General features: G+C 32.5%; 5 protein-coding genes across 5 annotated transcripts; all 5 read left to right on the top strand.

Moving 5' to 3' along the window:
- Window positions 1-10,660: 10,660 nt before the first annotated feature.
- Window positions 10,661-11,665, top strand: LOC115985310 (protein BEARSKIN1-like). The gene has a single exon (XM_031108266.1). It carries the CDS (start codon window positions 10,661-10,663, stop codon window positions 11,663-11,665), a length of 1,005 nt encoding a protein of 334 aa, XP_030964126.1.
- A 17,490-nt stretch (window positions 11,666-29,155) lies between these two features.
- LOC115985309 (protein BEARSKIN1-like) lies at window positions 29,156-30,160 on the top strand. The gene has a single exon (XM_031108265.1). The coding sequence runs from the start codon at window positions 29,156-29,158 to the stop codon at window positions 30,158-30,160; it is 1,005 nt and encodes a 334-aa protein (XP_030964125.1).
- An 11,963-nt stretch (window positions 30,161-42,123) lies between these two features.
- LOC115985308 (NAC domain-containing protein JA2-like) lies at window positions 42,124-43,095 on the top strand. The gene has a single exon (XM_031108264.1). It carries the CDS (start codon window positions 42,124-42,126, stop codon window positions 43,093-43,095), a length of 972 nt encoding a protein of 323 aa, XP_030964124.1.
- A 14,868-nt stretch (window positions 43,096-57,963) lies between these two features.
- Window positions 57,964-59,421, top strand: LOC115985307 (NAC domain-containing protein 102-like). The gene is made up of 2 exons (XM_031108263.1): window positions 57,964-58,896; window positions 59,212-59,421. Exons 1-2 carry the CDS (start codon window positions 57,964-57,966, stop codon window positions 59,419-59,421), a joined length of 1,143 nt encoding a protein of 380 aa, XP_030964123.1.
- Window positions 59,422-70,360: 10,939 nt separating this feature from the next.
- Window positions 70,361-71,329, top strand: LOC115985306 (NAC domain-containing protein 91-like). The gene has a single exon (XM_031108261.1). The coding sequence runs from the start codon at window positions 70,361-70,363 to the stop codon at window positions 71,327-71,329; it is 969 nt and encodes a 322-aa protein (XP_030964121.1).
- The last annotated feature ends 760 nt before the right edge of the window (window positions 71,330-72,089 follow it).

Raw genomic sequence — 72,089 nt, 5'->3', positions numbered from 1 at the left:
GAAGTGAAATCATTAGTGGTATGGATGAAGTGAAACCCTTGTTATTTCTTTTCCTTTAGTTTAGTTGTTGGCATGGCAGTATTGCTAAAACTTCATTTTTATCCCAATTTTACATTATCCTTTTGTGGCAATATTATATATTAGTATTTGATATTTGTATGTGGATTGTTGTTGTGCATATATATCAAAAGGCCATGCTATTCTTATAAGATCACTCTTTTGAACTTGCCAACGTTACCTGTTTATGTGACAAGTGTGAAGGAATTAAAGTGTGTTGCAATCTTAGATTTTCTGTTTGAGTTGATTGTATTTTTACAAGGTGCTTTATTCATCATCATGAACATAGATTCAACCTTTTATTCTCAATAAATTCTATTACTTATGACATGGAGAAGTGCGTGGCAGTGCAGGAATGAGTCTGAGGAGAAGAGGAGAAATGAATGCAGAGTGAGGGGCAAGGATGCACCAAAAATTGAGGAGGCAAAAAATTAATTCAATCTTATTTGAATACCCCAATCGGTAGTAAATTGATAAGTGTTTATTCTTGTATCTGTATATATATTGAAGCCTAAGTATTCTTGGCAGCCATATAATCTGTTGTAACAATACATGACAGTAAGTATAATAAACTTCAACCAACTCTAAGAATTATAACCAAAACTACTGTAGAATTGTCTTCAACCAATGATAGTCGTTTAGAATATTTATGTCATAGGAAGGGAATGATAACTTGCACTGCTAGGTATAAACTTCTGATGCTTTGGACGACATGTAGTGTGCACAGTTGTCTTATTGCTTGACAAAGAACGACCTGTTGAGTTTGAGTGAGCTCTTGTTTTGTAGCATAATCACCAGCATAATCTTGTGCAACATGTATTGTCTCAACAGTGAATAAGCTGGAGAAGTTTACCCAGACTTCTTTTAGGAAGGTGAAGGTGACAAGTTCAGATGCTTTTTATATGGTAGCAAGGATGTCAGTGCTCATAGTTAGTCAAGAGTACTCTTGGATATTAGAAAATATATATAGCCTTATTGGCACAATGTGGAGTACTTTCTTTTATTTTTTATTGTTGGTAGGAATGATTTTCACTGTAATTAATTTTTTTGTACGACTTAAATAATAAAGTATGTTTTTATATTAAAAATTAAACTGAAAGAGTGGTTAATTCCATTGATAAGGTATTGATAAATTGTGTATATTGAATTAAATTTTTCATAAGTAATTTTCAAATTCATCTTTTGGGACAACATCTATGTAGGTTAGGAATTCTAAAATTATGGGGAGAAAGGGATATGAAGAATTTTAAGTAAAAAATCTCACAAAGTTTTCTTCAGCCATGCATTCATGTTTCGTTTCAAAACCTGAAAAACTGTCGATTGGGTTGCTATAAGTAAAATCCTCATCCAATAAAAATGAAGAAGTGTGACCTAAATTGATAATTTTGTTCAATTTCTATGAAAATACTTAAAGGTCCTATGGCAAAAATATTTTTTTTTTGCCCCCTGGAAACGTAGATATTCTATATATAAAGATATAAAAACATTCCAAACACACAAGGAAAAGACTCCAGGGGAATTATATTACGTGGAGATGGGATAGACCTACAAATCCGAATTTCTTACTTCTACAGCAAGCCTGTATGCACAATTTCTTACTCATATACGTGATCAATTGATGGTCTTTGTAGAGGGAAAAACTTCTAATGTTTTGGATGGATGCAGTATCACAATTTCCAGTGTACACTCATCACAATTTCCTGTATATCTAATCAATTTATTTATTTATTTATATACATAAAAGCAGAGACCTCATGCGAGAGAGCTTGAGGCTCTGTCAAGTGGCGCCTTCTATGGTTAGCTCTTTTATTTAAACCATCCAGCTTTTTTTTTTTTTTTCCCTGTTAAATGTTAAAGTTATTACACCTCACTCCTCTCTTTCAATTGACTATAAAAGATTAAAATCACGTTTAAAGGTTTTCAATTGATTATAAAATAACGCTTAAACTTTCAAGTATGTCTCTTAGGAAACCCAAACGTCTCCTTAATTACACAAGCTCATTTATTTTTACCTCTTGCTATTCTGAATTCTGACCCTTCTTATTTCCGTCTCAATCTCCTCTATTTCCCATACATTTGGTCAAACAACCAAAAAACCAATTTTTCCTAAACTATGTGGTTGAATCTCAATCTTTCCTTCAGTGTCAAAAAGAAAGTAAAGGCTCAAGTTGATTTTTTTCTTTTTTTTTTGGTGCAGGTAGAGTTGTCCAGGGCTCTAGGTAATTGGTTGTGATCTTGGGTCCTTGACATTAGTCATGTAAAATAGGTGTAGGTACATAACTAGAAGTCTAAGGTTGTCAATTAAATGCAAAGGCATATGTGTTCATGACTTTTGCTGGATTTTGAAGAAGCCACAAGATTTTCTGATGGTAGTTAATCAAGGTAAATTTATATCTGATGGTTCAGCCAAATCCCACAAATCAAATGAATGAGTTTTGATACTTCTGAGCTTCTGAAATTGGCTTCCCCTGATAGAATACCTTTATGGACCTAAAATACATAGTTAGCAATCTCCAGACCAAGAACAACCAATTGCCAGAGTTGCAGAACTCTATAATCTCTATAAATGGCAATGGAGTAAGAACTAATACTACAAAATCATATATAACTACACACCATAACTACGAAAAAAAACCCAAGCTAAGTGTCAAGCTTCTATTATGTATGGCTACTAAAGGTGAGGTTAAGTAGTGTATTAACAATTGGTCATTATTTTGCAAGAAGTAGAACCCAACATAAATAATGTTATAGTTGGTCTTAAGTAAAAAAATTTCATCTCTTAGCCAAATTTTTGGAGCCCTTCGCCATAAGAAAAAAAAATCCTTTTGTTTTATACCTTTTATCTATTTTTTACTGCCTATTCTCTTCCCTACTCAAAATTTTCATGTGTTTTACAGTTGCCTTAGAAATTTTCATAATTTTTTGTTCTAGGTATATTAGAGCTTGCATATTATCAATTTTGTTGTTAATACATACGCTCTTCAAAAAATTTATAAACTGAAATGGTTAATCTTAGTTCTTATCCTTTCAATCTTTGAACTTTTTTATTTATTTTACCTTGGTTGGATCATGGTCCCCAAAGACTCAAACAAATTTCCAATGATTGCATTTTTTGCACCTACCTCACTTCAATCAGTTGTGTATCAAGTGTTGCTCAAGATTGAGGGTTGGCATGCCTATCCACAGAAGGTTAAAAAATTAATTTTTTTATCCTCTTGGCATGCCTATCTCACTTCAATTAGTTTTTTATCCTCTTAAGTTTTGTCAAGCAGCCTAAAAAATTAGTATAACTACTGATTCTTTAATTTTTATGTTATTATCATAGTTCTAGACTATGAACCAGTTCCAATTAGAAGTTGCAACTTAGCATATGACATTCTTTGAGTATTTTTCAAAAAATTACTATCAAATTTTGTCACTACCGCTACTTTTCTTGACTATGTGAAATTCTTTATGAATCTATTAGTTCTCCAACTTGGATCATGATTGCAATAAAGTTAATCTATGAAAGAAAATTCAGTCTCCTTTTTTAAATTTTCTTTCAGGCCTTAGCTGCAGTGTTTGATTACTACATAGGCAATGCTTTTATTATAACTAATGACATATTTGCAACACTTGGATTGAAAATTCATGGCGGCAAAAATGTCCCTTTTGTGTGGAACATTTTTAGGGTATTAGTTCTTGGTATGTATTCAATATATTCTAGAGAAATACACAATGAGAATTCCAAGTAGAAGACTTGGTCTTGGTGCCAAAGGATATATTTCTTAGTGAATTTGGCCATAGATAATCTGTATTGGAAGCTTCAAGGATGCTAAAAACTCATTATAAATGATTGAGAAATTAATGCGTTGGGCATAATTTGGTGGTTTACATACAAGACTTTACTACTCTTAGGAGTACTTTGGGGTATATTTGTTAAAAAATCAATACCATGTAGCTCCTTGACAATTAGTATCTTTGCTGTAGCTAGCTAATAAGATTCAAGAAATACTTGGAGTAATTTACTTCATAATGATTTGGCAATTTAAGGGTGTGTTTTTTGCACCATGTTGATGAAATATGTAGTTTTGGTATCTATTTTTGAAACCATTCGTTGCTAGATATGAGTTAGGTTTCTTCTCCAAAAATAAAAAAATAAAATAAATAAGAGTTAGGTTAATACTCACAAACCAAATCAATTATATGCTCGCTCTCTTTCAAAGGATGTGAAAATACTAATTGTGCGTGTAACTTAAAAAATTAAATAATCATGAATTCACTCATGCAATACATACATATTCTTAGTTATGTTATGCTTAGTAATTTATGTTTCTTTTTTAATAAATGAGATAATTGAAGCTAATTATGTAAATATTATACCACAAGATTACATATTTTATATGGGTTATAAAAATTAGTTATAAATTATTTGAAAGTGAAATTATAAAGCATCCGCGCATCGCGCGGGATATCATCTAGTTTATATAATCTTATTACTTATCAAAAAAAAAAAAAAAAGTGGACCAGATCATTTGTGAGCATATTACCATTCCTAGATCATGTTCAATATCTGATTGTTCTTTGTCCATTGCTAAGGTAAGTTTTCATGAACCAAGAATAAGGAAAAGTTATGTGTTACTTCAGTCATTTGCATTCCTAATTTTGTAACTATTCAATGAATATAATATTATTCTAAATTTTATAGTTATCATGCTACTTTGAAATTGAAATTGAAGGTGTGGGTTCCAGTTAGCTAAACTGGTAAAGTCTCTGATGGTTGTATAAGAGATCTGGGGTTCAATCCCCACCTACACCAAAAATTGATTAGTGTCTTAGTCTAATGATAAAGAGCTATCATCAAGAGCGGACACCATAGGTTGAAACTCTCTCAAAATCTTTTTTTTTTTTTTTTTGAAATTGAAGGTTAGCAATAGTGTAATAAAAAAAATAAAATAAATAACTCAAAAAAGGGGAAAAAAAAAGGTAACGTGGGAAGTTAAGACAATTTGATTGAGACTGATTGATGTAGACTACTTTTTCCTTCAAGTTTGAGTTTTTTTTCGCTGGGTAATTATTAAGTACTTCTGGAGTATCATAAATGCATATTTCCTCTTTTTCGCACATAACTGTGGATCCCACTAATTAAATTTATGGTGAGACCCACGTGAGAGAGGAAAGTACGCATTTATGGTACTTCCGAAGTATTCAATAATTTTCTTCACTTCATTATACATGTAATTAACTTTCTAATCTCAATATATGTAACTTTGCAATTGTTCTATTCGTGATGACTATCACCTTAGATTTCCTATATTCATGATTCTTTGTTCATGTAACTTTGGATTTACTGTAAATAACTTAAATAAAATTTGCTAAAGTTATTTATTGTCTAAAACCACTATTAGTCATTTCTAGCACTTATTATATCCATACTAGAAGTGCATCCCAAAAGGCTTTGTTTATGTCTTTGTATTTGTTATTTGTCTATGACATTATATATTAATTGGTGTAGGGATTACTTTGGTCAAGAATGAGTTGTGGACTACTGAGGATCTTTTAATTTACAAAAACTTATTGGGTTTGGTTTTTCATTTTTTCATTCTTAATCAAATTGGAACTTGCCACGTAAAATTATAAGTCCATATCCCCCTAAATTTATTGAGGATTTTTCTACATGTTAATTTTTTATGCTTCAGTAATGGGACATGTTGCACGATTTTGTGCATCGACTAGTTTGTGATCCAACTTTTATAATATACTAGACACGAACCCGTGAGTTGCGCGTGATAATTATTTTTATGGTGGTTTTATTAAAAAAAAATTTACAAATTAAACTAATCTAATAATGAGTAATGTATTTCGTAATTATATTTTTATTTTTTATAGGAACAATCATAAATGTAATATAGGAACAATCCAAAACACCAAAAAAACGTAAACTAAAAAAAGAATAGTAAAACTTAACTATGATTAATTGAACCAATATTAGAATAAAACTTTGTTTTTGATAATCTATTAAGGTTATTTTCTTTGTAGATGTGGGGGCCGGTTAATCAATAATTATTAAAACCGTGTTAATTGGGCCTGTGGCCCATCCGAGGACGTAAAACTGTCCGAGGAGGCCCATATCAGGTTATAAGGGTAACCAAATGAAAAGAAGAGTAGATATAACGTGAGATGAGTTCAGTATTCGTCTGAGGACAAAATCCTTCTCGGTAATATGTGTTCGAGGATGACCTGAACGCCATATTGTTACAAACACACTTCAGAGCTACATTACCACTAAAGGTGGGACATGGGACCAAGGGTAAGAAAGAAAAGGTAAACAAATATCTTTAACAACAGCTGCCTCCTCATTAATTGTCTCTCAACTAACTCTCTGGCCACATTAATGTGGAGGGGATGCCTGAACAGTGATGAAGCAGCCTTACAGCTTCTGGTTGGAGGTTCTAGAAGGAGTTAGATGGGACAGAAAGGGATCCCCCGAACCCAACCTACATGTGTGTGGTGAAGATGACATCAAAAGGACAGTATATAACATGGAAGAATGCATTGAGAGAAAGGATCGGGACTTCTAATCAAGTAGTACTTAGAAGAAAACCTTATGAAATAAAGAGCTTAATTGGTTTAAAGGAGAAATTGATCGTCATATTAGTGCTAATCTATCTATAAACGTTAAGCTTAATCGTTTTTCTTTTGGAGTTCATCTAGTTCTTTGACATCTACGCTCTACAAATTTATTGTTTGGGTTTTTAACGTTCGAACCCAATATAAATTTGGGATCGTTACAAATTGAGTCCTTACAGTAGAAATTATAATTTCGGCCGCCCAAAATATATTATCAAATAAACAATTATTAGTAAAATCTAAGAATTAAATTTCTATACATGCATTATTATAAAATAATAATAATAAAAATAAAATTGCAAAAGTTAAAATTTGTCACCTATCCGATTATTTTTGTTTAGCTAACCTTTACTTTTCTTTAAATAAATGGAATTATAGAGTACTTCTAATACAACTATTAAGAGTACTTTGTCCACCACAAAGGATTAGAAAATAAACAAAAATTAGTAAAGTCTCATAGTTTAACATCTAAATTGAGCACTATTAAAAAAAACATGCTATGTAACAGAATAAATATCAAATTATCCAAATCATGCTATGTAATAGAATAATATTATATTTTTGTATGTTATATTTAATTCTTTAGAACGCAATAGCATAACATTTAACAATCAAAGAGAATTAAAAAAAAAAAAAAAAAAAAAAAAAAAAAAAAAAAAAAAACAACAACAACAACAACAACACAACAATTTAAAAAACAAAACCAAATCACAATTTAAAAAACAAAACTAAATTGCATTAACCCAAAATAGAGTTTTAAAGAATATAAAAAATTATCAACCTAAAGTAGAGATGCAAGAAAAAAAAAAAAAAATCCACCAAAAAATTTAGAGAGAGAGAGAGAGAGAGGGAACCTTTTTTTTTTTTTTTTTTATATTTAATGTAAAGGGTAGTGGGGAGATGAAAAGGTAAGGGAGGGAAAAAGATTGAAGAATTAGTGGGGAGATGAAATGGTAAGGGAGAGAGAAAGATTGGAGAAGTGTAAATATTAAAAAAATAAATGTTAAAAACAATCATAAGAAAATTGGGAAAAAAAAAATACACCCTAAAGCTTGAAAGGCTTCAACGTTTTTTTATTTATTTATTTAATTGTTTTTTTCTTTAAGCTGAAAATGCTCACACAAAACCCTAAAACTGAACTGAAAAGACTTTGAGTTGGGCTTGATAGTGGAATTAAATAAATAAGAGGTAAACTGGATTAATTATACAGATTTATTATAGGATTATAGTGGAAGTAAATAAATAAGTAGTGGGCTGGATTTATTATAGGGTGATAGTGGAAGTAAATAAATAAGTAGTGGGCTGCATTTATAAGGCTGAAAATTGTAAAAATCATTTTAAAATTGTAGGACAAATTATATTTTAAAAAAGAAAAGAAAAAAAAGAATGACGTGGCAACTGATGTGGCGCAACGTGAGAGTAGCAGCATTAAATGCTATGCTTTAGCTTTTAGTAATATATAGATGTAAGATAAATAATGAGATATTATCAATTCACAACAACCATGAATTGATTTGTACAATTTTCAATATTAAATAGTTTATGATTGAGATTAAACTAGAAGCATAAATTAATGCGACATTTTATATATATATATATATATATATATGTATATAAATATGTTTTTTTGTTGATGACTTAATATATGATATTACTATATTTTTTTGTCATTAGTTATTTATTTATTTTATTAGTCTAAATAACTTAAACCAAATACATAACATATAAATTGACATTAATAAAATCTCGTGGATCGCACCGGTTAAAGACTATATCAAATACTATATTTAATAGCAAAAACTTTTTTTTATAATTAAAGTGGTTTTGACATGTAGGAAAAATACTCCTTTGAATTTCTGCCACGTTTACAGTTAACACACACACACACACACACACACACACACACACATATATATATATATATATATATATTAAGTGCATGAGATCCTTCCATATGACGCTCTAATTTTGCATTTAGATCATTTTTTTTACCTCTTTTTATTAAGTTATTTTTATTGTTACCAAAAAGTTCACGTTAACTTATTTTTTCTATTATCTCATTAATTGTCTAAGCTTACACCCACATTTCTCTCTTTTTCATTTTTTTAGCATACCTACTGTTTTAGTAATAAAACAAAAGCAAAAATGATAATAATTAAGGATTAATAGTAATAACTAACAACATAAGGCCCTAGGGAGAGATAAAGAGACATAAAAATGTTGTGGATTGTTAAATAAAACACACTATTTCACTATTACCAAAAAAAAAAAAAAAAAAAACCTAAGATTGATAAAGCATTTGTAAGAGAGAGAACGAGGAATCTGAGGGCCACCTCCGTCATATTGGCCTCCCACTACCATCAAGCCACTATAGGTTTTATTTAAATTTGGGGCTTAAATATGATTTTGGTTTGGATAATTTGGTTGGATAGTTTGGTTTGCTTGTTTTTCATTTTTTATTTTTATTTTTATTTTTAGATAAGTAGAGAGAATATTTGATGCTTAATGTAAAGCCATATTCTACCATGATTTTAAGTCATCATAAGACACATGCATACGCACTTGCCCACATTATGTCCTAATATCGCACTATCAATGAGTGAAAGATGGTGAGAGAGTTGGACATACATTTATTTCATGGTATGCAGTATGTGAATACAACACAAATTAATTGATTTTTATGGTCCTATTATTCTTTTGAATTTATTTTTGATTTATTGATTTTAAAAAAAAAAAAAAAATTTAAGATTACCTTGAGAAGACTACAAATGTACTGTGAAGCTACTAAACTAAAATTTGATATCTCAAAATGTATGTGTTAATTTACTCTAATTTAGTTTACTTTTTCTTTAAGGAAAAATTTAGGTACAATTCCTTAGGTGTTGTTTTTTCTGTTCTTTTCTTAAGATTCAGTCATATGGTTACTTAACTAAAAAAATGCACTTCTATCCCGTGAGAAAAAAACCACGTAGCAGAATCTTAAGAAGGAAACCCAAGGAACAACACCTAAGTACTGTACTTAAGTCTTGCCATTTTCTTTATGTATATGTACAACATTCTCCAAAACCATTTTATATCAAATATTACAAAATTATCTGTGCATTGTACAAGCAACTTACTAGTTATAATAATAACTCGTACTTTTTTTTATTTTTTATTTTTTCGGCTGAATATAATAACTCGTGCTTGATTTTTATTAATCGATCCTTCGTATATAATAACGACCATCTATTATGTGGGTTCCAATTAGTTCAATTTATAAAGTTTTTGATGGTTGAATAAGAGATTTGGGGTTTAATCCCCGCCTACACCAAAAATAAATTGGTGTCTTGGTCTAATGATAAAGAGTTATTATCAGAAGCCAATGCCATAAATTGAAACTATCTTTAAAAAAAAAAAAAAAAAAAAAAAAAAAAAAAAAAAAACTACCATCTATTATCTTTTGGGGCTTGAATGGAGGGGAGTTGTATTGGGCTTGAAATATGGAAAGATTATACTGCCCACAAAACCTTTTTTATTTTTTGGTATTGTATGGGCTGAAGTATTTTTGAAGCAGTGAACCATTTCTTTTGAACTGTCCTCCTAATGTTGGGCTTTTTTTTAAGGTATTTGTAATAATTATATGCCCTTCTATGGTATATTTACGGTATTAGTAATAATTTTATATATAATATATATAACCGCCCTAATAGACCGCCCCTTCTTAGCCTTGCGATATATATTACACATAGCCATAGCCTTGCCCCAATAGACCGCCCCTTAGGTATACACATAGATATTCAAAGTTTCGAACTTGTCCCAGAAAAAAAGTTTCTAACTTTAACTCCGAGTTTGAGACTTCTTATCTTCATCAAACATTCATCAAAAAGTTTCATAATTTTTTTTCTTACATTCATCAAAAAGTTTGAGACTATCAAACATTCATAAAAAATTTCATACGATTTCCTACGTGTTTATAGAAAAGGGAAAGAAAATTCTTTGATTTCCTGAAACAATGGAGATGGTGGGGTTTCGATATGATCCTACAGATGAAGAGTTGATGAAGATTTTAATGAAGAAGGTCGACGATGCTGAACAAAGTCACCTAAATCATCATTTTGATTTTATTGTGAATGATTGTGAGGTATATGGCAAAATTCCTCCATGGGAAATATATGATTCTCATACCCACTATCATTTACACACTTTCCACCGCAAGCTCTATGTCTTCACCGACCTCAAAACAACAACCGGCAATCGTGTGTGCAGGGCTGCCGCTTGCGGAACCTGGCTTGAAAAAAGCAAGCCCAAAAGAATCTATGATTCTCAGGGCAATGTTATTGGGATCGACAGGATGCTCTCTTTTAAGGCCAAGGATCTTCATTCGGGCAAACTCAACAAAACTAATTGGATAATGCACGAGTTCTCCTTGGCGAATCAGGAATTTGGAAGAAGCAACACAGTCCTGTGTGTCATCTATAAACTAAACAAAGGGTCAGGGTCAGATTGTGAGGAGGCCAACGGAAGAGGTCTCAAAAGAGCTTTTTCTTCTACTACTGCTGGTGAAGAGTTCTCATGCTTCAATACAAATGCTGCTGCTGTGATTTCACTTGAGCCTGAGCCTGAGCCTGTGATGCCTAGTGCTGATGATGAAGAGTTTGCCGCATGGGTTTCTGGATGTTTTTCTTCTACTGCCGCTGTCGCTGAAGAGGCCTCAGCCTTCAATACTACTGGTGTGATGTCACATGGACAAGAAGATGCCCAAGCCCAAGAACACAAAAAAAGACGGTTGGATACTGATACTTTTACGGATGAAGAGTTTGCTGCATGGATAACTGATCCCACATTCCCAGATGAACCATTGAGTCAAATATTTTCTGATCTACCACTCCTGGTTGAAGTATGCAGTCAATCCAAATCAGACTCTGTTGCTGATGCTGATTTTGATGCATTAATTACTTCATTAATTTCTGATCCGGCACAATCCGATGAAGCATGGAGTAAAATCTTTTGTATATGAGAATTCTTTTTCTTCTCTTTTAGTCTTGCACAGATTTTTTGTTCTTCTCTTTTCGGTTTATAGTTAGCATGTCTATAGTTAGAACTCTGGCAAATGGGTTGTTGGCAATGTCGCTGAAGAATTGAAGGATTGTACAAAAACTAGTTTTGATGACTCTATTATTTCTTGGTTTCATTTATCACATTTTTTTTCATTCTCTTTCCCTCTTAGCAATACTTAGATGCTATTGGTTAAGTTTTTTTTTTTTTTTTTTCAATGATTGATTTTAAGGTGCAATTCCAATTTCCCTTGTAACTAAAGATGATTTCTGGTCACTCTAAGCACCTTGGGAATTGAATGAATACATATGATAGCTTGAAATTTAAACATTTTATGATTACATAATTATCTTGTTTGGGCTGCAATTTCTCATTGTTGGTGAAATCTCCATGTTTGACTTAATAAAAGAGACATTATAAAATAAATTTAAAGAATTTCTAACATATGATGCTTTATTATCTGTAAATATTTTCTCTTTTGGGAATTAGTTTAAAATCTACTCATAGCTTCATTGCCTAATAAAAGCTAGAAGAAGTTTCATAGCATGCGTATTATTCTAGAACTGTTTATGAAGGTTGCCCATAATTGTTTCAACATTATCATCATCATATTATGTGGCATTGTGAGTATTCTAGGGAATTATGGTATATGGGTTTGTGCCTATTTGGCTTGCAATGGGTTATGCCTCGCCGTGTAGTGGACTTGCTGGCTGGTTGGACAGGTCGGTGTGGTAAGTTCAGGAGAGGCAATTGCTGGAAGGCCATTCCTTTGTGCCTTAAGTGGATCATTTGGTGTGAATCGGGCTTTTGAAGGAATTAGAACAGAACGCAGAACAATGGAGCTCAAGATGATTATTTTAAGATCTTTGTTTTGACTGGATGGCTGAAACATCTATGTACTTGAGATCCAGTTTTTTCAATTTTCTAGAATCTTGTAATGTCATAATTCTGCAGTTCCAGTACGCAGCTTGTGTACCGGAGGTGCATTTATTCATTCTAATTAATTTTCTTATTTACCTATAAAAAGAAAATAATAATTGGAATCTCCTCCCCTTTTTGTCTTTGTGTGTGTGTGCGCGCGATGATAAAAATTATTTATGGTCTTTATAGTATCCAATGCTCTCTCACTATTTTCTTCCTCAATTTCAGTCTTGATGTTTATGAGAATCCTCAACTTCCACTGCTCTTTTTCTTATGCTACATGAACAATCATGGATTTTCAAACCTGTCATTTATTTGGCTAGTATTCCTATCACCCTCTTTGTATTGATGCAGTTCCCCTTTCTTGTTGCCATGGCAATTTTAACTTACAGACCTAGCATCTTCTATAGGAAAATGAAGCGTTAGTTTTAACATATTCATTATTTGCGTTTTACTTATATGATGTACTAGTGTCCTATTAATAATTGGCATATATTAGCCAAACATGAAGATTTTTCTTTTTTTATACTTTTTCTCAGTTATCCAAATAATGGGACATCCTTTTCTTTGTTGAGATGTCTCTCAGCCTTCATTAGATAATCCCCACAATCACAAGACCCAATGAAATGTTGAGACTCAAGACAGTAAAAATCAACTTAAACATCAAGAAAGTGCTGCTCAAAGTCTTCTTTGTAAACAGAAGAACCTAAATCCGTTAGCATCTTTATAATATTCCTCATTAAATCCCAAATTATAACTTCACCATTCCTTTCTTGATGAACAAACTCAAGTGTATCCTGAAGCCTAGTAACGGGAATGACAATATCTCTCCAGAACCCAAGCTCACGAATGGGAGTTTTGTGGGTGCTTGGGATGAAAGTTTTTTCCATGTACATCATTACATCTCAGATCGTTTCCAATGCCATTAGGTTAGTTGCTCATTTAAGACTTGCAAGCCAAAAATTAAGTTACTTCCATTCCTAAATGCCTTTTGATTGGATTTGTGGAAGAAAATAATTCATACTTTATCCTCTTTTTTTTTTTTTTTTTATTTGGTGTCTTTTTCCCAAAAATGATCATTCTGTTCTGTAGGATAACCTGCTCTGTTATTATGTACTGAAGAATTTCACACTTGATGCAATTGAGTAGAGATGTTAGTCTTTTCTTTGGCATTTGATGCCCTTATTTTGTAGATATTAGAATAAATTTCTATCCCAAAAAACAAAGGTTCTAACAGTATCTACAACTGTGAACAAGTCTTCTATCCCTTTAAAGACTATAGCTCTGTAACCATTTTTGTGAATAAATTAATAGGTTTATCTCCAATTTTGTTTTGAAGATAGAATTTTTGAGGGTTCTTTGCCACCCTCTTACTAATTTCACATTGAGTTGTTGATTTATAGAAATACAATATTAAAAAAAAAAAAATTGTAATTACAAAATAGTATCACCTTGAAAATTCACCTTATTATTGGAATGCTTTGTAGTTGTAGTTGTAGATAAAAGTAAGCAATGTTTATGAGCAAATAGTTATGCTTTTATATCATGTTCCAACAATATACATGTCTTTAACTATCTTATACATAAAAATACTACGGAGAAGAGGTCACTTTTGTCATTTCCTTTCCCTTTTTGTTAATTTTGCACCTGTTGCAATAGTGATTAAGTTAAAATATCAATTACATGCTAAGCAAAAAGAAAATATCTAGTACATATCAGCTCAAGGTTTGTGTTCATATCAGCTGAAGTTATGCTGACCAGTGATATTTTTTGAATGATTTGAATGAGGACATTATTGGGTTCTTTACCTGTTTGAGAAAATGCCTCAGAGAGTGTGATAATGTTGTGTTTTCGATTGTGTTAAAGGCGTGTTGTGAATTGAGGAATATTAATGAGGGGAGGAAGGTACATTGCGAGATTGTTAAGGTTGGGAGCCTTGATAGTATCGTGTTGACGGCTCTTGTGGATATGTATGCGATATGTGGAGAGGTTGGGAGTTATTGCGAGGTGTTTGATGAAATTCTTGATAGAAATGTAGTTTCTTGGACGTCGATGATTGTGGGGTATGTGCAGAACGATTGTCTGGAAGAAGGGTTGGTCTTGTTTAATAGATTTAGGCCTTAATGGTACTTTCGTAATTCACTTCTGGTAGATTCTTGGAAATTGTTTGGTAGGGATGACTAGCCCATCCCGTTTTATGAGTTTTCGTGCTTTTGCATTATCTGAGATGATTTGGACTCAATAAAAGGCCTAAGATTTGGCATCAATTGTTCTTCACCAAGTCAACTTGTATTTAGTGCCTTCTCAGAAAGTATTTCAAAGTGAACACTTGTTCATAACACTAATATTATGAGCTTTTGTTCGAGAAGACAACATACTCAAGAAGAGGAGACTTTGGCTTCAATAATGCTTTCATAGTAAATGTTTGTAGTGATGACTAGCTCATAATTAGCTCATAATATTGGTATAATGAGCTTTGCATTATTTGAGAATACCTAAAGTCCTAAACTCAAGAAGATGCCAAAAACTTTGGCGTCAATGGTGTTTTCGTAATTTAAATGTAATACGTTCTTTGCAAAATGCTTCGTAGTGATTGGCATCAATCAATTACATGGCCAGTAGTGATGTTGTACTTGACACCTTCCCACTCATAGCAATCACTCTCTTTGTCGGCTAAGTCCCAAGGTGTAAAACAATGTTCATCCATTATTTGAGATGACCTAGACTAAGACTTCGTAGTTCGCATCATGGTGTCTTTCCACCCAGCTATGATGACGATCTTTTCTAAATGAAAAAGGTGCAAGAAGATAATTTATTTTCTTTTGATGAGTAAATACTTTGATTGAGGGAAGTAGACCTTACTGATATAATGAAATCAATGTAGCATTATAAGAAAAAGAGGCCAATATTTTTATAAAAGGGAGCCAAATATAAAATTGTGGAGAATATACTTTTTCTCTTTCTGCCCGAGCCCCTTTGGACTCCACTTGGCTTCATCCCTATACAAAGGAGCTTTCTCATATCATATTTGTGATTTTTTCGAAAGCAAAAATGTTACATCCATTATTTGAGATGACCAAGACTCTTTTTTCTTTTATTTTATTTTATTTTTATTTGAGAAACATGATGACCAAGACTAAGTATCTATTTGTGAACAGTTTATCTAATTTATTGTTGAAATATTTTTACTGAAAGTGTGTTAAAGTGACGTAGGACAACCACACTAACAATAGAACAAAAGATAAACCCTAGGAGTCAACACCTAAGGGTTGCTTGGAGTCAGCACCAAGCAAACTGGAGTCAGCACCAGTGAAAGAAAACACACGCTTTTTTTAATAATTCTCCAAAACTATCTTACAATAATCCCAAAAAGTGTTTAAATAGCTAACAATAAAAAATGCATAAAGAAAACCTAAAGAAACCCTAATTATTAAATGCTCGGGCTTGCTTTGTCTTAAGCCCAATAACTAATAGGTTCCATCCATAAGGCCATAGGTTGGGCTGTCTTCTTTTTGTTCTTCCTCCCATACATGTGTGTAATTAGGGGCTTGTACCTCGTGTCCGCACCAACTTCCCCCGGGTGAGAAGAACTCGACCCCGTCTAGTGGAAATCTGAAGAGCTCTAATAGTACTCCAACAAGTCAGGATCCAGTTGCAGTAGATCATCTCGAGTAATCCATGTGCAATCAGAATCTGGTCACCCTCACCACTGAACTAAGAAACGGTGAACTCCTCCATCCCTAGTAGAAACAATTTGCTCATCTAAAATAGCATCAATAGATTCTTTATGTGCATAGGGCAAATTTAAGGGTAAAGGAGTGGGAATAGGGGCATTAATAGGATTAGGCAAAGACTCATTAAAAGGGGTATCAGGAATAGCCGTGGGGCTTTTATAAGCAACTAGATCCTCAATATTAAAGGAGGAGCTAATACCATAATCATGAGGAAGGTCAATGACATATGCATTTGGACCTATTCGTTTCAATACCTTGAATGGTTTGGCACTACGAGCCTGCAATTTCTTAACGGTCCCAGAGGGAAACCGTTTAGGTCGAATCTAAATCATGACATAATCCCCTACCTAAAACTCTGCATGACGTCGATGAGTGTTAGCATGAATTTTATATTGAGAATTACTTGCTTGAATTTTTTTGCTAATCTCATTATGCAAATCATGAATATGTCGTGCAAATACCTCAGCAGACTCAGAAATCCTAACATGTGGGGACATGGGCAAAAGATCTAAGGCTTCCTAGGTGTATATCCATGAACAACCTCAAAAGGACTAGCACCTATAAACCTATTGACAAAGCTATTATATGCAAGTTAGGCTACAGGAAGAATTGAATCCCAATTCCGATTGGCTTCACCCACTAGACACCAAAGGAGGTTGCCAAGACTACGATTAACCACCTCAATTTGACCATCAGTTTGAGGATGAACTGCCATGGAAAATTTCAATTTGGTGCCCACTAAATGCTACAAGGTCTTCCAAAAATAACTCATGAAGCGAGCATTCCTATCAGACACTATGGTTTTGGGAAGACCATAAATTTTGACGATCTCATCAAAGTAGAGCTTTGCAATCTTAGAAGCATCAGAGGTCTTAGAACATGGTAGGAAATGAGCCATCTTGGAGAAGTGATCAACAACTACTAGAATGGAATTATGCTTCCTAAAGGTGCTAGGCAAACCTAACACAAAGTCCATACTCACATCCTGCCACAGGCGATTTGGCACAGGTAGAGGTGTGTACAGGCCAGTGTTTTGCTTGCGATCTTTGGCTAGTTGACATGTACGACACTAACCAACTATCTTGGCAATGCCCCTTTTAAGACCAGGCCAATATAATTGACGTTCCACTTCCTCAATTGTCTTGTCTTGGCCAAAATGACCTGCAAGGCCTCCCGCATGTATCTCCCAAATTAGGAAATCTCTCATTGAAGACCGAGGGATACATAACTTGTTGGCCTTGAACAAGTAACCATCTTGAAGGGTATAATCATCCAGGATTGGCCGTGGGGCATTACTTAAGCTAGTGTAGAGCTCCCCAAAATTTGGGCATTACTCATAATCATCCTTGAGTCATTCAAACCCAATAACCTTAACACTCTTGATGGATAGCAAAGACACCCTTCAACTTAGTGCATTAGTAGCCTTATTCTCAACTCTTGCCCTATGCTTCACTACAAAGTGGTAGCGTTGCATAAATTCAACCCAACTATTGTGCCTAAGATTCAGCTTCTTTTGGGAATGGAGATAGCGCAAAGCTTCATGATTAGAGTAGATAACAAATTCCCGAGACAACAGGTAATGGCGCCAATGCCAAAGAGCTCGAATAATGGCATAAAACTCTTTGTCATGTGTGGAGTAGTTTTGCTTAGCGTCATTCAACTTCTCACTGAAATAAGCTATTGGGTGACTCTTTTGACTAAGTACTCCCCCTATACCAATACCGGAGGCATCACATTCCACTTTAAAAGGCTTGGTAAAATCAAGGAAACGCATGACAGGTGCCTCAGTCATCTTTTGCTTTACCTCATTGAAAGCCTTAGCAGCAGCTTTAGTCCAAACAAACTCCCTTTGTTTCATGCAGTCAGTGATGAGGGACATAATGGTACTAAACCCCTTGATGAATCGGCGAGAAAAGGAAGCGAGCCCATGAAAGCTTCGAATTTCATGGATATTTTTGGGCTCGGGCCACTCCATAATCGCTTGAACCTTTTGGGGGTTGGCTGAAACTCCCTCAGAGGATATAATGAAACCTAGGAAGACGACTCTATTGGTGAAGAAAGAACACTTCTTGAGGTTGACATATAAACTCTCCTTCCTAAGGGTAGTACAAACTTGAGTTAGGTGGTCTAAGTGTTGCTCCCTAGACTTACTATAGATAAGGATGTCATCAAAGTACACAACCAAGAATTTCCCTATAAAAGGCTTCGGCACTTGAGTATCACTCTCATAAAGGTACTAGGAGCATTGGACAATCCAAAAGGCATTACCATCCACTCATATAAACCATCCTTCGTCTTGAAGACAGTTTTCCACTCATCACCTGAACGAACCCTAATTTGATGATAGCCGCTTTTTAAGTCTATCTTGGAGAAGATCATTGCACCAGCCATCATATCCAACATGTCATCCAATCGAGGGATAGGAAAACGATATTTCACAGTGATCTTGTTGATGGCACGACTATCAACACACATCCTCCAAGTTCCATCTTTTTTTGGAGTTAAGAGTGTAGGGACTACATAAGGACTCATGCTTTCACATACAAAACCCTTCCTAAGTAGTTCTTCTACTTACCTTTGCAACTTGGCATGCTCTGTAGGGCTCATCCTATAATGAGGCAAGTTAGGTAAGGTTGCTCCGGGCACAAAATCTATGGCGTGTTGTATGTCATGCATGGGCGGTAAATAATTAGGGAGTTCCTTAGGGAAAACATCCTTAAATTCCTGGAGCACTAACCTCACTTTTTCAGGTTGCTCCTCATGGATCTCCCCATGTAGTTCCCTGGCAACTAAGACAAACACAATGGATTCTTGAACTGCTACCCTTTCAAATGCCTTTGGGCTTATGATGTTCAGGCCTTTCGCCTTTGGTGCTTTTGTCTTCTTGCTCATGTCAATTGGTTTGGGTTTCAAAGGGTTGAGCATAATCTTCTTACCTTCAAACAAAAATGAGCAAGAATTGGATTGCCCATGAAAGGTGACATCCAAATCATAAAGCCAAGGCCTACCTAAGATAATATGCCCTACAATCCATGGGAATTACATCACACCATATTTCATCCTTGTAGGTGAGGAATTGAAGTGGGACAACACATCTTTCTTTTATGGCTATGGAGGAAGTATCCACCCAAGAAACTTTATATGGGTTAGGGTGAGGGGTCAATTTCAAGCCTAGGTGGGAAACAACGTTAGAGGACACCACATTAATGCAACTCCCACTATCTATAATAACCTTGCAAGTTTTGTCTCCACACTTAGTGTAAGTTTGGAAGATGGCACTCCTTCACCAATCATCAGTGTCTCTCTGTTTTGTCAAAGCACACCTTACCACATTCACCCTAGGGACACCAAAGTCCTTGAAGTCATCAACCTGAGGAGAAATGGCTCTAATGCATGCGAGATAGCTAGGATCATCTTCCCATTTTGCCTCAACATCTTGGGTTCCTTCAACATTTGGATCATACATAAGCTCCTCAACATCTTCAACCTTTTCATCATCCTCTTGAATGATAAAGGCCCTAGAGGGAAACCTAGCTGTGATGTGTCCAACCCCATCGCATTTGAAGCATTGGAGGCGAGAGCTTAATCTTGAAGGCTCATTGACCACACCTTTTCCCTTGTCCTCTTTTTCTATTAGGGTGCTATTGGGGTTGACCTTAGGGGGTAAGGTAAGTCTAGATCTGCTACCAAAAGGTTGAGGGTTGGTGGGAACACTTTGGAGCTCAGATCGTCACCAAAAGATAGATTTGGATGCTAATTCACAATTCCTAGCGAGGTCATATGCTTCTTTTAAGGTAGTGACTCCTCGGGTGATAATCTTGCCTAGTAGGTTAGCATTTAAACCTTTCTTGAACCTATTCAGTGTGACAACCTCTTCCTCAGCTATTCGAATTCACCTCTTGAACTCCTTGAACTTCTCTATATATTCAGCCACAGGAGCGGTGCCTTGCTTTAGGTGATCCCATTCCTCAAGGAGGGAGCTCCTATAAGTTGGAGAAAGATAATTCCTCGAGAATGCATCCTTCATCTCAAGCCAATTAGTTATGGGGGGCTCATGACGTCGCCTAACGGTATCCTCAAGGTCTTCCCAGAAAAGGTCGGCTTTTCCAATTAACTTCATCTTAGCATACCTCACTTTCTTATTCTTAGCCCAATGGCAGTAGTCAAAGAATTTATCCATTTGACATAACCAATCAGTGAAAACCCATGGGTCTAGGCAACCATCAAAGGTGGCTGCTTCTATCTTTTCCTTGAACATCCTATCATCATAGTCCCTAGGACCATTGTGATTAAAGTCATCATGTTCAAAGTTTGGAGCCCTATTAAAGTAACCGTGGTTATTTTGCCTAAGCATGTTATCTCCTTCATGGTTAATAGTCTCTCTTTGAGATGCTTCAATTTGATCAACCCTATCCAGTAAATTACGGACACTTTTTGCTAGGTCTTCTATGGTTTGCTCTAAGGAGGGCCTAGGCTCAGAAGTGGATTGATGTTCAGAGTTTGACATGATGTAACCACTACATAGATGCATGCACACTATATTTATAAATGCAATTGAGATTCACAAAAGTTCAAGTAACCAATTCTCAATGTAAAATTAAGGTCAAGCAAGAGTGCATGTAGAGATTAGATCAATGAATCAAAGGAATAAATTGTAGTCAAGTAGTGACAGTGTTCACAATATTGAGAGATAGCCCAAATAAAAGTCAATTTCCAATAAGCTCCACAATTAATAATGAGAATCGGATATTTCAAAGAAATTGATTTTTTTTTTTTTTTTGAAATTTTAGAATGGGTACTAAGAGAAAGCACAAATAATGAAATAGCTAATTTGAGCACAAAATGGGTTGGCCAATGAGGTATGGTGGGATATGCACATAAAAAGTATAAAGACTATTTTTCAATGAGACAAAATTGAACCCACCAAAAGAGAGTAAGAGTTGTACCTTAGTCAATGGCTAACTTTTTGCACTAGATAGTCACAGGCTTAGCTCCTCAAGTAAATGAATCTGACTTGGACAAGTGAACCTGTAGAGAACAATTTAAGGCCCAATACATGCAATGGGCTCACAGCAACAATAATTTTTTTTTGGTGAAATACAATAAAATGCATTATTGGTATAAGAACTACAAACACGGACTTGAAAGAAATATGAAGGACTTTAAAAGAAACACAAGTACAGACTTAAAAGGAAAACCATAGAAACTAAAAAGAGACAACATAGTCGGCTCGGTGATGGACGGCGGTGCTAGTGGCCGAAAATTGTGGCGGCGCAAGACGATAAGACGGCAACGAAGTGGCAGCTGCCTATCTCAGGGCTTGCATCAGCGGTGGCTAATGTCCTCAGCGACAGTGGTCAGGGGTGAAGATGGTGTCGGCGGCGATGGTTGATGGGTCTGCAGCTGGTGGCTGATAGGCTGCGACGACTGAGGGTTGATTTGTGTGTCTCAACTGGTGGCTGATGGCTTGCGTGGGTTCTGTTTTTTTTTTGGGTTTATGCGTGTGGGTTTTGTGATCAAAGGCGGGCACGGATGGTGGTCACCGGCTTGGGAGGCGTCACTGGCTTCTCTGTTGGCTTGGGGATGAAAAACTCATGTGGGGCTGTGGGGTATATATGGATTGCCGAGGCTGGTTTGGGCTTGTTCAAGATCTCATAGGGCAAAAACTTGAAAGGTAATGTCATATTTGGCTGGCTTGCTCTTTTGATGGTTTTGCTTTCAATTGGTTGTCTACGGTTGTGTTGTATGGACTAGAAGTCTGCTCTAATACCAAAACTGACGTAGGACAACCACACTAACAATAGAACAAAAGATAAACCCTAGGAGTCAGCACCTAAGGGCAGCTTGGAGTCAGCACCAAGCAAACTAGAGTCGGCACCAGTGAAAGAAAACACACGTTTTTTTTAATAATTCTCTAAAACTATCTTACAATAATCCGAAAAAGTGTTTAAATAGCTAACAATAAAAAATGTATAATGAAACCCTAATTATTAAATGCTTGGGCTTGCTTAGTCTCAAGCCCAATAACTAATAGGTTCCATCCATAAGGCCACAGGTTTGGCCGTCTTCTTTTTACTCTTCCTCCTATACGTGCGTGTAATTGGGGGCTTGTACCTCGTGTCCGCACCATAAAGTATATTTGTACCTTAAAATTTTTTGAAAAAGTGAGAAAATGCGAGAAAATATGAGATTTTAAAAAGTTGTACGTAAAAGCTAAAAGTTAAAAACTAATACTAAAAGTTGATGTCAAACAAACTCTAAAACTCTGCATCGTGGTGTCTTTCCACCCACTACAATGGCAACCTTTTCTACTAAATAGAAAAGGTACTAGAAGAATTTGTTTTTTCCCCTTTTAATGAATGAATATTTTCATTGAGGGAATAAAAAACAACCAATGGCCTTGCGGATACACTTTTATGAAAGAGATTTGACTTTAGGTTGATTTCAATATCATTTCATAATGTTTTTGCTTGAGTCCCAAGATGTAAAATTATTTTCATCTATGTATTTGATCATGGAACTTTGAGTTGTAAGAGAGCTATTCTGTCTTCTCCAGCAACCAAAGCATCCATTAAAATCTAATTGAACAAAAATTAACACCACCAAAAAGCTAAACACATCTCAACTTATCTAATTTTTCTTCTCCTAAATTTCGGTGACAAAAATAAGACAAAGTTTTCTCCAAACAAAGTGGTCTTCAGTTAAAATAGCCATAAGCATGCTACATATATACTTGTATCAAATGGTCCATGTTATAGTATTGCAGTTAGTCAAATAATGCAAAGTGTGTTCTTTGTAGTAATCATTATTCACTTACTTCCGTTATTTGTTTTTGTTAGGAAGATAATATCATGAAAAGCCACTAATTGAGCATTTAATATAACATATAGAGACATTACCATATGATGTCACATTTGCATAAATAATAACATTTTATTGATTGAGAGGCCAGGGAGGACCATGTCAACAGCCCTCCTGATAGACCTAATAATTTCTCCCCAACAAGAAGCCAAAGACTTTGTCAGTGTATTCAGTACTTTCTTCATAGATAATGTTTAGTGATGACTAGCCTATGCCCTTGGTATTATGAGCATTTGCATTATATGAGAATACCTAAAACCAAGAAGATGCTAGAGATTTATGGTGCGTTTGGATTGAGGGTGAGGGTGAGGGAGAGAGAGTAGAGGATAGTAGAGTAGAGTTAGCAAAAAATTAGGGTAACTTCTTGCTAATTTTATTCTACTCCCTTCTACTTGAGAAATTATTATTTACAACAGGAGGACTGCTGATGTGGTCCTCCCTGACCAATGAGATGATGCCATCTATGTAGACGTGGCAAAATGGGCAGGTCGGGTCGGGTTTGCGGGTCAATCGGGTCGTGGGTCGGGTCGGGTCGTAGGTCCGGTCGAGTTAACCCGTATTTTTCAAACAAGCTTTTTTTTTTTTTTTTTTTGAAAATAGATTCAATCTATCAATTGTTTATGAGTTCCTTAACTGTGATTAGATTCTCATTAGTGATATTGTTACCACTTACCGATTACCACTAAACACTTGATACCTAAATTTGGTGCAACTCTTGTTCCAACTTTCTAGAAGCTAATCTTGGTATAATCTTCAATCTGTTTAAAATAGGAAGAAAAAATGAAGGTGGCAAGTAAAGAATGACAAACTATAATGGAGTACATAACATATTAAGTAAAGAAAAATAAGTAAATATTTTATAAGAATTATTCCTCAATCTCAATCTACTTAACGTTGGTAGACGTGGCCAAATGGGTGGGTCAGTTTGGATATGATTCGGGTCAACCGGGTTGTGGGTCAAAATGGGTCATTTTTAAATGGGTCAATCGGGTTGCAGATCAATTGGATTGGGTTAGAAAATTCTGACCCGTTTTACCATGTCTACATCTATGCAAATATATGCGTAAGTTTCATAATCAGTACAAGGAATAAAAAATAAAAATTATCAGATAATGTCACATTTGCATAAATAACAGCATTTTATTTGTTGGGAGTTCAAGGAGGACCATGTCAGCAGTCCTTCTGATGGACCTAATAATTTCTCCTTCTACTCCCCCTCTCTCATCTTCAATCCAAATGGGCTCTTAAGCATAAATGGTGCTAATATACTGTAATAATAATGCAAAGCGCATTTCCAAGAGTAAGTCCTCGAAGAGATGATGTGTTAGTATTTCAAGGACTCTAACCATTCTATGCTTTTCCTCTCTATATCTTAATTAATTACACACTTGTTTTTGTTTTTTTGGAAAGATAGTCTTCATTCAACAGGCAAAAAAGTTGCATCCATCACTACTAATATACGAATTTTGCATTATTTAGGAAGACCTAAACAGCTAAACTTAACAAAGACGCCAAGGACTTGGGGTCAATGACGAGTTTTGCAATACATTTCTATTCACTCGATTAAATTTTCCAATCTATTTTGAACGGTATTGTTACATCTTTTTTTCTTTTTCCATTTTTCTTTAGTGTCAATCACTTTTTCCTTTTAGTTTTATTGGGGATCCTTTTAACAATGAATCGTATCAAAATCAATTATTATTTGAACTCTTCAATTAAAAAATGCATATGAATTTTATGAAAGTAATATTGAAATTTAATTTGTCAATAACTCTAATAAGGAATAAAGTAGTATATATATATATATATATATATTAATATGCAAAACTCAAAGAAAGTTCAATTATAATTTCAAATTAGAATCTAATTTTGCGTCATGTGTCTAAATTTATGTGGAAATCACACTATAATTATCCATTTAAGTTTATGCCATATGTCCTCATAAGTTTTTTAATCTTTGTGCCAAATGAATTAATGAGTGCAAAATACTAAGAATCTAATATTAATGGACTATAAAATTAAAATAATAAAAATAAAAAACTAATCACATATACTCAATAAAAATCACCACACAACAAAGATAACCACACATTCTGTCTTTTTAAAAATTAGAAAAAAAAATGATCATAAGTAGTATTAAATTTGGGTAAGAATTTTAATATGTGACTAATTATATTTACTTAAAAAAATTTGGCTAATTATTTACATTTTTAAGATAAAATTTGTGTTTAATTTTAAATATATCGATTCATATGCATGTATTACATGCTATTTTTTATTGATAATTTGACTAATTATTTTGTATCTTTATAATAAAAATTGTGTTCACTTTTAAATACATCTATGCATTTGCATGGGTTACATGCTAGTAAATTATAATAAGGGGGTTCCTCATCAAATTTGATAGGGTCATAATTATGTATAATTATAAACTTATTAATAATCTAGACCATTAGATAGGTAAAACATATCTTTTATGACAATAAATAGACCACCACCATCCTACTTGTATACTGTTGCCAAATGCCTTGTATCTGAATTGACATCTCCCTATGCACAAAATACTTAGGGGTTTATGGGGAAAAGGGTTTGAGTTACGGGGTTAGCAACATGTTGTAATTATTTCTCAAAAAAAAAAAATTACTTGTATACTGTTATAAAAACGCATACATTTGCTCTAATATTGCAAAGTGCGTTCCTTAAAGCTATTCCCAGATTCCAACTTTAACCAACACTTTCCCAGATTGCATCTCGTGTTTTTTTTCCAAAGTTTGCGTTATTTGAGGAGAGCTGGACTAAGACTTCGCATCAATGGTGTCTTTCCACCCACGATCATGGTATCTTCTTTTTATTTTGCCAATATAAAATAAAAAGGTGGAACCAAGGCTTGATTTTTCATAGATCCCTTGAGTTTTCTTGTGAAATTTGTTATGATTTTTTGTGGATATTTTTGAATTGAAAAGTTTGTTTCTTGATTTTGGAGATTAATGGGTCTGAGATTGAGATGATGGTGCCAATGGTGGAGTCAGGAAGAATGGAGAAGATGATGATGGTGATGAATGATAGCAGAAGGAGGTTAGGGAGCTTCCAGATATGTGCACTATGCACTTGCTGTGGTGGGGCCAAAGGTCTTTGCTTGCCATCTCCTTGTTGCTATGCCATCAATTGCAACATTCCCAACAAGCCTTTTGGCTTTTGCTCTTTCACTCCCAAGACCTGTAATTGCTTTGGATGTCATCCCTAACTCTCTTTCTCTCTCATTCCATTCTATATAATTTTATAACTTACTTACATTGTTTAATTTAAGGCTCAAGTTGATGCTGTTGGGAGTGTGGATGGGAAGAATATCTATTCTTCATTTAAGGCTCTTGGTTGTCAACAGTGTTTTTTGTTTTTAGTTAAGGGTATGAGAGATTTTAATGTCTATATTGGAAATACTAAAAAGTGGCCACTAATGGAATTACAATGCTCTTGGTGTGTCAATTTGGCATGTCAATTGTGCTTTCTTATTTAATATCTAACACACTATTTGGAAATGTTTCATAGTAATGATTAGCCTATACCATTGATTCTACTAGCTTTACACATTGGCCATATGGATAAATATGTAGTGAAGCTTTTACAAAGGTAAATCTTATTCAATTGGTTTCCGCTGGGCTTATCAGTGTCTAATAAAAGAAGTGCTTGTTTTTGCAATTTCTTGAAATGGGCGACAGGATTCGATGTGCCTATCTTCTGGTTTTGAACATATTGTGAATTCTTGAGCATGTTACATGTTGTGTTTATGTGTTTACTAAACATAGCATCTTTTTTTTCATTTTTTAAATTAGAAACATTAAACCCTTCAAGAAAAAAAATTAAAATAAAACCAGTAACATTTTTTTTATCAAACTTCAAATCTTTTATTCGACGATAAGAAATTTATCAATTGAGCTAATTGAAATTCAAAAAAAAAAAATTAGTAACATTAAAAGTAAAAGTTGGAAAAAAAAGAGCCAATCTCATAAATGTTGACAAAAAAGAAAGGAAAAACTCATAAAAATTGATTTCTAAAAATAACTTCAGAGGGGGAAAGAAAAACTATTGACTTGAACAAAAGTATGGTATTTGAACTTAAATAATTATGTGACACTTGGACAAACAATAATATCATAATTTTGGATCATTCATTGAAATTGAGAATTTTCAAAATAAAAAGTAAGTAAATTATAGACAACTTATGTAGTATAAAGATCGAAGTTCTAATGTATTCAAAATAACAATTAAATCCTTAAATAAAAGTAAAGCTAAAAACACGACAAATGAGCAAGAGATTGGATAGTTTGGGCATGTCATTCAAGTTGTTCATCGTCGGGGGAATGTACATTTGAGGGAGTATATATGCATCATAATAGAGGTACCTCTACACACTTGAACATAATTGTTGAGCCTTTACATAGGGAAGGTGAATTCTCTCTCTATCTTTGCACGAATCACATATCAAAGGAAATGGGACATATTAATTAGGGAGAAAAATTGGCAAATGCCCATTTCACACAAACTTTCCTGCATTTTGCCCTATTTTCCAAACTAATTAGGAAAATGCCTTTGTTTTGAACCTTGATTTTCTAAAAATCGAGTTTCAATTTAAAACTCGATTTTTGGACAATCGAGTTATAGCGAACCCAAAAATTTATTTATTTATTTATTATTTATTTATTTTTTCTGGAACTTGAGTTCCTTGAAAAAATTTAAATGGTACTCGAGTTTCATGAACTCACGTACTTCACATGGAACTTAAGTTTCAAAAAAAAAAAAAAAAAAATTTCTCTAAGTCCACATCCGCTATAACTCAATGTTCCAAAAATCAAGTTTTACATTTGAAACTCGATTTTTAGAAAATTGAGTTTCAAAACAAGGGAATTTCCTTAATTAGTTTGGAAAATGAGACAAAATGCTGGAAAGTTTGTGTGAAAGAGGCATTTGCCAATTTTGGCCTATTAATTAAGCTCACACTTTTAAATTTGTAAATGAGGCACTTCAAAGTTTAAACCCCAAACTTAAACAAATAAAACATTCTAAAGTTTAAACCCTAGCTAGATTTCTTTTTTCTTTTCTCAAAAAAAAAAAAAAAATCCATTATCTTTTTTGGGCTCGAATGGAGGAGAGTTGTATCCGCCTACACCAAAAACTTATTGATATCTTAATATAATGATAAAGAGCTATTATCATAAGTAAACGCAATAAGTTGAACTTATCTTAAAAAAATAAAAAACAACTATTATCTATTCTCTTTTCCCTTCTTAAAAAAAGAAAAAAAAAAAAAAAATCTATCCTCATTTGTGGCTTGAATGGAGGGGAGTTGTATTGGGCTTGAAATATGGAAAGATTATACGGCACACATAACTTTTTTTATTTTTTGGTATTGTATGGGTTGAAGTATTTTTGAAGCAGCGAACCATTTCTTTTGAATTGTTCTCTTGATTTTGGCCTCTTTTTTTTTTTTAGGGTATTTGTAATAATTATATGCTAAAAGAGCAGATTTTTTTTTTTTTTATGGAAGCTAAAAGAGCAGATTTTGATGATAACCCGCAAGAGTTTTATATAACCGCCCACACTATGGTATATTTACAGTATTAGTAATAATTTTATATATAATATATATAACCGCCCTAATAGACCGCCCCTTCTTAGCCTTGCTATATATTACACATAGCCTTGCCCTAATGGACAGCCCCTTAGATATTCAGAGCTTCTAATTTCTTCCAGAAAAAAAGTTTCTAACTCTGAGTTTGAGACTTCCTATATTCATCAAACATTCATCAAAAAGTTTCATAAATTTTTTTTTTTTACATTCATCAAAAAGTTTGAGACTATCAAACATTCATCAAAAATTTCATACGATTTCCTACGTGTTTATAGAAAAGGGAAAGAAAATTCTTTGATTTCCTGAAACAATGGAGATGGTGGGGTTTCGATATGATCCTACAGATGAAGAGTTGATGAAGATTTTAATGAAGAAGGTCGACGATGCTGAACAAACTCACCTAAATCATCATTTTGATTTTATTGTGAATGATTGTGAGGTATACGGCGAAATTCCTCCATGGGAAATATATGATTCTCATACCCACTATCATTTACACACTTTCCACCGCAAGCTCTATGTCTTCACCGACCTCAAAACAACAACCGGCAATCGTGTGTGCAGGGCTGCCGCTTGCGGAACCTGGCTTGAAAAAAGCAAGCCCAAAAGAATCTATGATTCTCAGGGCAATGTTATTGGGATCGACAGGATGCTCTCTTTTAAGGCCAAGGATCTTCATTCGGGCAAACTCAACAAAACTAATTGGATAATGCACGAGTTCTCCTTGGCGAATCAGGAATTTGGAAGAAGCAACACAGTCCTGTGTGTCATCTATAAACTAAACAAAGGGTCAGGGTCAGATTGTGAGGAGGCCAACGGAAGAGGTCTCAAAAGAGCTTTTTCTTCTACTACTGCTGGTGAAGAGTTCTCATGCTTCAATACAAATGCTGCTGCTGTGATTTCACTTGAGCCTGAGCCTGAGCCTGTGATGCCTAGTGCTGATGATGAAGAGTTTGCCGCATGGGTTTCTGGATGTTTTTCTTCTACTGCCGCTGTCGCTGAAGAGGCCTCAGCCTTCAATACTACTGGTGTGATGTCACATGGACAAGAAGATGCCCAAGCCCAAGAACACAAAAAAAGACGGTTGGATACTGATACTTTTACGGATGAAGAGTTTGCTGCATGGATAACTGATCCCACATTCCCAGATGAACCATTGAGTCAAATATTTTCTGATCTACCACCCCTGGTTGAAGTATGCAGTCAATCCAAGTCAGACTCTGTTGCTGATGCTGATTTTGATGTATTAATTACTTCATTAATTTCCGATCCGACACAATCCGATGAAGCATGGAGTAAAATCTTTTGTATATGAGAATTCTTTTTCTTCTCTTTTAGTCTTGCACAGATTTTTTTTGTTCTTCTCTTTTCAGTATATAGTTAGCATGTCTATTGTTAGAACTCTGGCAAATGGGTTATTGGCAATGTAGCTTAAGAATTGAAGGATTGTACAAAAACTTGTTTTGATGGTGAAGTAGCTATTTGTCAACTCAAAGTTATAAACTTCTTTTGTTTTCTTCTCTTATTTGCAATCTTTATGTTTTGATATATAAATGTTTTGTGAAGGTTTAGATATAGTGCAACTCTATTATTTCTTGGTTTCATTTATCACATTTTTTTTCATTCTCTTTCCCGCGTAGCAATACTTGGATGCTATTTTTTTTTTTTTTTTTTTTTTTTTTTTTTTTTTCAGTGATTGATTTTAAGGTGCAATTCCAATTTCCCTTGTAACTAAAGATGATTTCTGGTCACTCTAAGCATCTTGTCAATTGAATGAATACATATGGAAGCTTGAAATTTAAACATTTTATGATTACAAAATTATCTTGTTTGTGCTGCAATTTCTCATTGTTGGTGAAATCTCCATGTTTGACTTAAAAAAAGAAACATTATAAAATAAATTTAGAGAATTTCTAAAATACGATGCTTTATTATCTGTAAATATTTTCTCTTTTGGGAATTAGTTTAAAATCTACTCATAGTTTCATTGCCTAATATTATTTTGCCTAATAATATTTGCTTTGCACTGGATGGGGCGTATCGAAGGAGAAGAGACTGAATTGATTATGGTATTTGATGTCAATAGTGAGAAATTCACATTTCTAGCACTGCCTGATGGTTTTACCAACGTAAACATCTTTCAGAGATGTCTTGCATCATTCAAAGGGAAACTGGCTTTCATTACATGTGCATGTAATGAACAATTTGGCTTCCCCTGTCAATACTCCATATGGGTGATGAAGGAGTACGGTGTGGCTAAGTCTTGGAATAAACATTCTGTTATACCATTTGAAAGAGTGGTTTGTTGCCTTGCCTTCACTGAGTATGGTTCACTTCTGCTATGTTGCCTCAATAAACGATTAGAGGGCAGGGGATCTAGGTTTGTATTAGTTGACACTGAAACTCTACATGAGAAGGAGGATCCTATCCTATCCAACATCCTTCGTATGTAACTACTTTCATGGAGAGCCTTATTTTACTTGATGGAGCAAATGTGGCATCTTACTAAGCAGATGGTGATAGTGGCGTGCATATAAGAAGTGAAATCATTAGTGGTATGGATGAAGTGAAACCCTTGTTATTTCTTTTCCTTTAGTTTAGTTGTTGGCATGGCAGTATTGCTAAAACTTCATTTTTATCCCAATTTTACATTATCCTTTTGTGGCAATATTATATATTAGTATTTGATATTTGTATGTGGATTGTTGTTGTGCATATATATCAAAAGGCCATGCTATTCTTATAAGATCACTCTTTTGAACTTGCCAACGTTACCTGTTCATGTGACAAGTGTGAAGGAATTAAAGTGTGTTGCAATCTTAGATTTTCTGTTTGAGTTGATTGTATTTTTACAAGGTGCTTTATTCATCATCATGAACATAGATTCAACCTTTTATTCTCAATAAATTCTATTACTTATTACAAGGAGAAGTGCGCGGCAGTGCAGGAATGAGTCTGAGGAGAAGAGGAGAAATGAATGCAGAGTGAGGGGCAAGGATGCACCAAAAATTGAGGAGGCAAAAAATTAATTCAATCTTATTTGAATACCCCAATCGGTAGTAAATTGATAAGTATTTATTCTTGTATCTGTATATGTATTGAAGCCTAAGTATTCTTGGCAGCCATATAATCTGTTGTAACAATACATGACAGTAAGTATAATAAACTTCAACCAACTCTAAGAATTATAACCAACACTACTGTAGAATTGTCTTCAACCAATGATAGTCGTTTAGAATATTTATGTCATAGGAAGGGAATGATAACTTGCACTGCTAGGTATAAACTTCTGATGCTTTGGACGACATGTAGTGTGCACAGTTGTCTTATTGCTTGACAAAGAACGACCTGTTGAGTTTGAGTGAGCTCTTGTTTTGCAGCATAATCACCAGCATAATCTTGTGCAACATGTATTGTCTCAACAGTGAATAAGCTGGAGAAGTTTACCTAGACTTCTTTTAGGAAGGTGTAGGTGACAAATTCAGATGCTTTTTATATGGTAGGAAGAATGTCAGTGCTCATAGTTAGTCAAGAGTCTTGGATATTAGAAAATATATATAGCCTTATTGGCACAATGTGGAGTACTTTCTTTTATTTTTTGTTGTTGGTAGGAATGATTTTCACTGTAATTAATTTTTTTGTACGACTTAAATAATGAAGTATGTTTTTATATTAAAAATTAAACTGAAAGAGTAGTTAATTCCATTGATAAGGTATTGATAACTTGTGTATATTGAATTAAATTTTTCATAAGTAATTTTCAAATTCATCTTTTGGGGCAACATCTATGTAGGTTAGGAATTCTAAAATTATGGGGAGAAAGGGATATGAAGAATTTTAAGTAAAAAATCTCACAAAGTTTTCTTCAGCCATGCATTCATGTTTCGTTTCAAAACCTGAAAAACTGTCGATTGGGTTGCTATAAGTAAAATCCTCATCCAATAAAAATGAAGAAGTGTGACCTAAATTGATAATTTTGTTCAATTTCTATGAAAATACTTAAAGGTCCTATGGCAAAAATATTTTTTTTTTGCCCCCTGGAAACGTAGATATTCTATATATAAAGATATAAAAACATTCCAAACACACAAGGAAAAGACTCCAGGGGAATTATATTACGTGGAGATGGGATAGACCTACAAATCCGAATTTCTTACTTCTACAGCAAGCCTGTATGCACAATTTCTTACTCATATACGTGATCAATTGATGGTCTTTGTAGAGGGAAAAACTTCTAATGTTTTGGATGGATGCAGTATCACAATTTCCAGTGTACACTCATCACAATTTCCTGTATATCTAATCAATTTATTTATTTATTTATATACATAAAAGCAGAGACCTCATGCGAGAGAGCTTGAGGCTCTGTCAAGTGGCGCCTTCTATGGTTAGCTCTTTTATTTAAACCATCCAGCTTTTTTTTTTTTTTTCCCTGTTAAATGTTAAAGTTATTACACCTCACTCCTCTCTTTCAATTGACTATAAAAGATTAAAATCACGTTTAAAGGTTTTCAATTGATTATAAAATAACGCTTAAACTTTCATTTAATTCTGACCCTTCTTATTTCCGTCTCAATCTCCTCTATTTCCCATACATTTGGTCAAACAACCAAAAAACCAATTTTTCCTAAACTATGTGGTTGAATCTCAATCTTTCCTTCAGTGTCAAAAAGAAAGTAAAGGCTCAAGTTGATTTTTTTCTTTTTTTTTTGGTGCAGGTAGAGTTGTCCAGGGCTCTAGGTAATTGGTTGTGATCTTGGGTCCTTGACATTAGTCATGTAAAATAGGTGTAGGTACATAACTAGAAGTCTAAGGTTGTCAATTAAATGCAAAGGCATATGTGTTCATGACTTTTGCTGGATTTTGAAGAAGCCACAAGATTTTCTGATGGTAGTTAATCAAGGTAAATTTATATCTGATGGTTCAGCCAAATCCCACAAATCAAATGAATGAGTTTTGATACTTCTGAGCTTCTGAAATTGGCTTCCCCTGATAGAATACCTTTATGGACCTAAAATACATAGTTAGCAATCTCCAGACCAAGAACAACCAATTGCCAGAGTTGCAGAACTCTATAATCTCTATAAATGGCAATGGAGTAAGAACTAATACTACAAAATCATATATAACTACACACCATAACTACGAAAAAAAACCCAAGCTAAGTGTCAAGCTTCTATTATGTATGGCTACTAAAGGTGAGGTTAAGTAGTGTATTAACAATTGGTCATTATTTTGCAAGAAGTAGAACCCAACATAAATAATGTTATAGTTGGTCTTAAGTAAAAAAATTTCATCTCTTAGCCAAATTTTTGGAGCCCTTCGCCATAAGAAAAAAAAATCCTTTTGTTTTATACCTTTTATCTATTTTTTACTGCCTATTCTCTTCCCTACTCAAAATTTTCATGTGTTTTACAGTTGCCTTAGAAATTTTCATAATTTTTTGTTCTAGGTATATTAGAGCTTGCATATTATCAATTTTGTTGTTAATACATACGCTCTTCAAAAAATTTATAAACTGAAATGGTTAATCTTAGTTCTTATCCTTTCAATCTTTGAACTTTTTTATTTATTTTACCTTGGTTGGATCATGGTCCCCAAAGACTCAAACAAATTTCCAATGATTGCATTTTTTGCACCTACCTCACTTCAATCAGTTGTGTATCAAGTGTTGCTCAAGATTGAGGGTTGGCATGCCTATCCACAGAAGGTTAAAAAATTAATTTTTTTATCCTCTTGGCATGCCTATCTCACTTCAATTAGTTTTTTATCCTCTTAAGTTTTGTCAAGCAGCCTAAAAAATTAGTATAACTACTGATTCTTTAATTTTTATGTTATTATCATAGTTCTAGACTATGAACCAGTTCCAATTAGAAGTTGCAACTTAGCATATGACATTCTTTGAGTATTTTTCAAAAAATTACTATCAAATTTTGTCACTACCGCTACTTTTCTTGACTATGTGAAATTCTTTATGAATCTATTAGTTCTCCAACTTGGATCATGATTGCAATAAAGTTAATCTATGAAAGAAAATTCAGTCTCCTTTTTTAAATTTTCTTTCAGGCCTTAGCTGCAGTGTTTGATTACTACATAGGCAATGCTTTTATTATAACTAATGACATATTTGCAACACTTGGATTGAAAATTCATGGCGGCAAAAATGTCCCTTTTGTGTGGAACATTTTTAGGGTATTAGTTCTTGGTATGTATTCAATATATTCTAGAGAAATACACAATGAGAATTCCAAGTAGAAGACTTGGTCTTGGTGCCAAAGGATATATTTCTTAGTGAATTTGGCCATAGATAATCTGTATTGGAAGCTTCAAGGATGCTAAAAACTCATTATAAATGAATCATTACGCTACTATTAATAAGTTGAACAATGGTGAGATATCACTCTTTCATTTTCTTTATAAAGATGGTTGTGGTTAAACAAAAATATCTTCCTTCTGAACTCTATTCCGTAGTGATACAATGATTGAGAAATTAATGCGTTGGGCATAATTTGGTGGTTTACATACAAGACTTTACTACTCTTAGGAGTACTTTGGGGTATATTTGTTAAAAAATCAATACCATGTAGCTCCTTGACAATTAGTATCTTTGCTGTAGCTAGCTAATAAGATTCAAGAAATACTTGGAGTAATTTACTTCATAATGATTTGGCAATTTAAGGGTGTGTTTTTTGCACCATGTTGATGAAATATGTAGTTTTGGTATCTATTTTTGAAACCATTCGTTGCTAGATATGAGTTAGGTTTCTTCTCCAAAAATAAAAAAATAAAATAAATAAGAGTTAGGTTAATACTCACAAACCAAATCAATTATATGCTCGCTCTCTTTCAAAGGATGTGAAAATACTAATTGTGCGTGTAACTTAAAAAATTAAATAATCATGAATTCACTCATGCAATACATACATATTCTTAGTTATGTTATGCTTAGTAATTTATGTTTCTTTTTTAATAAATGAGATAATTGAAGCTAATTATGTAAATATTATACCACAAGATTACATATTTTATATGGGTTATAAAAATTAGTTATAAATTATTTGAAAGTGAAATTATAAAGCATCCGCGCATCGCGCTGGATATCATCTAGTTTATATAATCTTATTACTTATCAAAAAAAAAAGTGGACCAGATCATTTGTGAGCATATTACCATTCCTAGATCATGTTCAATATCTGATTGTTCTTTGTCCATTGCTAAGGTAAGTTTTCATGAACCAAGAATAAGGAAAAGTTATGTGTTACTTCAGTCATTTGCATTCCTAATTTTGTAACTATTCAATGAATATAATATTATTCTAAATTTTATAGTTATCATGCTACTTTGAAATTGAAATTGAAGGTGTGGGTTCCAGTTAGCTAAACTGGTAAAGTCTCTGATGGTTGTATAAGAGATCTGGGGTTCAATCCCCACCTACACCAAAAATTGATTAGTGTCTTAGTCTAATGATAAAGAGCTATCATCAAGAGCGGACACCATAGGTTGAAACTCTCTCAAAATCTTTTTTTTTTTTTTTTTGAAATTGAAGGTTAGCAATAGTGTAATAAAAAAAAAATAAATAAATAACTCAAAAAAGGGGAAAAAAAAAAGGTAATGTGGGAAGTTAAGACAATTTGATTGAGACTGATTAATGTAGACTACTTTTTCCTTCAAGTTTGAGTTTTTTTTTTTCGCTGGGTAATTATTAAGTACTTCTAGAGTATCATAAATGCATATTTCCCCTCTTTTGCACATAACTGTGGATCCTACTAATTAAATTTATGGTGAGACCCACGTGAGAGAGGAAAGTACGCATTTATGGTACTTCCGGAGTATTCAATAATTTTCTTCACTTCATTATACATGTAATTAACTTTCTAATCTCAATATATGTAACTTTGCAATTGTTCTATTCGTGATGACTATCACCTTAGATTTCCTATGTTCATGATTCTTTGTTCATGTAACTTTGGATTTACTGTAAATAACTTAAATAAAATTTGCTAAAGTTATTTATTGTCTAAAACCACTATTAGTCATTTCTAGCACTTATTATATCCATACTAGAAGTGCATCCCAAAAGGCTTTGTTTATGTCTTTGTATTTGTTATTTGTCTATGACATTATATATTAATTGGTGTAGTGATTACTTTGGTCAAGAATGAGTTGTGGACTACTGAGGATCTTTTAATTTACAAAAAATTATTGGGTTTGGTTTTTCATTTTTTCATTCTTAATCAAATTGGAACTTGCCACATAAAATTATTAGTCCATATCCCCCTAAATTTATTGAGTATTTTTCTACATTTTAATTTTTTATGCTTCAATAATGGGACATGTTGCACAATTTTGTGCATCGACTAGTTTGTGATCCAACTTTTATAATATACTAGACACAAACCCGCGAGTTGCGCGTGATAATTATTTTTATGGTGGTTTTATTAAAAAAAATTTTACAAATTAAACTAATCTAATAATGAGTAATGTATTTCGTAATTATATTTTTATTTTTTATAGGAACAATCATAAATGTAATATAGGAACAATCCAAAACACCAAAAAAACGTAAACTAAAAAAAGAATAGTAAAACTTAACTATGATTAATTGAACCAATATTAGAATAAAACTTTGTTTTTGATAATCTATTAAGGTTATTTTCTTTGTAGATGTGGGGGCCGGTTAATCAATAATTATTAAAACCGTGTTAATTGGGCCTGTGGCCCATCCGAGGACGTAAAACTGTCCGAGGAGGCCCATATTAGGTTATAAGGGTAACCAAATGAAAAGAAGAGTAGATGTCACGTGAGATGAGTTCAGTATTCGTCCGAGGACAAAATCCTTCTCGGTAATATGTGTCCGAGGACGACCTGAACGTCATATTGTTACAAACACACTTCAGAGCTACATTACCACTAAAGGTGGGACATGGGACCAAGGGTAAGAAAGAAAAGGTAAACAAATATCTTTAACAACAGCTGCCTCCGCATTAATTGCCTCTCAACCAACTCTCTGGCCGCATTAATGTGGAGGTGATGCCTGAACAGTGATGAAGCAGCCTTATAGCTGCTGGTTGGAGATTCTAGAATGTGTTAGATGGGACAGAAAGGGATCCCCCGAACACAACCTACATGTGTGTGGTGAAGATGACATCAAGAGAGCAGTATATAACATGGAAGAATGTATTGAGAGAGAGGATCGGAACTTCTAATCAAGTAGTACTTAGAAGAAAACCTTATGAAATAAAGAGCTTAATTGGTTTAAAGGAGAAATTGATCGTCATATTAGTGCTAATCTATCTATAAACGTTGAGCTTAATCGTTTTTCTTTTGGAGTTCATCTAGTTCTTTGACATCCACGCTCTACAAATTTATTGTTTGGGCCTTTAACGTTCGAACCCAATACGAATTTGGGATCGTTACAAATTGAGTCCTTACAGTAGAAATTATAATTTTGGCTGCCCAAAATATATTATCAAATAAAAAATTATTAGTAAAATCTAAGAATTAAATTTCTATACATGCATTATTATAAAATAATAATAATAAAAATAAAATTGCAAAAGTTAAAATTTGTCACCTATCCGATTATTTTTGTTTAACTAACCTTTGCTTTTCTTTAAATAAATGGCATTATAGAGTACTTCTAATACAACTATTAAGAGTACTTTGTCCACCACAAAGGATTAGAAAATAAACAAAAATTAGTAAAGTCTCATAGTTTAACATCTAAATTGAGCACTATAAAAAAATCATGTTATGTAACAGAATAAATACCAAATTATCCAGATCATGCTGTGTAATAGAATAATATTATATTTTTGTATGCTATATTTAATTCTTTAGAACGCAATAGCATAACATTTAACAATCAAAGAGAATAAAAAATAAAACAACAACAACAACAACAACAACAATTTAAAAAATAAAACCAAATCACAATTTAAAAAACAAAACTAAATTGCATTAACCCAAAATAGAGTTTTAAAGAATATAAAAAATTATCAACCTAAGGTAGAGATGCAAGAAAAAAAAAAATCCACCAAAAAATTTAGAGAGAGAGAGAGAGAGAGGGAAACTTTTTTTTTTTTTTGTGAGGGAAAACCATGCATAGAATAGAAGAGATAGTGACAAATTTATAATAAGTGAGTGTGAATAAGAAGAGGTAAAAATAAAGGAAGATGAAGGGAAAGATGAGGAATGATATTTAATGTAAAGGGTAGTGGGGAGATGAAAAGGTAAGGGAGGGAAAAAGATTGAAAAAATAGTGGGGAGATGAAATGGTAAGGGAGAGAGAAAGGTTGGAGAAGTGTAAATATTAAAAAAATAAATGTTAAAAACAATCATAAGAAAATTGGGAAAAAAAAAATACACCCTAAAGCTTGAAAGGCTTCAACGTTTTTTATTTATTTATTTTTTCCTTTAAGCTGAAAATGCTCACACAAAACTCTAAAACTGAACTGAAAAGACTTTGGGTTGGGCTTGATAGTGGAATTAAATAAATAAGAGGTAAGCTGGATTAATTATACAGATTTATTATAGGATGATAGTGGAAGTAAATAAATAAGTAGTGGGCTGGATTTATTATAGGGTGATAGTGGAAGTAAATAAATAAGTAGTGGGCTGCATTTATAGGGCTGAAAATTGTAAAAATCATTTTAAAATTGTAGGACAAATTATATTTTTAAAAAGAAAAGAAAAAAAAAAAAAAAGAATGACGTGGCAGCTGATGTGGCGCAATGTAAGAGTAGCAGCATTAAATGCTACGCTTTAGCTTTTAGTAATATATAGATGTAAGATAAATAATGAGATATTATCAATTCACAACAACCATGAATTGATTTGTACAATTTTCAATATTAAATAGTTTAAGATTGAGATTAAACTAGAAGCATAAATTAATGCGACATTATATATATATATATATATATATATAAAAATATGTTTTTTTGTTGATGACTTAATATATGATATTACTAATTTTTTTGTCATTACTTATTTATTTTATTAGTCTAAATAACTTAAACCAAATACATAACATATAAATTGACATTAATAAAATCTCGTGGATTCACCGGTTAAAAACTACATCAAATACTATATTTAATAGCAAAAACTTTTTTTTATAATTAAAGTGGTTTTGACATGTAGGAAAAATACTCCTTTGAATTTCTGCCACGTTTACAGTTAACACACACACACGCATATATATATATATATATATATATATAAATATATATATTAAGTACATGAGATCCTTCCATATGATGCTCTAATTTTGCATTTAGATCATTTTTTTACCTCTTTTTATTAAGTTATTTTTATTGTTACCAAAAAGTTCACGTTAACTTATTTTTACTATTATCTCATTAATTGTCTAAGCTTACACCCACATTTCTCTCTTTTTCATTTTTTTAGCATACCTATTGTTTTAGTATTAAAACAAAAGCAAAAATGATATAATAATTAAGGATTAATAGTAATAACTAACAACATAAGACCCTAGGGAGAGATAAAGAGACATAAAAATGTTGTGGATTGTTAAATAAAACACACTATTTCACTATAACAAAAAAAAAAAAAAAAAAAAAAAAAAAAAAAAAAAAACCTAAGATTGATAAAGCATTTGTAAGAGAGAGAACGAGGAATCTGAGGGGCCACCTCCGTCATATTGGCCTCCCACTACCATCAAGCCACTATAGGTTTTATTTATTTACTTAAATTTCGGCTTAAATATGATTTTGGTTTGGATAATTTGGTTGGATAGTTTGTTTGTTTGTTTGTTTTTTTTGTTTTTTTTTTTAATTTTTTTATTTTATTGATAAGTAGAGAGAATATTTGATGCATAATGTAAAGCCATATTCTACCATGGTTTTAAATCATCATAAGACACATGCATACGCACTTGCCCACATCATGTCCTAATATCGGACTATCAGTGAGTGAAAGATGGTGAGAGAGTTGGACATACATTTATTTCATGGTATGCAGTATGTGAATACAACATAAATTAATTTATTTTTATGGTCTTATTATTCTTTTGAATTTATTTTTGGTTTCTTGATTTTAAAAAAAAAAATTTAAGATTTCCTTGAGAAGACTACAAATGTACCGTGAAGCTACTAAACTAAAATTTGATATCTCAAAATGTATGTGTTAATTTACTCTAATTTAGTTTACTTTTTCTTTAAGGCAAAATTTAGGTACAGTTCCTTAGGTGTTGTTTTTTATGTTCTTCTCTTAAGATTCAGTCATATGGTTACTTAACTAAAAAATGCACTTCTATCCCATGAGAAAAAAACCATGTAGCAGAATCTTAAGAAGGAAACCCAAGGAACAACACCTAAGTACTGTACTTAAGTCTTGCCATTCTTTATGTATATGTACAACATTCTCCTAAACCATTTTATATCAAATATTACAAAATTATCTGTGCATTGTACAGGCAACTTACTAGTTATAATAATAACTCGTACTTTTTTTTATTTTTTATTTTTTCGGCTGAATATAATAACTCGTGCTTGATTTTTATTAATCGATCCTTCGTATATAATAACAACCATCTATTATGTGGGTTCCAATTAGTTCAATTTATAAAGTTTCTAATGGTTGAATAAGAGATTTGGGGTTCAATCTCCGCCTACACCAAAAATAGATTGGTGTCTTGGTCTAATGATAAAAAGTTATTATCAGAAGCCGATGTCATAGGTTGAAATTATTTAAAAAAAAAAAAAAATACCATCTATTATCTTTTGAGGCTTGAATGGAGGGGAGTCGTATTGGGCTTGAAATATGGAAAGATTATACTGCCCACAAAACCTTTTTTATTTTTTGGTATTGTATGGGCTGAAGTATTTTTGAAGCAGTGAACCATTTCTTTTGAACTGTCCTCTTGATTTTGGGCTTTTTTTAAGGTATTTGTAATAATTATATGCCCTTCTATGGTATATTTACGGTATTAGTAATAATTTTATATATAATATATATAACCGCCCTAATAGACCGCCCCTTCTTAGCCTTGCGATATATATTACACGTAGCCATAGCCTTGCCCTAATAGACCGCCCCTTATATATTCAGAGCTTCTAATTTGTTCCAGAAAAAAAGTTTCTTACTCTGAGTTTGAGACTTCTTATATTCATCAAACATTCATCAAAAAGTTTCATAAATTTTTTTTTACATTCATCAAAAAGTTTGAGACTATCAAACATTCATCAAAAATTTCATACGATTACCTACGTGTTTATAGAAAAGGGAAAGAAAATTCTTTGATTTCCTGAAACAATGGAGATGGTGGGGTTTCGATATGATCCTACAGATGAAGAGTTGATGAAGATTTTAATGAAGAAGGTCGACGATGCTGAACAAACTCACCTAAATCATCATTTTGATTTTATTGTGAATGATTGTGAGGTATATGGCAAAATTCCTCCATGGGAAATATATGATTCTCATACCCACTATCATTTACACACTTTCCACCGCAAGCTCTACGTCTTCACCGACCTCAAAACAACCGGCAATCGTGTGTGCAGGGCTGCCGCTTGCGGAACCTGGCTTGAAAAAAGCAAGCCCAAAAGAATCTATGATTCTCAGGGCAATGTTATTGGGATCGACAGGATGCTCTCTTTTAAGGCCAAGGATCTTCATTCGGCCAAACTCAATAAAACTAATTGGATAATGCACGAGTTCTCCTTGGCAAATCAGGAATTTGGAAGAATCAACACAGTCCTCTGTGTCATCTATAAACTAAATAAAGGGTCAGGGTCAGATTGTGAGGAGGCCAACGGAAGAGGTCTCAAAAGAGCTTTTTCTTCTACTACAAATGCTGCCGCTGTGATTTCACTTGAGCCTGAGCCTGAACCTGAGATGCCTAGTGCTGATGATGAAGAGTTTGCTGCATGGGTTTCTGGATGTTTTTCTTCTACTGCCGCTGTCATTGAAGAGGCCTCAACCTTCAATACAACTGGTGTGATGTCACATGGACAAGAAGATGTCCAAGCCCAAGAACACAAAAAAAGACGGTTGGATGCTGATACTTTTACGGATGAAGAGTTTGCTGCATGGATAACTGATCCCACATTCCCAGATGAACCATTGAGTCAAATATTTTCTGATCTACCACCCCTGGTTGAAGTATGCAGTCAATCCAAATCAGACTCTGTTGCTGATGCTGATTTTGATGCATTAATTACTTCATTAATTTCTGATCCGGTACAATCCGACGAAGCATGGAGTAAAATCTTTTGTATATGAGAATTCTTTTTCTTCTCTTTTAGTCTTGCACAGATTTTTTGTTCTTCTCTTTTCAGTTTATAGTTAGCATGTCTATAGTTAGAACTCTGGCAAATGGGTTATTAGCAATGTAGCTTAAGAATTGAAGGATTGTACAAAAACTTGTTTTGGTGAAGGAGCTATTTGTCAACTCAAAGTTATAAACTTCTTTTGCTTTCTTCTCTTATTTGCAATCTTTATGTTTTGACATATAAATGTGTTGTGAAGGTTTAGATATGGTGTGACTCTATTATTTCTTGGTTTCATTTATCACATTTTTTTTTCATTCTCTTTCCCTCTTAGCAATACTTGGATGCTATTGGTTAGGTTTTTTTTTCAATGATTGATTTTAAGGTGCAATTCCAATTTCCCTTGTAACTAAAGATGATTTCTGGTCACTCTAAGCACCTTGGAAATTGAATGAATACAGTTGAAAGCTTGAAATTTAAACATTTTATGATTACATAATTATCTTGTTTGTGCTGCAATTTCTCATTGCTGGTGAAATCTCCATGTTTGACTTAAAAAAAGAAACATTATAAAATCAATTTAGAGAATTTCTAACATATGATGCTTTATTATCTGTAAATATTTTCTCTTTTGGGAATTAGTTTAAAATCTACTCATAGCTTCATTGCGTAATAAAAGCTAGAAGAAGTTTCATAGCATGCGTATTATTCTAGAACTGTTTATGAAGGTTGCCCATAATTGTTTCAACATTATCATCATCATATTATGTGGCATTGTGAGTATTCTAGGGAATTATGGTATATGGGTTTGTGCCTATTTGGCGTGCAATGAATTATGCCTTGCCGTGTAGTGGACTTGCTGGCTGGTTGGACAGGTCGGTGTGGTAAGTTCAGCAGGAGAGGCAATTGCTGGAAGGCCATTCCTTTGTGCCTTATGTGGATCATTTGGTGTGAACTGAAAAATCGGGATTTTGAAGGAATTAGAACAGAACGCAGAACAATGGAGCTCAATATTATTTTAAGATCTTTGTTTTGACTGGATGGCTGAAACATCTCTGTACTTGAGGTCTTTTTATTTATTTATTTTCTAGACTCTTGTAATATGTTATAATTCTGCAGTTCCAGTACGCAGCTTGTGTACTGGAGGTGCATTTCTTCATTCTAATTAATTTTCTTATTTACCTATAAAAAAAATTGGAATCTCCTTCCCTTTTTGTCTCTCTGTGTGTGTGTGATGAAAAAACTTATTTATTTATGGTCTTTATAGTATCTGATGCTCTCTCACTCTTTTTTCCTCAACTTCAGTCTTGATGTTTATGAGAATCCTCACATCTTGTTATGTAGAAGAGGATTTCCTTGTGTCCTTGCCTAGAAAGATGATAATAGACCTTTCCACCCTTTTCTTCTCTATTGCAGCCATGATGACAGCCATTAGCATCTTTATAATATTCCTCATTAAATCCCTATTTTTAACTTCACCATTCCTATCTTGATGAACAAACTCAAAAGTATATCCTGAAGCCTAGTCTGGGGAATGACAATATCTCCCCAGAACCCAAGCTCATGAATGGAAGTTTTGTGGGTGCTTGGGATGAAAGTTTTTTCCATGTACATCATTACATCTCGGATCATTTCCAATGCCTTCTTATAATCTGCGCATTTCCTGTTTAGCTCTTCCAATAATAACTCTCCTTGAGTATCTTGAATCAATTTAGATATTTCGCTTAGATAAGAAGTCATAGTCATCACAACTCCAGAGTAGAGTTGCTCTCCAAATTTGTGCAGCACCATATTAAAAGCATGCCTGAATGTATTTAGAATCTTAAACATCAGAAATATGAAGTTTTCTTATTTAAAAAATAATAATTTCAGCATCTCACACATAGAATTCCAGTAGCTTTGCCACTTTAAAAACAAGTTTGTTTTCATTCTTAAACTTAAAAATTTTCTTTTTTTGTCCCAAAATTTTTTAAAATGTTACATTTTTTTATTATCCTTACATCCACTTCCGTTGACTTTTATCATACTTGTTTAACTAGATTGCACTATCTTTAGCAGTAAAAAAGTTGACATGACATGAACCATTACATTAAAAAAAAAAAAAAAAAAAAAAAAAAAAAAACACACACACAAAAGGTGAACAAGTCACACGAAACTATTGGTCACAAACATGGTATATATTTTCTTTTTAAAGTTTAGGAAAATTTTTATTTTCAATAGTTTTGGGATAAAAAAAAAAGGCTTTATAAAGTTTTAAGGACAAAAAATGTGATGTTCTCAATAGTAATGAGGGATTTTTTTATTTTTTATTTATTTAAATTTTTTTTTTTTTTTAAGTTTAGGAATGAATAAGGACTTCATGGCTTCATGCAAATTTTTGGGATAAAAAAAAAATGTAGCTAATTTTTATAACTAGCAAATTTGAAAACTTTTAACTTTATATACAAATTGTATGAATATATTCAAACTTTGAAATAACATGAAATGGGAATCCTTGAGATTCAAAATGATACATCTTGGTAATGTTAATGCTAGAGACACAATATAATTTAAAATCTTTTCATAACTTTCTAGGATGAATGACAACATCAACATGGCTTGAATTGAAAGGATTGGATTAGGGGTGTTCTGTCTACTCTTTAGGAGGGAAAATTCATGCGGGGTGAGAGCAAGGTAAGTTAGAGGTATATTTATATCTTTAATGAGACAACTTCAACATTAACAATATAATGATGAAAGAGAAAGGGAAGACACGGTCATAAGAATGTTAAAAGAGAGAGAAAACAAGTATATTAGGGGATGATAACATAATATTTTATATCTAAAAAGCAAATTACACCAACATCAAACATAATATTTTATATGTAAAAAGCAAATTACACCAACATCCCTTAGGGGCTAGCTGAATAACATTCTCTTCTAAATGTTTGAACTTATTGCATTTGTTGCATAACATTTCTTTTTACAATTAGACCGAAACACCAATGTGTTTCTTATTTGTGTAGATCTCATATCGACGATCCCTTTTTAAAGTGCAAAACTTTATTAATTAAACTAACTAAAATCACGTGGTTCTAGTAATTGATGTAAGTAACCAAACTATTATAAGTTTAAGCTCTAACTACAATATACAAGTTCAGATCGCAAGAATTTTCAATGTGTAAAATAAGGATAGCATGTAGTGTTTCAAGGTAACACGACCATGAAATGTCTAAAATCATATTCATCCATTTCAAAATTACAGAATTTGGTTTTGTCACCCCATTAACATTTAAACAAAAGTTGATTATCACAATATCATTTTGATTTGAACCCAACATGTTTCGGTTGAAAATATTAGGAAGAGCTAATTAGTTGATTAGCTATCAAACCTGGACCTAACTATTATTAGTGTCTTTTGACCCCATTCTGAATGATACCAAAGAAAAACACTCCCAAAAGTTTGTGCATTCTTCGTTCTGTGTCTTTAACCCTTTACCCCCTTCTCTCTCTCTAAATGTCCCAAATGAGAGAACCATCGATTCTTCGACGGAGGAATACCCATCTTCCGTACGACATCGTACTCAACATCCTGGCAAGGCTACCAGTGAAATCACTGATGAGATTCAGGTGTGTATCCAAATCCTTGGACTTCTCAATCAAAAGTCACGATTTCATCTCCAACCACCTTAATATAAACAAAAATCATGATAATGGTTATGTCATACACATGGGGTCCAATCCTTCTTCTCCGTCTTCTAATAGACCAGTCTGTGCAGTGGCTTTGGACCGCACGTTTGATAGGATTTCTGAGTTTGTGGTTCCCTTTGACTTTCCTTTTAAGCATGCCGGAATAGTGGGTTCGTGCAACGGCTTATTGTGTTTATCTAACTCCTATAAGTTTATATATTTGTGGAACCACAGCATTAGAAATTCAAGAAGTTGCCTCATACTTGCTTAGGACAGTTAAACAAAGTTAGAATTGGATTTGCATATCATTCCGAGAACACAATCGATGTTGTGTTCTGTTCTGAATTGCCAGCCCCATTGGTAAATGGAGCTTTGCACTGGATGGGCCATATCGAAGGAGAAGAGACTGAATTGATTATGGCATTTGATGTCAATAGTGAGAAATTCGCAATTCTAGCACTGCCTGATGGTTTTACCAACGTAAACATCTTTCAGAGATGTCTTGCATCATTCAAAGGGAAACTGGCTTTCATTACATGTGCATGTAGTGAACAATTTGGCTTCCCCTGTCAATACTCTGTATGGGTGATGAAGGAGTATGGTGCGGCTGAGTCTTGGAATAAACTTTCTGTTATACTTATACCATATGAAAGAGTGGCTTGTTGCCTTGCCTTCACTGAGTATGGTTCACTTCTGCTATGTTGCCTCAATAAACGATTAGAGAGCAGGGGATCTAGGTTTGTATTAGTTGACACTGAAACTCTACATGAGAAGGAGCATCCTATCCAACATCCTTCGTATGTAACCACTTTCATGGAGAGCCTTATTTTACTTGATGGAGCAAATGTGGCATCTTACTAAGCATATGGTGATAGTGGTGTGCATATAAGAAGTGAAATCATTAGTGGCATGGCTGAAGTGAAACCCTTGTTATTTCTTTTCCTTTAGTTTAGTTGTTGGCATGACAGTATTGCTAAAACTTCATTTTTATCCCAATTTTACATTATCCTTTTGTGGCAATATTATATATTAGTATTTGATATTTGTATGTGGATTGTTGTTGTGCATATATTTAAAAAGGCCATGCTATTCTTATAAGACCACTCTTTTGAACTTGCCAACGTTAACTGTTCATGTGACAAATGTGAAGGAATTAAAGTGTGTTGCAAACTTAGATTTTCTGTTTGAGTTGATTGTATTTTTACAAGGTGCTTTATTCATCATCATGAACATAGATTCATCCTTTTATTCTCAATAAATTCTATTTCTTATGGAAAAGAGTAGTGTGTGACAGTGCAGGAATGAGTCTGAGAAGAAGAGGAGATATGAATGCAGAGTGAGGGGCAAGGATGCACCAAAAATTGAGGAGGCAAAAAATTAATTCAATCTTATTTGAATAACCCAATCGGTATTAATTTTCAAATTCCTCTTTCAGGACAACATCTTTGTAGATCAGGAATTCTAAAATTATGGGGAGAAGGGATATGAAGAATTTTAAGTAAAAACTCTCACAAGGTTTTCTTCAGCCATGCATTCATGTTTCTTTTCAAAACCTGAAAAACTGTTGATGGGGTTGCTATAAGTAAAATCCTCATCGAATAAAAATGAAGAAGTGTGACCTAAATTGATAATTTTGTTCAATTTCTATGAAAATACTTAAAGGTCCTATGGCAAAAATATTGTTTTTTTCCCCCTTGAAACATAGATATTCTATATATAAAGATATAAAAACATTTCAAATACACAAGGAAAAGAGTCCAGGGGAATTATGTTACGTGGAGATGGGATAGACCTACAAATCCACATTTCTTACTTCTACAGCAAGCCTGTATGCACAATTTCTTACTTCTCCACATATGTGATCAATTGACGGTCTTTGTAGTGGGAAAAATATCTATGTTTTGGATGTATGCAGTATCACAATTTCCTGTATATCTGATTTATATAGTCTTATTACTTATATATATATATATATATATATTATAATAATAATAATAATAATAATAATCTTTTTACTTATATATATATAAAATAAAATAAAATAAAATAAAAAAAAAAACAAAAAAAAAAAACATGTGGACCAGATCATGTTGTGAGCATATTACCATTCCCAGATCATGTTCTTACTTCCCTGGTTCAAGCTACATGGCCTTTGGTTGTTTGTGTGCTACATTTAACCTTAATATTGATGACCATAAGCTAATTTATTGAGAGGGAATTGGTTTCAATGTATGTGATCTTGCTAAACAAACGTACTGTGTTCACATGCTCAATCACATGTTTATTGTCAGGGCATGTGGATCAACAAGTTTAGGTGCTTAGATGATGTGTTTCTTTTAGTACTGTCCTAAAAAAACACGCTATGGTTTATACTACTATGGAATTTAAAAGAAACATGTTTTAAAAAGACTGTTGATCTACTTATGGTTGTTGATGCTATTCTAGTTGCTACTGCTTACATAACTATTTCAATGTCGTCACCATGGGTAATTGACTTAGAGACCTCTGAATGCATGGGTGGTGCTTTTTCCTGTATTCTGCATTTGATATCATCTATAATGCATATCCACCTCTTGTAGTTCTCATTCTTGGTTAGGCCTCCTTGTGTAGCAGTTGATCTCAGCTTGTACTTTTTCATCCTTTTGTCAGAAAACTTGCAAAATTACTACTTATTGGGGAAAAAAAAACAGTAAACCTGCAAATTGCTAGTATTCTTTGAATTTTCTTGATCTTAGGGCTACATCAGTGAGCAATAAAGCGTTGCAAAAAAATCTGTCAAACGTGTAGCATAAACCATAATAAATTGATAATAAATTTATTCTCTTAAAGCATGAGAAAGGTAGAAAGGAGAGTTGCAAAGAATAGACTGAAGAAAGGAACAGAAAGGGTGCCCAAGCAACTTATCCCCTTGAACCTAGGGCTAGGAGAAGAGAATAATGTTGGTCCACTTGAATGTAGGATAAGAGCTTGAGCAATGTAGCCCCTGCTAGTTTACAGAAAGAGATGTGTTACAACCTTGTAGAACACCATGTTATGATTTAATTGTGCTTTATATTCTTGAAAAAAGTCATACAAACATGATAATTAATACACTGGAAAGATGGGCATTTCATTTCACTATAGTTGGAGAAGAGTTTATTAGAACTTACTGGAAAGAATGCTATCTTTTATTAGGACCATTACATATTGCTATCTTGGATATCTGTTAGATATTGCTAATAATATGGAAACTCTGTTAATTAAATGCTATAGGTCATAAACTTTTGGGTGCTAATGAGCAGAAACAAAATTATACTCATAGCATTACTTTTTTTTTCTCCCCTGAAATTCATTGCATTACTTTTACTGTACTTGTTGAACCAACTTTAGTTTAATTTGAATATTTAACTAAGGTATAAATTGATTATTTATGTTTTGTGTGTATTGTATGTTTGAATTTAAGTAATTTTATGCTGATGACTGATCTAAGCTGCTCTATTACTAATATTGTAATGATGGAGGCAACAAGAGGCTTGCAAAAAGCAAGCCTAAAGGCTCAAACATATAACAGGTAGTATTAATTTTGTAACCCGTATTGGAACCTTTGTGTCTTTTGCTGCATTTTTGATGTTGGATTTGGAGGAAATGCTTGGAATTTTGAAGATCATTGATTATCTACTTTGGTGTTGAAGTTTCCTTTTCTAAGATGTTTGTATTCACTATTCATGGATAGATGCTTGTAAAAGCCCTTTACCAATTTTATTTTTCTATTCTGCCTTCATTTTGCTTTTGAAGATGCATGGCCATACTTATATTTATATATTATATATATATATATAAAAGATGCATGGCCATACAATTTAGGAATTTTTGTTCCATAATTTTTCTTTACCAGATAAATTGGGAATTTATATTTCATGTACTGGTCAGATTTACCATTGGGGAAAATGGAGGAAATGGATTTTGGCTTGCAATATCACAATGAGATTCTCTTCTCTTGTATTTGGTAGTCACACAGGCTTCTATACTAGCTTAGGTGGTGTAAAGCAAGGTGATTCTCTGCTCTTGTATTTTATTTCTGGATCGATAAGTGCACAACTCATGCACCCGCGTGGGATTGAACCTATGACCTCACCCTCCACCCATTACTTACAAGGGAAGGATATCTCATTAGGTCCAAGGACAATTAATCTTGGTTATAAAACCTGGACCTGATAGTTGGTCCAACTAGGAACTGGCCATTAGGCTTGTTCTTATAACCTAAAAAATTGGCTCTAGAAAAAAAGTTTGCAACTTGTAAACACCAAATTATTTAAATCGTGCTATGTAATTTAATATCATTATATACTATATTTATATTAAAATAGGATTACATCTAACAATCAAATAAAAAAAAATAAAAAAAGACAATAGTTTAAAAATTGAACCAAATTAGATCAATTTAAAATATAGTTCAACACAAAATTTCAACTTAATTGAGAGATGTATACAAGTTTGAATTAAAAATCCACAATATATATATATACATGCACACGCGCGCACACACAAAGTGTGGGAGAAGAGTTCAAAACAAAATTTTATTAATCTAAAATAGAGATGTAAGAAAGAATTATAAATCCACCAAAACGGAGAGAGAGAGAGAGAGAGAGAGAGAGAGAGAGAGAGAGAGAGAGAGAGAGAGTAATCATCTTCCTATGTGGGAAAAATAGAAATAATGGCAAGAAGATGCTAAATTTGAAACTAATAAGAAAAGAACATTTGAAGAATAAATGCAAGGACTCGAGGCATAAACCATACTACTTGATAAGATTAAGTTGGAAATATGATTACTCAATTTGTATAGTAAAATTGAAACTTATAGAATTTAGTTGTATATTAGATAAATATAACACCCTATAGCAGAGATTAGGAAAAATATGTATCACCTAAAACAAATATTAATCAAACACACAAAAATACAAAAAAACAATAGAATTGTATATTTGTAGAGATAAAAAGACAAAAACACACTTGTAGAAGTCTTTAAAAAAAAAATGTAATACTTGAAGTAATTGTTACTTTTTATAAATTACACTTAATTATAAATTTGTTATATATTCACACACATTGCATGAGGTTGCAACTAGTTAGAAGAAAACCTGAAAAACTAATAAATAAATAAATAAAATGAATGGCTTGCCTAGCCCCATCTATATCTATATATATCTAAAAGCTGAAGCGTAGCATCTATTGTTGCTACGCTCCAGTTGAGCCACATCACCGTCCATTTCATTATCATTTTCTTTCCAATTTTCCTATAATTTTTTTTTTTTTTTTTTTTGTCAAATCCTATAATTGTTTTTAACATTTACTTTTTATTTTATTTTAATATTTACACTTTTTCCAACTTTTCTCCACCCTTACCTTTTAATCTCCCCACTACCCTCTACATAAATACTATTCTTCTTCTTTTCTTCTCATCACTACCCTCTACATAAATATTATTCTTCTTCTTTCTCTTCATTTTCCTTTATTTTGTCTCTTCTTATTCACACTCTCTTACTATAAATTTGTAACTTTCTATTCCACTCTATGAATGGTTTTCTCTCACAAAAAAAGGTTCTCTCTCTCTCCCTTTTACAATTTTTCCATGAATTTCTTTTACATTCTTCTATTTATGCCAAATCACTAATCTTTGGGAATCCTTTGTTTTTTTTTTTTTTTTTTTTTTTTTTTTTTTTTTTTTTTTTTTTTTTTTTTTTTTTTTTTTTTTTTTTTTTTTTATTTTTTATTTTTTTTTTTTTTTTTTTTTTTCTACACTAGAATCGTTATGCTCATTTACTCACTTAATTTAATCGGTTAGTTTTCCAGAATTCAAAAAAAAAGGTTCTCTCTCAATTTTTCGATGAATTTTTTTATACATTCTTCTATTTATGCCAAATTACTAATCTTTGGGAATTCTTTGTTTTTTTTTTTTTTTTCTACACTAAAATCATTATGCTCTTTTTCTCACTTAATTTAATCGAGTAGTTTGTCGGAATTCAAGTAAAACCAGACAATAAGGAATTTTACGGCATTGGAGAACGCCAAAATATATACCAACCAAAAGTGGAAAGTCAGCAAATTAGTGGAGCTATGATTAAGCTTCAAATGGGATTGATGGTATTGCCAACATTCTTTAATTAGCATCCTTATATCTATTTCTGTATATATGTTTCCTAGAATTAGTATTAGTCTCATTTTTTTCTCTCTATTATATTCTAGGTAAACCAAGAAGTCTTTAAAACTCCACATTGGTTAATGCCATTTAGATTTGTTTTTTAAATTGTTTTTTTTTTTTTTTTTCTTTAATTGCGATGTTAAAATGTTTATCCTATTTTTTTGTTTCTTTCCTTATAACTCCTAATTGAATCAGTTGATGGTTTCTTTTTTTTTTTTTTTTTTTTTTTGTTTGGGGGGGGGGAGAGGGGGTGTTAAAGGTTGATGATTCTTTCTTACATAAAAAATTGAAAATAATTGAATTCCGTGTAAACGTGTACCTAAAGGGGATAAAAGCCTTTGTTTATTTGATTAGAGACAATATATTGAAGGGGCATAGCATTTGGCCATTGCATTGCATTTCTTAGAGGTTAAAAGATAGAGTTTGTCATTATAGGAAAACATTTTGGGTGAGGATAAGGCGTCATTTTGTTTGCTCTAAGAGTAGCAAAAGATTCTATTATAAAGGAAGCCCACAGTCATATCACATGCTTATTACACTAACCATGAGGACAACCCATTAGAGCATTCACATCAGTTCGTGTAAATTTATCATCTATTTTACACCGAAAAAGCTACCTTTTCTATTTTACACATCCAATTTTACAAAACACCCACATCAGTTCATCTATTATACACTATATTTTATATAAATAATATTTTTATATTCTTTTTTTAATATTATTTTACCTACCGTTTCTTTTTCCAATATATCCTTTTCTTTCTTCTTTCTTTCTTTTTCTTTTATCTCTGCCGCTTCCTCTTTCTTTTCTTCCTATTCTTTCTTCTTCTTTCTCTCACGGTCAAAACCCAAAGGCACTAGAGCTTTTCTTTCTTCTTTCTTTCTTTTTCTTTTATCTTTGCCGTTTCCTCTTTCTTTTCTTCCTCTTCTTTCTTTCACGGTCAAAACCGATCTCCATCAACGCCGATCTCCATCAACACCGATCTCACCGATCGCCGTCAACCCATCACCGATCTCCATCAACACCGATCTCCATTAAAACCGACCTCCATCAACACCGATCTCACCAATCTCCGTCAACCCATCACCGATCTCCATCAACGCCGATCTCCATCAACACCGATCTCCATTAAAACCGATCTCCATCAACACCGATCTCCGTCGACTCATCACCGATCTCCATCAACACCGATTCACATCACTGATCCAAATCGCCTCTCCAATCCACGATCCACAATCACCGATCACCGATCAAACGATTTTGTTCTAGTGGTTGATTTTGTTGTTGATTTTGTGGTTGATTTTTTATGTTTGTAGTTGATTTTTGATTTTGTTTCTGTGGGAGTGTGTCTCAGAGGAAGAAAGAACATGATGAGGGATGGTTTGTTGTGCAGATGGAGAAGAGAGAGAAAAAAACGAGCGAACCAGAAATTATTAAAATATTGTATACACGAGCTACAGTAACCGTGTATATATCCACGGTTACTGTAGCTCGTGGAAAAATATACATGATTATACAAGACTTTGGAAGCACTGATGTAGAGCAATTTTGCTTCAGAATGTGTAAAAATGGTAGTTTTTTCTATTATACAAGAGTTTCCACCCACTGATGTGGATGCTCTTATTCTCTCTTACCATGTTTCTACTTTCTCCTACATTTGCATTTAGCAACCTAAGATTAGAATTTATTCCCAATAGAAGACTTGTAGAATCATTTAGTTTTTATAGGAAACTAACTGCAGACTCGCGCGATGTGTGGAAATATAAATATTATGCAATGAAGTATAATATATAAAAAGTAAAAATTACTTCAAGCATTGTCTTTTTTTTTAAAAAAAAAAAAATTACACTTATTTTTTTAATCTTTTTATCTCTACAAATATATCATTTTAATATATTTTTTGTGTATTTCATTAATATTTTTTAATGTGAACCATATTCTTCTAACTTTGTTGTAGTGTGTTTCATTTGCTTAATATACAACTCATCTCTTAAGGAATAAGGAAATTATCATAATAATAAAAAATATCACAAAATTACAATGTTAACTTAACCAAAATTAAAATAAAACTAAAGAAATAAAAAATAGATTTTATAATAATTTATTAGTCAAAAAACCGGTAGGCATATTCAAATTTCTATTTCCAAAAACAACTAAGTATTAATCCAAACCAAAATTCAATCAAAATTATAAAAGGGAAAGAAAACACTTTTTGATGGGAAATTAAAAAAACACATGCAATACAAAAACACATATTAAAAAAAACCATCAATCTTAATTAGAGTTCTAAGAAAAAACAAAAATCTTTTATGTGCAATTGTTCTCTTTATTGGTATTTATTGTTTTATTTTTACTTTTTTCTTCTTCTCATCTTATGTAATTCAACTTTTAAATTCAGTCACATCTTCCACATCATTAAATTATTTATATTTTCTTTTTTTTTTTAATAATTAAACATGGAATATTTTATTTAAATTCAAATCAATAAAATTATCCTTAAAAAATTGTACTCTTTTTTTTCATTTACACTTTGTCCAAGCTTTTCCCTTACCTTTATCTTTTCATCTCCCCACTACCTTCTACCTTAATATCACTATTCATCTCCTCACATATTCCATATCATTAAATTATTTATATTTTTCTCTCCTTTTTATTTAAAAAAATTAAAATTTTAAAATTTTACTTAAATTCAATAAATAAAAGTGTCCTCATAAAGGGGAGTAATACTAGGGACACACTCATTCTCAAACCCAATACATCAAAGAAAAAATATAATACAAAACAAATGCCAATTGGGAAACACTAAATTAAAAAAATAAATAATAAGGATATCAAACCAAATATAATATAAAGAATAGTTATGGATATACTAACTTAAGAGTAGCAAAATTAAATGGAAAAAAAAAAAAAGCTACAATACATATTTAATGCAATAAAATCATCATCAAGAGAGAGAGAGAGAGAGAGAGAGAGAGAGAGAGAGAGAGAGAAATCAAATGTCAATTAGTAATTATTAATTGGAAAACAAAGAGATTGTAAGGAGAAGTAAAAATAAAAAATAAATATGACAAATATGGAGAACATTAAAAACTTTACAGTACAATAAAATCAACTTTTACATTCACTTAAAAAGTTGAATCAATAATTAAACACAATCATTGTAATATATTTAAACATGAAACTAATCAAACTCTAATTCATAACTAAAAGGAGATGTTCTCATGTAATAATAGAAATTACATAAGAAATAAAGTTAAAAAATTTTAAAATCCCTTTTTTGACATTTCATTTAAATTTATATATATATATATATATATATATATATTTATATATATAATCTTCATACACAATTACATTTAAAAATATAATAAACGATGCCAAATCTCATTTAACACCTCTGTTATGAAAATCATTAATCATTAGCTAATAAATATATGATAATAGTAAAACATGTTATAATTGAAATTATGAAAAAAATGTGATAAAACTAATTAGCTACTATCATTATGAAGTAGTAGTCTATGATTTTACACATCTAAAGAAGTGGAATATGTAGCGTTTACTTAAGGTATATGTAAAGATTCACATTAAAAAAAAATATATGTAAAGGTTAAAAAAATGTATATTCTATAAATAAATAAAAAGGTATATGTAAGGTTTTTATTAACTTAAAAGAAAATGAAAAATCAATTATTAACAACAACAACAACAACAATAATAATAATACTATAGGGGTAATTACATTCCCCTTCCTTGAGATTTGAGGAAATGACACTCTACCCAAACTTAAAAGGAAAAAATATTTTCATCATTTACATTTGTTTGACCAAACTTTGTTAAATTAATATTAAAATACTGTTTACTAACCTTCTTGTGCTTAAGGTAGGTTCCAAATTATCCTTAATTTTAAAATAAAATTCTCTTATTTTAATATTTTAAATTGAAGTATATTCAAAATATTAAGTAATGTCTTTTGCTTTTTTTCCCCCCATTTTCTTTGCCCAATGAGTTATGGAGAGATTGCCATTTCAAATGTTGTGGTATTTTATAAATTTGAATTTTAATTATAAAGTTATGAGTAGTGTCTTTACTAACTATGGTTAAGCATTTATAAACAGATTCTTAAATAAATTTAAAAAATATTATGAAGAGCGAATGCCATATGTTGAACTTATCTTTAAAAAAAAAAAAAAAATCCATTATCTTTTTGGGGCTTGAATGGAGGGGAGTTGTATCCGCCTACACAAAAAACTTATTGATATCTTGATATAATGATAAAGAACTATTATCATAAGCAAACACAATAAGTTGAGCTTATCTTAAAAAAATAAAAATAAAAATAAAAAACAACTATCATCTATTCTCTTTTCCCTTCTTAAAAAAAAAAAAAAAAAAAAAAAAAAAAAAAAAAAAAAAAAAAAAACAATCTATTCTCTTTTCCCTTCTTAAAAAAAAAAAAAAAAAAAAATCTATTCTCTTTTGGGGTTGAATAGAGGGGAGTTGTATTGGGCTTGAAATATGGGAAGATTATACGGCCCACAGAATCTTTTTTATTTTTTGGTATTGTATGGGCTGAAGAATTTCTGAAGTATCAAACTATTTCTTTTGAATTGTTCTCTTGATTTTGGGCTTTTTTTTTAGGGTATTTGTAATAATTACTGTATATGATAAAAGAGCAGATTTTGATGATAACCCGCAAGAGTTTCATATAACCGCCCACACTATGGTATATTTACAGTATTATAAATAATTTTATATATAATATATATAACCGCCCTAATAGACCGCCCCTTCTTAGCCTTGCCCTAAATCTTAATAGACCGCCCCTTATATATTCAGAGCTTCTAATTTGTTCCCGAAAAAAGTTTCTAACTCTGAGTTTGAGACTTCTTATATTCATCAAACATTCATCAAAAAGTTTCATAATTTTTTTTTTTTTTTTACATTCATCAAAAAGTTTCATCAAAAAGTTTCTTACGACTTCCTACGTGTTTATAGAAAAGGGAAAGAAAATTCTTTGATTTCCTGAAACAATGGAGATGGTGGGGTTTCGATATGATCCTACAGATGAAGAGTTGATGAAGATTTTAATGGAGAAGGTCAACGATGCTGAACAAACTCACCTAAATCATCATTTTGATTTTATTGTGAATGATTGTGAGGTATATGACAAAATTCCTCCATGGGAAATATATGATTCTCATACCCACTATCATTTACACACTTTCCACCGCAAACTCTACGTCTTCACGGACCTCAAAACAACAACCGGCAATCGTGTGTGCAGGGCTGCCGCTTGCGGAACCTGGCTTGAAAAAAGCAAGCCCAAAAGAATCTATGATTCTCAGGGCAATGTTATTGGGATCGACAGGATGCTCTCTTTTAAGGCCAAGGATCTTCATTCGGCCAAACTCAATAAAACTAATTGGATAATGCACGAGTTCTCCTTGGCAAATCAGGAATTTGGAAGAATCAACACAGTCCTCTGTGTCATCTATAAACTAAATAAAGGGCCAGGGTCAGATTGTGAGGAGGCCAACGGAAGAGGTCTCAAAAGAGCTTTTTCTTCTACTACTGCTGGTGAAGAGTTCTCATGCTTCAATACAAATGTTGCTGCTGTGATTTCACTTGAGCCAGAGCCTGAGCCTATGAAGCCTAGTGCTGATGATGAAGCGATTGCTGCATGGGTTTCTGGATGTTTTTCTTCTACTGCCGCTGTCGCTGAAGAGGCCTCAACCTTCAATACAACTGGTGTGATGTCACATGGACAAGAAGATGCCCAAGCCCAAGAACACAAAAAAAGACGGTTGGATGCTGATACTTTTACGGATGAAGAGTTTGCTGCATGGATAACTGATCCCACATTCCCAGATGAACCATTGAGTCAAATATTTTCTGATCTACCACCCCTGGTTGAAGTATGCAGTCAATCCAAGTCAGACTCTGTTGCTGATGCTGATTTTGAAGTATTAATTACTTCATTAATTTCCAATCCGACACAATCCGATGAAGCATGGAGTAAAATCTTTTGTATATGAGAATTCTTTTTCTTCTCTTTTAGTCTTGCACAGATTTTTTGTTCTTCTCTTTTCAGTTTATAGTTAGCATGTCTATAGTTAGAACTCTGGCAAATGGGTTGTTGGCAATGTAGCTTAAGAATTGAAGGATTGTACAAAAACTAGTTTTGATGGTGAAGGAGTACGGTGTGGCTGAGTCTTGGAATAAACATTCTGTTATACTTATACCATTTGAAAGAGTGGTTTATTGCCTTGCCTTTGAAGGAGTACGGTGTGGCTAAGTCTTGGAATAAACATTCTGTTATACCATTTGAAAGAGTGGTTTGTTGCCTTGCCTTCACTGAGTATGGTTCACTTCTGCTATGTTGCCTCAATAAACGATTAGAGGGCAGGGGATCTAGGTTTGTATTAGTTGACACTGAAACTCTACATGAGAAGGAGGATCCTATCCTATCCAACATCCTTCGTATGTAACTACTTTCATGGAGAGCCTTATTTTACTTGATGGAGCAAATGTGGCATCCTACTAAGCAGATGGTGATAGTGGCGTGCATATAAGAAGTGAAATCATTAGTGGTATGGATGAAGTGAAACCCTTGTTATTTCTTTTCCTTTAGTTTAGTTGTTGGCATGGCAGTATTGCTAAAACTTCATTTTTATCCCAATTTTACATTATCCTTTTGTGGCAATATTATATATTAGTATTTGATATTTGTATGTGGATTGTTGTTGTGCATATATATCAAAAGGCCATGCTATTCTTATAAGATCACTCTTTTGAACTTGCCAACGTTACCTGTTCATGTGACAAGTGTGAAGGAATTAAAGTGTGTTGCAATCATAGATTTTCTGTTTGAGTTGATTGTATTTTTACAAGGTGCTTTATTCATCATCATGAACATAGATTCAACCTTTTATTCTCAATAAATTCTATTACTTATTACAAGGAGAAGTGCGTGGCAGTGCAGGAATGAGTCTGAGGAGAAGAGGAGAAATGAATGCAGAGTGAGGGGCAAGGATGCACCAAAAATTGAGGAGGCAAAAAATTAATTCAATCTTATTTGAATACCCCAATCGGTAGTAAATTGATAAGTATTTATTCTTGTATCTGTATATGTATTGAAGCCTAAGTATTCTTGGCAGCCATATAATCTGTTGTAACAATACATGACAGTAAGTATAATAAACTTCAACCAACTCTAAGAATTATAACCAAAACTACTGTAGAATTGTCTTCAACCAATGATAGTCGTTTAGAATATTTATGTCATAGGAAGGGAATGATAACTTGCACTGCTAGGTATAAACTTCTGATGCTTTGGACGACATGTAGTGTGCACAGTTGTCTTATTGCTTGACAAAGAACGACCTGTTGAGTTTGAGTGAGCTCTTGTTTTGCAGCATAATCACCAGCATAATCTTGTGCAACATGTATTGTCTCAACAGTGAATAAGCTGGAGAAGTTTACCTAGACTTCTTTTAGGAAGGTGTAGGTGACAAATTCAGATGCTTTTTATATGGTAGGAAGAATGTCAGTGCTCATAGTTAGTCAAGAGTCTTGGATATTAGAAAATATATATAGCCTTATTGGCACAATGTGGAGTACTTTCTTTTATTTTTTGTTGTTGGTAGGAATGATTTTCACTGTAATTAATTTTTTTGTACGACTTAAATAATGAAGTATGTTTTTATATTAAAAATTAAACTGAAAGAGTAGTTAATTCCATTGATAAGGTATTGATAACTTGTGTATATTGAATTAAATTTTTCATAAGTAATTTTCAAATTCATCTTTTGGGGCAACATCTATGTAGGTTAGGAATTCTAAAATTATGGGGAGAAAGGGATATGAAGAATTTTAAGTAAAAAATCTCACAAAGTTTTCTTCAGCCATGCATTCATGTTTCGTTTCAAAACCTGAAAAACTGTCGATTGGGTTGCTATAAGTAAAATCCTCATCCAATAAAAATGAAGAAGTGTGACCTAAATTGATAATTTTGTTCAATTTCTATGAAAATACTTAAAGGTCCTATGGCAAAAATATTTTTTTTTTGCCCCCTGGAAACGTAGATATTCTATATATAAAGATATAAAAACATTCCAAACACACAAGGAAAAGACTCCAGGGGAATTATATTACGTGGAGATGGGATAGACCTACAAATCCGAATTTCTTACTTCTACAGCAAGCCTGTATGCACAATTTCTTACTCATATACGTGATCAATTGATGGTCTTTGTAGAGGGAAAAACTTCTAATGTTTTGGATGGATGCAGTATCACAATTTCCAGTGTACACTCATCACAATTTCCTGTATATCTAATCAATTTATTTATTTATTTATATACATAAAAGCAGAGACCTCATGCGAGAGAGCTTGAGGCTCTGTCAAGTGGCGCCTTCTATGGTTAGCTCTTTTATTTAAACCATCCAGCTTTTTTTTTTTTTTTCCCTGTTAAATGTTAAAGTTATTACACCTCACTCCTCTCTTTCAATTGACTATAAAAGATTAAAATCACGTTTAAAGGTTTTCAATTGATTATAAAATAACGCTTAAACTTTCAAGTATGTCTCTTAGGAAACCCAAACGTCTCCTTAATTACACAAGCTCATTTATTTTTACCTCTTGCTATTCTGAATTCTGACCCTTCTTATTTCCGTCTCAATCTCCTCTATTTCCCATACATTTGGTCAAACAACCAAAAAACCAATTTTTCCTAAACTATGTGGTTGAATCTCAATCTTTCCTTCAGTGTCAAAAAGAAAGTAAAGGCTCAAGTTGATTTTTTTCTTTTTTTTTTGGTGCAGGTAGAGTTGTCCAGGGCTCTAGGTAATTGGTTGTGATCTTGGGTCCTTGACATTAGTCATGTAAAATAGGTGTAGGTACATAACTAGAAGTCTAAGGTTGTCAATTAAATGCAAAGGCATATGTGTTCATGACTTTTGCTGGATTTTGAAGAAGCCACAAGATTTTCTGATGGTAGTTAATCAAGGTAAATTTATATCTAATGGTTCAGCCAAATCCCACAAATCAAATGAATGAGCTTTGATACTTCTGAGCTTCTGAAATTGGCTTTCCCTGATAGAATACCTTTATGGACCTAAAATACATAGTTAGCAATCTCCAGACCAAGAACAACCAATTGCCAGAGTTGCAGAACTCTATAATCTCTATAAATGGCAATGGAGTAAGAACTAATACTACAAAATCATATATAACTACACACCATAACTGCGAAAAAAACCCAAGCTATAAGTGTCAAGCTTCTGTTATGTATGGCTACTAAAGGTGAGGTTAAGTAGTGTATTAACAATTGGTCATTATTTTGCAAGAAGTAGAACCCAACATAAATAATGTAATAGTTGGTCTTAAGTAAAAAAATTTCATCTCTTAGCCAAATTTTTGGAGCCCTTCGCCATAAGAAAAAAAAAAATCCTTTTGTTTTATACCTTTTATCTATTTTTTACTGCCTATTCTCTTCCCTACTCAAAATTTTCATGTGTTTTACAGTTACCTTAGAAATTTTCATAATTTTTTGTTCTAGGTATATTAGAGCTTGCATATTATCAATTTTGTTGTTAATACATACACTCTTTAAAAAATTTATAAACTGAAATGGTTAATCTTAGTTCTTATCCTTTCAATCTTTGAACTTTTTTATTTATTTTACCTTGGTTGGATCATGGTCCCCAAAGACTCAAACAAATTTCCAATGATTGCATTGTTTGCACCTACCTCACTTCAATCAGTTGTGTATCAAGTGTTGCTCAAGATTGAGGGTTGGCATGCCTATCCACAGAAGGTTAAAAAATTAATTTTTTTTATCCTCTTGGCATGCCTATCTCACTTCAATTAGTTTTTTATCCTCTTAAGTTTTGTCAAGCAGCCTAAAAAATTAGTATAACTACTAATTCTTTAATTTTTATGTTATTATCATAGTTCTAGACTGAACCAGTTCCAATTAGAAGTTGCACCTTAGCATATGACATTCTTTGAGTATTTTTCAAAAAATTACTATCAAATTTTGTCACTACCGCTACTTTTCTTGACTATGTGAAATTCTTTATGAATCTATTAGTTCTCCAACTTGGATCATGATTGTAATAAAGTTGATCTATGAAAGAAAATTCAGTCTCCTTTTTTAAATTTTCTTTCAGGCCTTAGCTGCAGTGTTTGATTACTACATAGGCAATGCTTTTATTATAACTAAAGACATATTTGCAACACTTGGATTGAAAATTCATGGCGGCAAAAATGTCCCTTTTGTGCGGAACATTTTTAGGGTATTAGTTCTTGGTATGTATTCAATATATTCTAGAGAAATACACAATGAGAGTTCCAAGTAGAAGACTTGGTCTTGGTGCCAAAGGATATATTTCTTAGTGAATTTGGCCACAGATAATGTGTATTGGAAGCTTCAAGGATGCTAAAAACTCATTATAAATGAATCATTACGCTACTATTAATAAGTTGAACAATGGTGAGATATCACTCTTTCATTTTCTTTATAAAGATGGTTGTGGTTAAACAAAAATATCTTCCTTCTGAACTCTATTCCATAGTGATACAATGATTGAGAAATTAATGCGTTGGGCATAATTTGGTGGTTTACATACAAGACTTTACTACTCTTAGGAGTACTTTGGGGTATATTTGTTAAAAAATCAATACCATGTAGCTCCTTGACAATTAGTATCTTTGCTGTAGCTAGCTGATAAGATTCAAGAAATACTTGGAGTAATTTACTTCATAATAATTTGGCAATTTAAGGGTGTGTTTTTTGCACCATGTTGATGAAATATGTAGTTTTGGTATCTATTTCTGAAACCATTCATTGCTAGATATGAGTTAGGTTTCTTCTCCAAAAATAAAAAAATAAAATAAATAAGAGTTAGGTTAATACTCACAAACCAAATCAATTATATGCTCGCTCTCTTTCAAAGGATGTGAAAATAATAATTGTGCATGTAACTTAAAAAATTAAATAATCATGAATTCACTCATGCAATAATACATATTCTTAGTTATGTTATGCTTAGTAATTTATGTTTCTTTTTTAATAAATGAGATAATTGAAGCTAATTATGTAAATATTATACCACAAGATTACATATTTTATATGGGTTATAAAAATTAGTTATAAATTATTTGAAAGTGAAATTATAAAGCATCCGCGCATCGCGCGGGATATCATCTAGTTTATATAATCTTATTACTTATCAAAAAAAAAAAAAAAAAGTGGACCAGATCATTTGTGAGCATTTTACCATTCCCAAATCATGTTCAATATCTGATTGTTCTTTGTCCATTGCTAAGGTAAGTTTTCATGAACCAAGAATAAGGAAAAGTTATGTGTTACTTTAGTCATTTGCATTCCTAATTTTGTAACTATTCAATGAATATAATATTATTCTAAATTTTATAGTTATCATGCTACTTTGAAATTGAAATTGAAGGTGTGGGTTCCAGTTAGCTAAACTGGTAAAGTATCTGATGGTTGTATAAGAGATCTGGGGTTCAATCCCCGCCTATACCAAAAACTGATTAGTGTCTTGGTCTGATGATAAAGAGCTATCATCAAGAGCGGTCACCATAGGTTGAAACTCTCTCAAAAAAAAATTTTTGAAATTGAAGGTTAGCAATAGTGTAATAAAAAAAATAACTCAAAAAAGGGGGAAAAAAAAGGTAACGTGGGAAGTTAAGACAATTTGATTGAGACTGATTGATGTAGACTACTTTTTCCTTCAAGTTTGAGTTTTTTTCGCTGGGTAATTATTAAGTATTTCTGGAGTATCAAAAATGCATATTTCCCCTCTTTCGCACATAACTGTGGATCTCACTAATTAAATCTATGGTGAGACCCACGTGAGAGAGGAAAGTACGCATTTATGGTACTTCCGGAGCATTCAATAATTTTCTTCACTTCATTATACATGTAATTAACTTTCTAATCTTAATATATGTAACTTTGCAATTGTTCTATTTGTGATGACTATCACCTTAGATTTCCTATGTTCATGATTCTTTGTTCATGTAACTTTGGATTTACTGTAAATAACTTAAATAAAATTTGCTAAAGTTATTTATTGTCTAAAACCACTATTAGTCATTTCTAGCACTTATTATATCCATACTAGAAGTGCATCCCAAAGGCTTTGTTTATGTCTTTGTATTTGTTATTTGTCTATGACATTATATATTAATTGGTGTAGGGATTACTTTGGTCAAGAATGAGTTTGTTTATGTCTTTGTATTTGTTATTTGTCTATGACATTATATATTAATTGGTGTAGGGATTACTTTGGTCAAGAATGAGTTGTGGACTACTGAGGATCTTTTAATTTACAAAAAATTATTGGGTTTGGTTTTTCATTTTTTCATTCTTAATCAAATTGGAACTTGCCACATAAAATTATTAGTCCATATCCCCCTAAATTTATTGAGGATTTTTCTACATGTTAATTTTTTATGCTTCAGTAATGGGACATGTTGCACGATTTTGTGCATCGACTAGTTTGTGATCCAACTTTTATAATATACTAGACACGAACCCGTGAGTTGCGCGTGATAATTATTTTTATGGTGGTTTTATTAAAAAAAAATTTACAAATTAAACTAATCTAATAATGAGTAATGTATTTCGTAATTATATTTTTATTTTTTATAGGAACAATCATAAATGTAATATAGGAACAATCCAAAACACCAAAAAAACGTAAAATAAAAAAAGAATAATAAAAATTAACAATGATTAATTGAACCAATATTAGAATAAAACTTTGTTTTTGATAATCTATTAAGGTTATTTTCTTTGTAGATGTGGGGGCCGATTAATCAATAATTATTAAAACCGTGTTAATTGGGCCTGTGCCCCATCCGAGGACGTAAAACTATCCGAGGAGGCCCATATCAGGTTATAAGGGTAACCAAATGAAAAGAAGAGTAGATATCACGTGAGATGAGTTCAGTATTCGTTCGAGGACAAAATCCTTCTCGGTAATATGTGTCCGAGGACGACCTGAACGCCATATTATTATAAACACACTTCAGAGCTACATTACCACTAAAGGTGGGACATGGGACCAAGGGTAAGAAAGAAAAGGTAAACAAATATCTTTAACAACAGCTGTCTCCGCATTAATTCCCTCTCAACCAACTCTCTGGCCACATTAATGTGAAGGTGATGCCTGAACAGTGATGAAGCAGCTGGTTGGAGGTTCCAAAAGGTGTTAGATGGGACAGAAAGGGATCCCCCGAACCCAACCTACATGTGTGTGGTGAAGATGACATCAAGAGGGCAGTATATAACATGGAAGAATGCATTGAGAGAGAGGATCGGGACTTCTAATCAAGTAGTACTTAGAAGAAAAGCTTATGAAATAAAGAGCTTAACTGGTTTAAAGGAGAAATTGATCGTCATATTAGTGCTAATCTATCTATAAACGTTGAGTTTAATCGTTTTTCTTTTGGAGTTCATCTAGTTCTTTGACATCCACGCTCTACAAGTTTATTGTTTGGGCCTTTAACGTTCGAACCCAATACGAATTTGGGATCATTACAAATTGAGTCCTTACAGTAGAAATTATAATTTTGGCCGCCCAAAATATATTATCAAATAAACAATTATTAGTAAAATCTAAGAATTAAATTTCTATACATGCATTATTATAAAATAATAATAATAAAAATAAAATTGCAAAAGTTAAAATTTGTCACCTATCCGATTATTTTTGTTTAGCTAACCTTTGCTTTTCTTTAAATAAATGGCATTATAGAGTACTTCTAATACAACTATTAAGAGTACTTTGTCCACCACAAAGGATTAGAAAATAAACAAAAATTAGTAAAGTCTCATAGTTTAACATCTAAATTGAGCACTATAAAAAAAAACATGCTATGTAACAGAATAAATACCAAATTATCCAAATCATGCTATGTAATAGAATAATATTATATTTTTGTATGCTATATTTAATTCTTTAGAATGCAATAGCATAACATTTAACAATCAAAGAGAATAAAAAAAAAAAAAAAAAAAAAAAAAAAAAAAAAAAAAAAAAAAAAAAAACAACAATTTAAAAACAAAACCAAATAAAAATTTAAAAAACAAAACTAAATTGCATTAACCCAAAATAGAGTTTTAAATAATATAAAAAATTATCAACCTAAAGTAGAGATGCAAGAAAAATAAATAAAAAAAATCCACCAAAAAATTTAAAAAGAGAGAGGGAACCTTTTTTTTTTTGTGACGGAAAACTATTGCATAGAATAGAAGAGATAGTGACAAATTTATAATAAGAGAGTGTGAATAAGAAGAGGTAAAAATAAAGGAAGATGAAGGGAAAGATGAGGAATGATATTTAATGTAAAGGGTAGTGGGGAGATGAAAAGGTAAGGGAGGGAAAAAGATTGAAGAAATAGTGGGGAGATGAAATGGTAAGGGAGAGAGAAAGGTTGGAGAAGTGTAAATATTAAAAAAATAAATGTTAAAAACAATCATAAGAAAATTGGGAAAAAAAAAATACACCCTAAAGCTTGAAAGGCTTCAACGTTATTTATTTATTTATTTTTTTCCTTTAAGCTGAAAATGCTCACACAAAACCCTAAAACTGAACTGAAAAGACTTTGGGTTGGGTTTGATAGTGGAATTAAATAAATAAGAGGTAAGCTGGGTTAATTATACAGATTTATTATAGGATGATAGTAGAAGTAAATAAATAAGTAGTAGGTTGGATTTATTATAGGGTGATAGTGGAAGTAAATAAATAAGTAGTGGGCTGCATTTATAGGGCTGAAAATTGTAAAAATCATTTTAAAATTGTAGGACAAATTATATTTTAAAAAAGAAAAGAAAAAAAAAAGAATGATGTGACAGCTGATGTGGCGCAACGTGAGAGTAGCAGCATTAAATGCTACGCTTTAGCTTTTAGTAATATATAGATGTAAGATAAATAATGAGATATTATCAATTCACAACAACCATGAATTGATTTGTTCAATTTTCAATATTAAATAGTTTATGATTGAGATTAAACTAGAAGCATAAATTAATGCGACATTATATATATATATATATATATATAAATATGTTTTTTTGTTGATGACTTAATATATGATATTACTATATTTTTTTGTCATTACTTATTTATTTTATTAGTCTAAATAACTTAAACCAAATACATAACATATATATTGACATTAATAAAATCTCGTGGGTCACACTGGTTAAAAACTATATCAAATACCATATTTAATAGCAAAAACTTTTTTTTATAATTAAAGTGGTTTTGACATGTAGGAAAAATACTCCTTTGAATTTCTGCCACGTTTACAATTAACACACACACACACACACACACACATATATATATATATATATATATATATATTAAGTGCATGAGATCCTTCCATATGACGCTCTAATTTTGCATTTAGATCATTTTTTTACCTCTTTTTATTAAGTTATTTTTATTGTTACCAAAAAGTTCACGTTAACTTATTTTTACTATTATCTCATTAATTGTCTAAGCTTACACCCACATTTCTCTCTTTTTCATTTTTTTAGCATACCTACTATTTTAGTATTAAAACAAAAGCAAAAATGATAATAATTAAGGATTAATAGTAATAACTAACAACATAAGGCCCTAGGGAGAGATAAAGAGACATAAAAATGTTGTGGATTGTTAAATAAAACACACTATTTCACTATTACCAAAAAAAACCTAAGATTGATAAAGCATTTGTAAGAGAGAGAATGAGGAATCTGAGGGGCCACCTCCTCATATTGGCCTCCCACTACCATCAAGCCACTATAGGTTTTATTTATTTATTTAAATTTGGGGCTTAAATATGATTTTGGTTTGGATAATTTGGTTGGATAGTTTGTTTGTTTGTTTGTTTGTTTGTTTTTTTTGTTTTTTTTTTTAATTTTTTTATTTTATTGATAAGTAGAGAGAATATTTGATGCATAATGTAAAGCCATATTCTACCATGGTTTTAAATCATCATAAGACACATGCATACGCACTTGCCCACATCATGTCCTAATATCGGACTATCAGTGAGTGAAAGATGGTGAGAGAGTTGGACATACATTTATTTCATGGTATGCAGTATGTGAATACAACATAAATTAATTTATTTTTATGGTCTTATTATTCTTTTGAATTTATTTTTGGTTTCTTGATTTTAAAAAAAAAAATTTAAGATTTCCTTGAGAAGACTACAAATGTACCGTGAAGCTACTAAACTAAAATTTGATATCTCAAAATGTATGTGTTAATTTACTCTAATTTAGTTTACTTTTTCTTTAAGGCAAAATTTAGGTACAGTTCCTTAGGTGTTGTTTTTTATGTTCTTCTCTTAAGATTCAGTCATATGGTTACTTAACTAAAAAATGCACTTCTATCCCATGAGAAAAAAACCATGTAGCAGAATCTTAAGAAGGAAACCTAAGGAACAACACCTAAGTACTGTACTTAAGTCTTGCCATTCTTTATGTATATGTACAACATTCTCCTAAACCATTTTATATCAAATATTACAAAATTATCTGTGCATTGTACAGGCAACTTACTAGTTATAATAATAACTCGTACTTTTTTTTATTTTTTATTTTTTCGGCTGAATATAATAACTCGTGCTTGATTTTTATTAATCGATCCTTCGTATATAATAACAACCATCTATTATGTGGGTTCCAATTAGTTCAATTTATAAAGTTTCTAATGGTTGAATAAGAGATTTGGGGTTCAATCTCCGCCTACACCAAAAATAGATTGGTGTCTTGGTCTAATGATAAAGAGTTATTATCAGAAGCCGATGTCATAGGTTGAAACTATTTAAAAAAAAAAAAAAAAATACCATCTATTATCTTTTGAGGCTTGAATGGAGGGGAGTCGTATTGGGCTTGAAATATGGAAAGATTATACTGCCCACAAAACCTTTTTTATTTTTTGGTATTGTATGGGCTGAAGTATTTTTGAAGCAGTGAACCATTTCTTTTGAACTGTCCTCTTGATTTTGGGCTTTTTTTAAGGTATTTGTAATAATTATATGCCCTTCTATGGTATATTTACGGTATTAGTAATAATTTTATATATAATATATATAACCGCCCTAATAGACCGCCCCTTCTTAGCCTTGCGATTTATATTACACGTAGCCATAGCCTTGCCCTAATAGACCGCCCCTTATATATTCAGAGCTTCTAATTTGTTCCAGAAAAAAAGTTTCTTAGTCTGAGTTTGAGACTTCTTATATTCATCAAACATTCATCAAAAAGTTTCATAAATTTTTTTTTACATTCATAAAAAAGTTTGAGACTATCAAACATTCATAAAAAATTTCATACGATTTCCTACGTGTTTATAGAAATGGGAAAGAAAATTCTTTGATTTCCTGAAACAATGGAGATGGTGGGGTTTCGATATGATCCTACAGATGAAGAGTTGATGAAGATTTTAATGGAGAAGGTCAACGATGCTGAACAAACTCACCTAAATCATCATTTTGATTTTATTGTGAATGATTGTGAGGTATATGGCAAAATTCCTCCATGGGAAATATATGATTCTCATACCCACTATCATTTACACACTTTCCACCGCAAGCTCTACGTCTTCACCGACCTCAAAACAACAACCGGCAATCGTGTGTGCAGGGCTACCGCTTGCGGAACCTGGCTTGAAAAAAGCAAGCCCAAAAGAATCTATGATTCTCAGGGCAATGTTATTGGGATCGACAGGATGCTCTCTTTTAAGGCCAAGGATCTTCATTCGGCCAAACTCAATAAAACTAATTGGGTAATGCAGGAGTTCTCCTTGGCAAATCAGGAATTTGGAAGAATGAACACAGTCCTCTGTGTCATCTATAAACTAAATAAAGGGTCAGGGTCAGATTGTGAGGAGGCCAACGGAAGAGGTCTCAAAAGAGCTTTTTCTTCTACTACAAATGCTGCCGCTGTGATTTCACTTGAGCCTGAGCCTATGATGCCTAGTGCTGATGATGAAGCGTTTGCTGCATGGGTTTCTGGATGTTTTTCTTCTACTGCCGCTGTCATTGAAGAGGCCTCAACCTCCAATACAACTGGTGTGATGTCAAATGGACAAGAAGATGCCCAAGCCCAAGAACACAAAAAAAGACGGTTGGATGCTGATACTTTTACGGATGAAGAGTTTGCTGCATGGATAACTGATCCCACATTCCCAGATGAACCATTGAGTCAAATATTTTCTGATCTACCACCCCTGGTTGAAGTATGCAGTCAATCCAAGTCAGACTCTGTTGCTGATGCTGATTTTGAAGTATTAATTACTTCATTAATTTCCGATCCGACACAATCCGATGAAGCATGGTGTAAAATCTTTTGTATATGAGAATTCTTTTTCTTCTCTTTTAGTCTTGCACAGATTTTTTTGTTCTTCTCTTTTCAGTTTATAGTTAGCATGTCTATAGTTAGAACTCTGGCAAACGGGTTGTTCGCAATGTAGCTTAAGAATTGAAGGATTGTACAAAAACTTGTTTTGATGGTGAAGGAGCTATTTCTCAACTCAAAGTAATATACTTCTTATGCTTTCTTCTCTTATTTGCAATCTTTATGTTTTGATATATAAATGTGTTGTGAAGGTTTAGATATAGTGTGACTCTATTATTTCTTGGTTTCATTTATCACATTTTTTTTTCATTCTCTTTCCCTCTTAGCAATACTTGGATGCTATTGGTTAGTTTTTTTTTTTTTTTTTTTCAATGATTGATTTTAAGGTGCAATTCCAATTTTCCTTGTAACTAAAGATGATTTCTAGCCACTTTAAGCACCTTGTCAATTGAATGAATACATATGGAAGCTTGAAATTTCTCTTTTGGGAATTAGTTTAAAATCTACTCATAGTTTCATTGCCTAATTGTAGCTAGAAGAAGTTTCACAGCAAGATATTATTCTAGAACTGTTTGTGAAGGTTGCTCATAATTGTTTCAACATTATCATCATCATAGCATCATATTATGTGGCATAGTGAGTATTCTAGGGAATTATGGTATATGGGTTTGTGCCTATTTGGCTTGCAATGGGTTATGCCTCGCCGTGTAGTGGACTTGCTGGCTGGTTGGACAGGTCGGTGTGGTAAGTTCAGCAGGGGA

This window comes from Quercus lobata, chromosome 4 (assembly GCF_001633185.2).
Source record: "Quercus lobata isolate SW786 chromosome 4, ValleyOak3.0 Primary Assembly, whole genome shotgun sequence".
Classification (NCBI taxonomy): domain Eukaryota; kingdom Viridiplantae; phylum Streptophyta; class Magnoliopsida; order Fagales; family Fagaceae; genus Quercus; species Quercus lobata.
The sequence above is the reverse complement of the archived record's forward strand: the minus strand, read 5'-3'. Positions and strand labels throughout refer to the sequence as shown.

Excerpts from the sequence above, each read along its gene's own strand:
- LOC115985308 (XM_031108264.1), top strand. The coding sequence starts at position 42,124 with ATGGAGATGGTGGGGTTTCGATATGATCCTACAGATGAAGAGTTGATG.
- LOC115985307 (XM_031108263.1), top strand. The coding sequence starts at position 57,964 with ATGGAGATGGTGGGGTTTCGATATGATCCTACAGATGAAGAGTTGATG. Across the intron at positions 58,897-59,211 it reads TTGCTGATGCTGATTTTGAA|GAGTACGGTGTGGCTAAGTC; the intron begins GTATTAATTACT and ends TTGCCTTTGAAG.
- LOC115985306 (XM_031108261.1), top strand. The coding sequence starts at position 70,361 with ATGGAGATGGTGGGGTTTCGATATGATCCTACAGATGAAGAGTTGATG.
- LOC115985309 (XM_031108265.1), top strand. The coding sequence starts at position 29,156 with ATGGAGATGGTGGGGTTTCGATATGATCCTACAGATGAAGAGTTGATG.
- LOC115985310 (XM_031108266.1), top strand. The coding sequence starts at position 10,661 with ATGGAGATGGTGGGGTTTCGATATGATCCTACAGATGAAGAGTTGATG.